The sequence below is a fragment of the Akebia trifoliata genome, chromosome 15 (assembly GCF_017979445.1).
Source record: "Akebia trifoliata isolate Shusen 1 chromosome 15, ASM1797944v1, whole genome shotgun sequence".
NCBI classification, from domain to species: domain Eukaryota; kingdom Viridiplantae; phylum Streptophyta; class Magnoliopsida; order Ranunculales; family Lardizabalaceae; genus Akebia; species Akebia trifoliata.
The window spans coordinates 19,824,276-19,889,919 of NC_141389.1; the positions used below are offsets into that span (position 1 = coordinate 19,824,276).

The 65,644-nt window shown below is 33.1% G+C and overlaps 2 protein-coding genes across 4 annotated transcripts; both read left to right on the plus strand.

Annotated features, from left to right (window-relative positions):
* The first annotated feature begins 37,376 nt into the window (after positions 1 to 37,376).
* Positions 37,377 to 43,585, plus strand: SDIR1 (RING/U-box superfamily protein). 3 transcript variants are annotated; one of them, XM_086426215.1, is made up of 9 exons: positions 37,377 to 37,628; positions 39,247 to 39,423; positions 39,568 to 39,622; positions 39,720 to 39,772; positions 40,263 to 40,491; positions 41,027 to 41,141; positions 41,267 to 41,315; positions 43,037 to 43,162; positions 43,328 to 43,585. In XM_086426215.1, exons 2-9 carry the CDS (start codon positions 39,346 to 39,348, stop codon positions 43,442 to 43,444), a joined length of 822 nt encoding a protein of 273 aa, XP_086282341.1. In that variant the 5' UTR covers positions 37,377 to 37,628; positions 39,247 to 39,345; the 3' UTR covers positions 43,445 to 43,585. The 3 variants fall into 3 exon arrangements, with proteins under 3 accessions (XP_086282341.1, XP_086282340.1, XP_086282342.1); XM_086426214.1 differs by having other exon boundaries at positions 37,379 to 37,628; positions 39,256 to 39,423; XM_086426216.1 differs by lacking the exon at positions 37,377 to 37,628 and having other exon boundaries at positions 39,284 to 39,423; positions 39,581 to 39,622.
* A 3,318-nt stretch (positions 43,586 to 46,903) lies between these two features.
* ZIP2 (ZRT/IRT-like protein 2) lies at positions 46,904 to 50,785 on the plus strand. The gene is made up of 2 exons (XM_086426831.1): positions 46,904 to 47,735; positions 50,213 to 50,785. The coding sequence occupies exons 1-2, from the start codon at positions 47,099 to 47,101 to the stop codon at positions 50,602 to 50,604; spliced, it is 1,029 nt and encodes a 342-aa protein (XP_086282957.1). The 5' UTR covers positions 46,904 to 47,098; the 3' UTR covers positions 50,605 to 50,785.
* Positions 50,786 to 65,644: the final 14,859 nt, after the last annotated feature.

Consider the following 65,644-nt stretch of genomic DNA (forward strand, 5'->3'; position numbering starts at 1 on the left):
GTGTGTGTGAACACTACATTTTTACACTCACTTAATTTATCAACATGTCACCCTGGTCGTTGTGAGTTCTTAATGATGAGTAAATATTAACAGAGAACCCGAAAGATTGTGCAGTGCTCAAGCTATTCCTAGATACATCTCTACAATTCGTAGGCTCTCAAATTCATTATAAGCCTTTTTCTCAAATTCGCGAGTCTTCAAATCACTTCGATGACATCTCGAAACCTAAAATTACACACACTTAGGTTCGCAAAACCTAGACGTCGAAAATTACTAGATACATTAGAAACCCTTACTATATTAAGCGAGCATGACAAGGATATTGAAATTATTATTTCTCGGACCAAAACAAGTTTTACGCTAAAAATGATAAAAATAGACAAAATTATTAAAATATCCTTTACGCCAAATTCTTCTAGGGAAAACTTATTCGGGACTTATAAAGCTTCATTTTGTGACCTAAGAAGTTTTACTCGAAAATTACACAACTCGACAAATTATAAAAATACCCATAACATTAAAGAACACCATTTGAGACCACGCTATATCTAGGAAAACTCTTTTTAAGTTTCTACTTTAAAAGACTTTTAAAACGTGGGTAGAAATTTCAATTTCTAAATTTCAAGGAATTTAGATTTTGTATGAGGATCATTTTCTGATTTTTTTTCTTCTTTAGAAGTTTTTATTTTTAATTGTGATTTCATGTGAGAAGTCTTAGGACCGAGAGTCTCATGCGATCTCAAACTCTTTCCTCTTTTTGTTTCTAACATAGATAATTTAAAAAAAAATAAAGATCATCTCTTTCTTCTTTCTATTATATCTTCTTCTTTGATCGAATTACTATTGAAGATGTATATGTAAGGGTGATCTTATATTTCATGTAGATTGTTAAATTTTATCAAGATTTTGATTATCGATCGGTTAAATTTATTGGCTTGATGTGTTAATTTTTTTAAAATTGATTAATTGACTTTAAATTTCAGTATTATTGACACCCCACCTTATTTTAATTTTGGCCTCACTTTTAAATTGAGGTGTAATAAGTAATATTTTAAATTTTAATTACGACAATGGTTTGATATCTAATTTCTTGATTAAAATCAAAATTTCAATTTTATTGTCTCATCATGATCGATAGGAATCATTCTATATGATGAAAATCGTCATTTTATGTAGTCGTGAATGTCATTCCACATGATGAAAATTGTCATTTTATATAAAAAAATCTCGTCATTTCATGTAAAATTTTTTATTTTATATGAAATTTTTTTATTTTCCTAAGCGTAGATTTACAAATATGTTCCAAATTTCAGGAGTATTTTCTAGAGGTGTGACATTTTTAAGTATGAAAATTTTATAATTAAGATTGAAGATATTAGTTAGAAAATCTTTTAAGTACCTTAGAAAATGATACGAAAGAATGAATTTTAGGCACTTAATAAGATATTTCTAATCGACTGCTAATTATAAATTCTTGACATAAATAATTTTGAGAAGTTTCTGACTTTATGGGTTTTGTTACCGACGGTAATTGTGATCGAAAGACAGGTATGTCTCGATATCAATTTGAGATTTTCTTTTATCAGTTTGAGATTTTCTTTTTAAAGTATCTGGTCTTTTGTATATGAAATTTTATAGATCTAAACTCATTTTTGGTTTATAAATTGAAATTGTCAAATTTGTGCTAAAGGATTTGTTTTGTGCATGTTAGGATTGATCTTTGATGAGATTTTTGTAATTTGATTGGATTTGATTGTATTTTCCCCTTAATTTTGATGATCATTATCAATATTCAAATAAGTCCTTTGTTGATTTTTTATTTTTCTTATTCTACATAATTCTTCATTTGTTATATAAGCGAAGTGAATTTTTGTTATCATCTTAGTTCTATATGTGTTTATCTTAGATGATCGAATTTTGTTAGATTAAATATTTTATCAAATTCTCAATGGATTCATAGATTAGTTTTTACGCAAATTATTGACTGTAAATATTTTTATATTGAACCTATAATTTTATGAATAATTATGTTATTTTGATCATTTTGGATGTGGAATAGAGGATATTTTAATTTTCTTCTTCTTTCCACAGTTCACAATATTTAAAGTGTTATTTTTTTTTTTTCAATTTTCGATCAAGTCTAAATTTTTTTTATGAAAAATTGTGATTGCACTTACTACTGCCTACTAAACTTTCTTTTTGGGAATTAAGGATCCATGTACCTTAGAAGATGATTCCTAGGGGTCAAAGAGATATTTTATTTTAGAGACTGACTAGTTGCACACCATCCATTACCAATTGCACCCCGTCACTTAAAAAATTCCCCTTTGCACTTCATTTGGATGATTACACTTCAAAAATAAATTAAAAAAATGTTACACTCGTTTTTTTTTATTCTTCCTTAATTGTACTCACATAAATTATTGTTGGTTTAATAATTTTTACAAGAAATATTTTGTCATTTTGGAATCATGTTTACAAAGTTACATTTTCTTGAAATGCAAAAGTTCATATTAATTGCTAATAAATATTAAAAAATTACTTTAACGAAGTTGGAGCCAAAGAGAACACGAATAAATTCAATTACAAAACATGAGCATATAATACAAAGCTACAACCTAAAATAAATATTATATATTGGAGTGCAAAAAATAGGTTAAACTAATTAGAAATTATAAAAATAAAATAAAATAAAAAATGACGAATTTTTTAAGGTTGATGTGCAGTCAACAATTAGTGGTGTGCAACTAGTTGGTCCTTTTATTTTATCTAGATCCATTTAATGGTAATTCATAATATGTTTGAAAGTTTAGAAGTCATGAGCAATGATTTAAAAAAAAATCTATAATCCTATATGAAACACTAAAATTCAAGTATCAGATGTTGACATAAGTTCCTTTTCCATTTTTAGATTATTTGATTTTCAGAAGACATTTTATACTATATTGAGATATTTATATTTTTAGTAACGTAAATATTAAAAATCATCAATTATATTCTAAGGTCTTTGTCATTGATTTCATAAGGATTTTGTGAAATGCAATGGTTGTGAATAAGGAGGTATGGTATTGATAATCTTGTTTCGTAGTCTTTTTGTTATTTTATAAGTCTCAATCTATCTTAGTTACTAAAACATAAAATGTAAATCTTAACAATTTTTTGTCAAGTCTAATTTCTTTCAGCATTTGTGCTCCATCCAATCTATGCTTAAAATCTTGTAATATCTCTTTTTAGATATTTTCCCCTAATTCGTTTTTTTTTTTTTTTTTTTTTTTTTCTGATGCATACCTTTCCGTAAACTCTTTAGATGGGATATTTATGGTTGAATATATATATATATATATATATATATATATATAGATATATATATATATATATATATATATATATATATATATATATATATATATATATATATATATATAAGCTGTAGAAGATTACATACAACAAATACCATCATTGTTAGTTTTAGTGGAAGTTTTAATAAAGTTTTTTGGTATAAAAAGTTCTGATATAACTTCAGTCATGAGTTTTTCAGATGGTTGGAAAGATTACACTAGAGACCTACATATTATAAGCTAAAGTACGCGTAATCCCACTAATTTTTCAATTTTGATCTTAGTCATTTTAACTTTTAAATTGTAATTACTTGTTCTTAAATACTTTACATCTAAGATAAAATGAAGTGTATTTGATTAACAACTTCCCTGTATACCCAATGAGAAAACTCACACTATAATGAGTCATATTTTGGGGGTCATTTAAACCAAATGTATACTTGATTAGACTAAACTAACAAGATGAATATTTTGAGAAGGATGAAAGTCGATTGGTTGGAAGGTCTCTTCATCTCTATAACAAGGTTGGACCGCCATTATGGTAGGTCCCAATTACTAAAGAAAAAGGTTGATTTACATACATCTTTAATATTGCAGACGTTTTACCATGCAAATGACAATCATAAAATTATTAGAGGGGACTACCACACACATAAATGTTTTGAAGAAGGTTTTGAGGAGATTGAGTTTTCAATATGAATTAGAGACAAACTTTGAATTGTTATATGTAAATCTATTGTATAGTTTTGTTATGATTAGTTGATGATCACAATTTCCTAGAGACTGTTAGGGCCAACATGCACGCTTAGGTTGAGCTAGTACTACAAACTGAACTTAAAAGCACAGCTATTTGAACATCTCCCTCACATCCAAGTTGTAAAAAGTTAAGTCGGTACACAAGTTGGTAACTACAAACAACTTGGTTGTATACGCTGTATATGAGCTAGTGAGTGAGAATAACAATTTGTTACATGAAGTACTCATTTGTTAAATGATTTTACCTATTCATTATATCACATTTTTATATTTGTTTGTTTTCATTACCTATTCCAGTCAATATTTGATGGAAGTTGGATTGTAGGTTGAAACTTATAAATTTTTTGAATGTATGCCATCCATAGATCATACTTATGGATTGTGAAATTGAATCCTTATTTGACTTTTATTTTTGCTTTTTGAAATTATACATATATGCAAAATGTACTATTGTGTTATATGGATTGCATTTTGGAGGCTATAAGATAGATGATGGAGCTAGAGTATCATTTATTGATTCTTTATATGGTTTGACAATTTTAAATCTGTGACATGTACATGTTTTGTGATTTGTACGCTTATAGGATGTAATTTGGTCCTTATAATGGAGTATATTGATCAAAAGTTTTGGTTTTTTCTTATCTCTAGAATAACCACATTAATTCAATTATTCAAATCTCAATTTATAGGAGTAAATGATAAGATTCTTGAAGTACCTGTGTCCGTTTCGTTTCTTTCTTTTGTGAGAAAAATAAGGAGTACATATACATAAAATTAAAGTTTTTTTTTTTTTTTTCTGTTGAAAAATTAACATATCATATCTGGACCCCATAAATAAGTTGAGTATGATTAAAAAAAAACATTCTCAAAATCTACTCCTTAAATTATTTTTCATATGTTCATGTGGTGTTAAAAACAACTAACAATGACGTATGAAATGTTCAAGTGTGCATAATATGACCAAATGGTATATAAATGTTCTGAGAATGAAAAAGTTCGTATCCTCAAGAATTGAGTGAAAATGCGAAAGAACGAAGATAGAAGACTCATAGACACGAAAAAAAAGTTATAAAAGATGGACTGTAACACCCCGAATTTTTAATATGTATCTCGAGGAAAAATAAATAGTGGAATTTTAAGAAAATCTTGAAAGTGGGATTTAGGGGTAAAACTTTAGGATGTTTTTGATCATTTTTAATGGAATCTGACCTCACCATTAGATTTAAAATGATCGAAAAACTTAGTTTAGCCTGTAAGCACGCTCAAATGCGAGTCCGAATATAAAAGTTGTAAAATCCTCGATTACCGGGTCGGACCAAGCTAAAACAGTGACTTTTTGTTAGAGCAATAATTTTTAAAATTCGATTATACCATTGGGTTCATAACAAAAAATTATTCAACATGGACTATTTATTTGTCATTTTTGGAGATCAGGAAGTCGAATTATCATCAAAAATGAAAACGACATCAAGTTTATGGGTCACCTTAGGCCAAAAATATAAATTTTTGATGAAGACATAATTTGTAGAAATTGACTGTACCATTAGATCCATAATGAAAAATTAGGTGAAATAGAGTATTCATTTGTCAGTTTTGGAGTTCGGATGATCAAGTTATCATCGATCAAAATAATAGGCGAAATACCGCTTTCGTCCCAACTTTTATATAAATAAAATTTAATTTTTTTTTTATATATCTCATCTTCTCCAACCGTCCAATAGCCAACGAAAAAAAAAATTTATTTTTTTTCTTCGAATTTCAACTATAGATCTACGACAAAAGGTCCACTTTCGACCATCGCCGCAGAAGAGAAAAAGATCCGCAACTTTGACATCTACAAAACCCACCCAATCTTTCTTCGTTTCACTTTCTATTTCATCCAATATCGTCAAAAATCAGCCGTATTTGTATACGAAAATTTTGAAACTTTGACCTCGGATTTCGTCCGTTTCGGGGTCAAACCGTTTTTCGACGCAGAAGGGAGAAACGTCCGCAGCCTCATTCTCTACATAACCCAACCAAATTCCTTCCGTTTTCTCATCTTTTTCACCCCGTATAGTCAAAAATCAGTCGTATTTTTATACAGAGATTTGTAACTTCGACCTCGATTTTCATCGATTTCAGGATCAAACCGTCTTTCGCCGTAGAAGGGAGAAGAGACGAGCACATCGAGATCTTCGAAACCACCAGGCCGATTTCGAAAATCAATCGCTTCGAAGTTCAACCCGTCTCGATTTCCGTGCCGATCACCTCGATTTCCGTGCCAACGCTTCAATCATTTCTCCTAGAGATTGTAAGGAACTCTCAATTTCTATTAATAATCATAGATTGTTAAAATTGCATTTAGGATTTTATCGAAAAAATTTGGAGGTATTTCTAAAATATAGAATTATTTTGTTATTTCAAAAATTCACGCCAGAAATTGCATGTTTGATATGTTTAATTGTATTTTTAACAAATTATACGTGGGTAGAGTATTTTAACGGGTTATTTCCATAAATTGGGTCTTGTGCACTGCTCGGACCCCGTTTTGATATAAAATTTATTTTCTTTTTCAATATTATTGATAAAAATAAATTCTTTAGTTGGAAAATGTGATTTAATATTCAATGAACTCATATTGAGTTGATGAATATCAGAAAATGAATGTTTTATTGAAGAGATTGAAAATTGTAAAAATCGGAAAAAGGAAAAAAGGGTATTGAACGGTAAAATGTCAGAGTCACACCCGAGGGGTGATGTCTGCATTTTACGTTGTTGTGTTGTGTGCAGGTTGGTGAACAGATATCCAAGGATAATATTGTTGGTTGCATGTTTATTTAAATTTCTGTTAGCGCGAGGCGCTGTTTACATTTCCGTTTTGTTATTTATTTTAGGCCGGGTGGCCACACTTGCATGGTAGGAAACTGGATATCCATTCCTAACCTTGTATTGTTAATTTCTCTTTTGTTTTCAAATGAAAATGACATATATATATGTAGCTATTTTGTGAGCTGTTAAAGAGTTTGTGAATGCCTGAAGGGATAGTACGTCATATCATCCGAAGTGGTGTACTATCCTGGGATGTACGGTAGGGACCACCAAGCTCATACGTGGTATGGGACGCGTATGAGAGTGGAGTCACAACTGGAATCCGGGTTATTCCTCTCTATCTTTACCAGTGAACTTGTTCTGTAAAGGTGGTCGTATACGAATGGTTTGTATATTTGGGAATCACATGCACGCCTGATAGGCATAGACGAAGATGATTAGTCAGTGATCACTAACAATCTATAGTAGTCGAACGTTCTGACACATCCAAAAGAGACCCATTGCTTACGGTCACGTCAAGCGGCCAACCTGAGTCGGATAAATGGTCAACCAAGTGTGGTAAACAGCGATTAGCCACAAAATCAGGAACTAAAAGTCAGAGAAGAATTGTAACATCATGTCCCGACTGGGAGCGATCCAGTCGTGAATCCCAACTCTCTAATTCCAATATTCCACCATTGTGTATTACGTATCTGTTGCTTATTTTGGTATATAAAATGAAATCCATGTTTAATGTTTCCATTTGATCAATTAGATTTGTATAAAAAGAGAATGTTATAGTGAGTAATGATGATCGATGTAATGTGAGTTTAAAAATGTTTAGTTGTTCATCCCTGGTTATATGTACGAGTTAATCGTAGTTTCTTCTGTAAAATTTTGTATATTTTAAAATGATTTAGTATGCTTATTCGTTCATGTTAGAAGAGGTTATTGGCAGAAATTGTGTTATTCCTTACTGGGTAACCATTGTTACTCACCCTTTCCTTCTCTATTTTTTTAGTTTCAGATCTGAAGTTTGTTATATGCAGGATTGTATGTAGTTTATTAGGTGCAGGTTGAACGCCTTGGAATGCTAACATAAACAGAGGAGACCATGTCGAAATTTCGAGGTGCCACTTAGTACCTCGAGATCTGACATGGGGATTTGTGTTAGCGTTCGGCGGGACGTCACAGATGGTATCAGAGCATAGTATTAGATCCGTATGGAATACTGATCTACTATGTTTTGAAGAGTTGGCTGATACCACAGATATTAGAGCGATAATCATAGAGTGTCACTAGGAATTCGGTATCCGACCTCATTAGTAATTCCGTATTGGAATTATGAGTTCTTCTGTGTCTAGATGTCTATAGAGCCTAATAAGCCTAGGATAGGATTCTAGGTTTATTCTGTTAGTAATGGAAATGGAATCCATTACTAAGTTCCAGGCTGCGATAGTAATTCTTGGTTGCGTAAGAGCAGTTTTGGCCTTCTTCTGATAAATGCCTTAATACGAATGAACATAAGCGAGATGAGTGGACGAGGCAGAGGCCAAAACACAACAGAGACAAGATAGGTTTTGGATCAGACTACTGACCCGATATCACAACTAATGTCATTCATCGGATAGGTAGCTGAGTCTCATGACAAATTTAGAGAAGAAATATGAATAGTACAACCACCATCACCTCGACGCCAAATGGAAGGAAGGCAATTAGTATCTAATAAGAGACAAATAATTACGAAACTAGCAAATTCATAGGAAAAAATAATCATACGTGAGGTGTGATATTATAGACATACCAACTCAATGGATGGAAGAATTTTATAAGAAACAACATATACTACTAAATCAGTTAAAAAGAAAAGTTGTGATATATTACGAATGTGGTAAATTGGGATATAAAGGAGAACAATGTTCGAGTCAATATCAATCGATTAAGGATGCGTGCCTCAAAAAGATGCTAGACAAACCAATTGAAGGAATAATAAGGCCATTAGATTTAAATAAAGTTGATAACGTAGTCGTGCCATCCCGAACAGACAAGACTAGCGATCGAAAGTAAAAGATGGTACAAGACTTACCACGATTGTAAGGCGCATGATTTAATCCAAGAAATGAGGAAGCGCTGGACTTCTTCGCAAGAGGCAAATACTATTCCACCTCCGAGACCACTACCACGGGTCGTGCATTTGAAGAATGAGAAAATTCCTCAGCTTAAAGGACAAGTAAATTTAGGGATGTGATTGTAGAATTTTCAACGATTACGCCCACCAAGATTTGAGGGTTTTTTCGATCTGGTTGAGGTCAATGAGTGGGTTTTGAAGACCTGAAAGATTTTGAGTGTCGTGTAATGTCTAAGAGATCAGTGGGTGACGGTGATTACATTCCAGTTGGACAAGGATGCCAGTCATTAGTAACATTTTGAGATGAATGTATTAAGAGATAGATCGTTTGAGTGGGTAGACCTCGAGAAGATGTTTGTTGATAGATTATATCTGAGATTGCTCGAGAAATCAAGCACCTGGAGTTTTTGAGATTAGTACAGGGTAATCTATCGATTACAGACCATGATATGATGTTCACTAGGTTGTCACGATATGCACCCGAGCTTATCCTGACAGATTTGCAGAAGGCCCGTAGATTCTTTAGAAGACTATAACCCTACCTAAGGGCCAAGAGATCGATGATTAAGACTACCAATTATAGAGATACGGTAAATCGAGCTTAAAGGATAAAACGAGAGGAGATAGAGTTTCAAACCTCCAAGGGGCAAATGAGTTGACCTTAGATTTCTTTTCTTCCCAGATTAGATTCGGCTAAGAGGTCGATGTATTAGAGGCTAATCTTCCCTGGATCAGTGTATCCACAATATAGAACTCCTACATTATCAAGTTGTAGAGTTCCCCAATCGCCGAGTTAGAGAGCAGTTGAAGCTCCAATGATACCAACAGGGCCAAAGGAATCAACAAGGCAGGTTCAGAGCCTACAGACCCTAGTCTACCAACTGCCTACTCCACAGAGATCTATAAAGACAAGATCGTTGACATTGTTACGCGTGTGATCAGGTGGGACGTATCAAGAAAGAATGTCCTTTATCACAGTCGCGAGCAAGGATTGTGACCCAGGAGAAAGTACCTGTCTCCAATGAAGTTTTGGAAGGTACAATATCTAATTATAATGTTAGAACGTGGAGTTTTACTCAATATTGGTTCCTCTAGATTATATAATCCTGTGAAGAGTTTGCACACTTGCTAGAGCTAGAAACCACTGACACAGGTCAAGTAATGAAATTATTTATACCATTGGGAGGCCTTGCGAAAAAAGAATAAGATTTTTGGAAGATCATTTAAGAACTTGCAAAATAGGTATTAGAATAATTGTAAAGTGTGAAAAGACAAGTGATGTTCAATTGGTACGCTAGTCTTTATATCAATAGTTTAGTCAATTACTCGTGTATTACGCTAGTAGATAAGTAGGTGTTTCTTGTATATCCTTCATGTTGAGAGCTACTTCCTCGAATATCAACACAGGAAGTTGCGTATCTTTTCTTTCGATTGAAGATGGCTTAACTTTGAGAGGCCTAACGACTGAACTATTAGATAAAGCAGCTCTTGCTTTACGACTTCTTGAATCGATTCTCCTCATTTGAAAAGATAGATTATCTTTTCTCTTTTATCTTTCTATCATCGGTGTCAGTTCTAACTCTTCTTTTGCCTTCTCCTTTCACGATCGCCTTCCAGTAGAAGAATTTATTATTCTTGTTCTCGTTATGTGATCAATGCCTTATACAGACAAGCACTCACTTCGAGACTTCGATCGTGACTCATTTTCACTCCTCGAAACGAAAGCGCTATAAGTAAAGATAATGATTCCGTAGAAGCAGCGACTACCACCTGCCTGTGCCCACATCCATCCTAAAGAGATTTAGTAGAGTATAAGTTAGAGGTGGGTATATGTAAAATGTGAGAAAGAATAATCTTGTGACAATGTTGCATTAATGGTGAGTTAATGGAATTGTGAGAAAATAGATGTAGGATTTATCCCCTCGAGCAAGATTTGAAATTATAAAGGTTATGACAGAGAATTTGAGAAAACATCACAATAAGTAGAAAATGTAATATTGAATTGAATATAAAGATAGTGGTGTGTTTGCGGTAAAACTATGCATTGAGAAATAATATTCATGGTAAGTATGAGTAAAACATAAGAGATGGTGTAATTGATGAAAGAAATAAAGATAAATAATGGAGAAGATGTGAAGAGATTTTTGTTGATAAACATTGCTGGGGAAGTGATATAAGGTAAATTGATTGTTATCTTAGGATTATACAAATAATGGATTAGTTGGAGTATGGGTTTAAAATAGAGTGATTAATTAATGAATGTATTGGACTGACAAAATATGGGAGACATAATAAGTCTACGAGTTATAAATGAGATTGGCTTGGGACTAAGAATAGATAGTAATCAAAAATAGGTAGTGTTTATTATACATGTCGTGTTAGTGGATTCGCGACAAAGTTTGATAAGTATGATTTCAATTTCGAGGACGAAATTTTTATTAAGGGGGGGAGAATGTAACACCCCGAATTTTTAATTTGTATCTCGAGAAAAAATAAATAGTGGAATTTTAAGAAAATCTTGAAAGTAGGATTTAGGGGTAAAATTTTAGGATGTTTCTAATCATTTTTAATGGAATCTGACCTCACCATTAGATTCAAAATGATAGAAAAACATAGTTTAGCCTGTAAGCACGCTCAAATGCAAGTCCGAATATAAAAGTTATAAAATCCTCGATTACCGGGTCGGACCAGGCTAAAACAGTGATATTTTATTAGAGTAATAATTTTTAAAATTCGATTATACCATTGGGTTCATAACGAAAAATTATTCAATATGGACTATTTATTTGTCATTTTTAGAGATCAGGAAGTCGAATTATCGTCAAAAACGAAAACGACATCAAGTTTAGGGGTTACCTCAAGCCAAAAATATAAATTTTTGATGAAGACATAATTTGTAGAAATTGACTGCACCATTAGATCCATAATGAAAAATTAGGTGAAATAGAGTATTCATTTGTCAGTTTTGGAGTCCGGATGATCAAGTTATCATCGATCAAAACAATAGGCGAAATATCGATTTCGTCCCAACTTTTATATAAATAAAATTTAATTTTTTTTATATATCTCATCTTCTCCAACCGTCCAACAGCCAACGAAAAAGAAAATTCATTTTTTTTCTTCGAATTTCAACTGTAGATCTACGACAAAAGGTCCACTTTCGACCATCGTCGCAGAAGAGAAAAAGATCCGCAGCCTTGACATCTACAAAACTCACCCAATCTTTCTTCGTTTCACTTTCTATTTCATTCAATATCGTCAAAAATCAGCCGTATTTGTATACGGAAATTTCGAAACTTTGACCTCGGATTTTGTCCGTTTCGGGGTCAAACCGTTTTTCGACGCAGAAGGGAGAAACGTCCGCAGCCTCATTCTCTACATAACCCAACCAAATTCCTTCCGTTTTCTCGTCTTTTTCACCCCGTATAGTCAAAAATCAATCATATTTATATACGGAGATTTGTAACTTCGACCTCGGTTTTCATCGATTTCGGGATCAAACCGTCTTTCGCCGTAGAAGGGAGAAGAGACGAGCACATCGAGATCTTCGAAATCACCGGGCCGGTTTCGAAAATCAACCGCTTCGAAGTTTGGTCTGTCTCGATTTCCGTGTCGATCACCTCGATTTTCGTGCCAATGCTTCAATCATTTCTCCTAGAGATTGTAAGGAACTCTCAATTTCTATTAATAATCATAGATTGTTAAAATTGCATTTAGGATTTTATCGAAAAAATTTAGATGTATTTCTAAAATATAATTTAGATTGTTAATCGTAGTTTCTTCTGTAAAATTTTGTATATTTTAAAATGATTTAGTATGCTTATTCGTTAATGTTAGAAGAGGTTATTAGCAGAAATTGTGTTATTCCTTACTGGGTAACCATTGTTACTCACCCTTTCCTTCTCTATTTTTTTAGTTTCAGATTCAGAACTTGACGAAGCAAGTATAGAGCACGAATGATGATCATCTGGTTGGTCAGATAGACAACCAGAGTCCGTCACCTAGTAAGTATTAGGGCTATACCCCCTAATGGTGTTAGTCTCCCCCAGGTAGTCTTATGGATTCTGTCTTGAGTGTTAGGATTTCTGTTAGAGTGAGGAATTTTGTATAATCCTGTATTTTGGTTATTCTTCCGCACTCTGATCTTTCGTACGTTATTAGACGTATATAGGCTTCTGCTAGTACTATATATTATTTGTTATATGCAGGATTGTATGTTGTTTATTAGGTGCAGGTTGAACGCCTTGGAATACTAACATAAACAGAGGAGACCATGTCGAAATTTCGAGGTGCCACTTAGTACCTCGAGATCTGACATGGGGATTTGTGTTAGCGTTCGGCAGGGCGCCACATGGGCAAAAGCTACTGATTATAGACTTATTTGTCTCAAGTGAGCCCAATATGACTAACAACCTTCCATTGTTAAGGTATGCATGATGTGAGTTCTTAATTTTATCCCAAAAGGTGCACGATCTAAGAATGAAACTATATTTGCAAACGTTGAATATGAAGATACTACTGATAGCGTTAAAGGTAAAACTCAACATTTTTGACTTCAAATTTATGAGTTCCCACAGACAATTATACTAAAAAAAGAGTCTAAAGTGACCAAATTATCTATATTTCAATCGGGTGAAAGTCATTAACGATAAAAATATGAGTAAACTGGAATGTCATAGATAAATTCCTTAAGGGTAATAAAGTGAACATCCACACCTCTCACTACCCCAGACAGGATGTTGAGTTTTGAGTTAGATTTTAGATTAATTTGACCATTTTAGATAAATTGAGTTCGTCTCTATTTTATGAAATTGAGCTTCAAAGTCCTAACCAAACTTTCACAGTGCACTCAATGTCATAGTATTTCAAGAATTCTCTTAACTGATATGATAATGGTTTGAACTTTGTTAACAAGTAAATTATTAATTTTCTTGTATATTTATATTTAATTTAATGCCTTCACATGTTAACTTAGTTAAATTTGGATATAAAATACATATGTTGAATTTTCTAGGTATATTCATGCAGACCTTCACGAGTCAAACTCGTTCACTAAGGATAATCTATAGGTTTAAGGATTTGTTGCATTTGTTAAATTCAATCGAGAGATCTACAAAAGTAGTACTATTTTTATTTTATTATTTTTCTATTTTACTCGAAACTAGCAAAATCTAAGTTTGGGGGTGTGCTAAATGCATAAAATAGCTTATACCCACGTTGACTTTAAGCCCTCGCGTCAAGTTACGTAGAGTCCCGCGTGTCATAGATCAGTAATTGTTTATAACGCACCTATTTATTTTTGTAACATGTTACTCCATGTAATTTGTATACTATATCAACAAAATTGCCTTCAGACTTTGCTTCATGTTGCCCCTGTTATCTTATTTGCTAGTTACGTTTTGTGGTATGAGATAATTTTGACAGGCTTATTTGTGGGTTAGCACCTCAAGCGTTGCACGACTTCGCTTCGAAAGAACACAATCGTGACAGTTTCTATTATTTTAGAGCAATTAACCATATTTTCTAATATAGAATTACAATTTCTTCATAAAATCATGCATAATAATTAATTCATCATAAGTTGTATTTTACTAATTAAATTATATGTATTTTTATGGATTTCGAAGGTTTAATTATATGTCTATTTCTTATAAGTAAAATCGATGAAAATTAAATAATTAAATAGTGAAAAAACTATCAAAATCAAAAGTCAAAATCAAAGGTCAAGGTCTAATTCAAAGTTAACACACAATTCTAGATATTTGATGGTCTAAACTAACAATAATAAAGTTTTCCTTCATTCTCAATCTGTTACGTTATACCATTTTGCTTAAAATTTTTGAGTCATTTATTTAAATAAGTTAAGGTCAAGGGGATTATAAAATTGATTTAGATTAGAACAAATTCGTATTTCATGAAGCATGGTTAATTTAGATTTTGATTTTGGTCAAAAACACATAACAAGTCAGAAACTCCAAATCTGTCATATTTCACAATTTTAGACATAATTTTTTACTTGATTATCAAAATGAGGCAAGGTTAGTGGGTTAAAACTTTAATTATGAAGGGAATATAATTTTATTTCACGAAAGAGATTTAATTCAGATAAAAAGGTTGAAAACCTGTTGTCAAAAAAAATCCTAATTTTTATTTATAAAAAAATATTAACTCTCTAAGTTTTAGTGTTCTCTCTTAGCTCTTTCGTATCTCTTCTACTCTCTTTTCTTTCTTAATCTATTTTTCTTCTTTTTTTATATTAGGTTTTAATTATTATTTTCTAGAAATTAGAAGAAAAATATTTTATTCAAGATTTATTTCAAAGATCAATAAAATATAAGTTATTTTTTCTTCTCTTTATTTGTTGATTTTCTAGAATGAGTCTTAACTGTGGCGCCCCGCCAAACGCTAACACAAATCCCAAGGCCACCTAGAGGCACTAGGTAGCGCTTCGAAATTTCGGCATGGTCTCCTCTGTTTATGTTAGCATTCAACGGAACACAAAACCTGATAATCCAAGTTATAACAGAACCTGTATATAAAGATGTAGATACAGGAAAATAACAGCGGAAGACTAATTATATCTAACATGTAAATAGATTAAAGTGCGAAAGTTTAGCGATATACATGATTACAAAATTCAACCTCACTCTAATACAACCCTAACACTCAATTTCAAAATATGTATACATCTGGACGAAACTGACTACACAAAAGGGGTATGGCCCTAGTACTCATCAGACAACAAATTCTAACCGTCGATCTGACCGACCAGGCACTCCTCACTTACCGACTATGCACCTGTCTCCGTAACTGCAAGTGCTGAAGCTAAAAAAAATAGGAAGGAAAGGGTGAGTAACAATGATTACCCAGTAGGTCCACAAACAATTCTTACTAATAACCTCCCCTAACGTGATCAAATAATCATACTGCATCGTTTCAAAACATGCAAGTTTTACAATTGAAACTACGATTAACTGGTACATACGGCCAAGGATGAGCAACTAAACATTTTAAAAGTTATACATAACATCAATCATTCATACTCATTATACATTTGTCTTTTTATGCAAATACAGTTGACAATATTGAAATAATAGACATGCTTTGCAGTTTATAATTCGAAATATAACAACAGATACATAATACAAGTGGTGGAGTATTGGAATTAAAGTGTTGGGATTCACGACTGGATCGTTCCCAATCGGGACATGATGTTACTACGTAAATCTGTCTTTTAGTTCCTGATTTTGTGGTTGGTCGTGTCTACTACAGTTGCGAAACCATTTATCCGGCTCATGCTGGCCGTTTGACGTGACCGTAAGCAATGGGTATCTTTTCGATGTGTCAGAACGTTCGACTACTACTAGAGTGTTAGTGATCACTGACCAATCATCTTCGTCTATGCCTATCAGGCGTGCATGTGATTCCCAAAATAGCACTTCACTCGTATACGACCAGCTTTACAACACACGTTCGCTGGTAAAGATAAGAAATGAATGAACCCGGATTCCAATTGTGACTCCACTCTCATATGCGTCTCATACCACGTATGAGCTTGGTGGTCCCTACCGTACTTCCTAGGATAGTGCACCCCTCTGGATGATGTGACGTACTATCCCTTCAGGCATTCACAAACCCTTTAATAGCTCACAAAATAGTTACGTATATATATATATATATATATATATATATATATATATATATGATTTTTCATTTAAAACAAAATAGAAATTAACAGAACAGGGTTGAGAATGGATATCCAGTTCCTACCATGCAACTGTGGCCACCCGGCCTAAAAATAAATAAAAGTACTCAGCGCACGAGCTAACATAATCGTAAATAAACATGCAACTCTTTCATTAATAACCTGGATATCCTTTCACCAACTTACATACAACATACAATGTAAAATGCAGACATCACCCCTCGGGTGTGATTCTGACATTTTATCGTTCATTCCCTCAACATTCTCACTATTCATCTCTTCAAGTCAAACCATTTATTTTCAATCTTTCAAAGTCATTTTTGGTCTTTCCATCGAAAACCATCAAAGTTTATTCAAAACAAGGTCCCGGCGGTGCACGAGACCAAAGCTATTAAAAATAAGGAAAGCTGGTGAAAATTTGGCTAAGTGTCGAAAACTCAAAAGTTCAAAGTTCTCAAAATTGAAAACGGATTTTTCAGAATGAAAGTCTCGATCACGAGATTCGACACCATATAGTTTTTGTAATCTAATTCAAAGAAATGCGAAAGTTATTACATTTTAAAAATTTATCGAAAATGTCGAAAACTACATTTTGTTCTTGAAACCAAAATTCGGATTTTGATCCTTTGAGATTTGGATCTTGAAACCATTCCCATTATTTCGAAATGAGGGGTAAAACCTTAATTTTATTAAAGAACTTACTTAAATGTTTTAAATGAAATGAAGGGTGGGAAATCAACTATAGGCATGGAGGAAGTCAAGCCAAGAGTTAGAGTCTGTTTCTGACTCAGAAAAAGGCTGTCGGCAGCAGAACCTTGTTCTGTCGATGGAATCGACAGTTCCTGCCGACAGAAGATACTTATCGGCAGCAGAAGCTTCATTCTGTTGGTGGGTGTCGGTGGGACCGACGGTCCTGCCGACAGCACTGAACCTCCTCACGATTTTTGGGTTTTTCGATCCCTTCTTCGGATCTTTGTTCCATTCTTCAAACCCCTCAATCCACCCACAAATTCAACATTAAAAATATAGATAAAACACATCAAATCCTTATTTCTAGCATGAATTTCAATTCAAACAAAGATTTCTACGATTTAAAACAAATAATAAGTTTTGTTTCAAAACCTAAATGCACATTTTCAAAAATCTAAAGTTACCAATAGGAATTGAAAGTCCCCTACTTGTTTGTGGACGTCGAACGTGATAAACTTGCACAATGATTAAGGTTGGTGGTGAAAGAGTTCATGTTGAGCTGAGTTTGATGCAAAGAGGACGGGGGTTTGCAACTCCTTCGATGATGGCACTCTCCTTCCACTTCTACCCTAGAAGACGAGCCTCTACTAACAAGGCGACGCTCCGAGTTTGATGATACCCTAACTTACTTACTGGTTTTTGGTGGAGGATGAGGAAAACGGACATAAATGGGTTAACAAAGATGGTGAAGTAATAGCCCTCGTCGTGACCGACAACTTTGCCTTCTTCGTCGATGTTCAACGGTCCTTCGTTCTTAACGGATCTTGAGGAGAAGAGAGAACCCTAGGTTGAGAAAATTTGAGTTTGGTATTTTGGAGAAGAAATAGAATGACTTAAAAGAAAGTTCGCTTTCTTTTATAACAAGGGCGAGGGCATACTTGTAATTTCTTTATTCTTTCTAGTTTCAACCGTAACTTAACTATTCGGGCTCGAAAAATGACAAACGAGTATACCATTTCGAATAATTTTTCGTTGCGGACCTAACGGTGTCATCAAATTTTCTTGATTTTTGCTTTAACGAAACTTTACTATTTTGGATCCCACTTAACGTGAAATTCGAGGATTTGTTAACTTTTTCACCCGAACTTGAATTCAGACTTGCTTACAGGCTAAAATATATATTACGATCGTTCTGAAACTAATGGCGAAGTCGGTTTTCCTTGAAATTAATCATAACAATATTTGAGTATTTTACTCTAAGTCTCTCCTTCGATATTTTCCTCCAAATCTCACCATATAATTTCCTCGAGATATGAGTTGAAAATTTGGGGTGTTACATTAACTAACTTCCAAATCTAAAAAAATTGATGAAATCAAGACGTTTAATTAATTTTAATTTTAATTTTGAGAGTTTTTGCATATTTTTTAGAGTTCTTAATAAATTTATTTTTAACAAACTCTGTTTCTAAAATTCTGTTATTTATTTATCCTTATCCCTCTTCTCGGGCATGATATGATATTATTGATGAGAATCAATCATATTAGATACTTATTGTGATGTAGGTTCACTGGACAATAAAATTTTTAAAGAGAATAAAATCTTAACCAATTCTTAGATTTATACAAAAAATAAGGATTTTTATTGTTAAATTTTTTGAATTAAGAACCTTTGTCGATTTTTTTATTTGAGTTATCAAAAAATAACTTGAAAATATATTGATTTAAATTAAATATCTTTGATGGATTTAGTCTCCTTAGATATTTTTCAATTCAGACATTTGTAATTAGTTTAATTAATTCTTAGTTTAGTTTCCAAAATCACACCCATTTTTCTTTGATTTTCTAAAATCTGGAATATTAATTCCCTTATTTTCAATTGAATAACCATATTTGTCAATCTAAAATAGATTTTTAATTTTTAATTTTGTTCTTATTCTTTTCATAGACATCTTTACATGACGAACATCGCGTCCTCGCACGTGAAAATAGAATGATTGATAACATCTTAAAAATGATCCTTTTAGAATCTCGCTTATTTTATAAATAAGACCCTTACTTATTGTGGAAAGGCCCCCCCTCTTTTAGTCTTTTGGCTTTTGGCTAATTTTGTATTTTTTTCTATTGTTAGAATATGTTTTCTTCCTTAAGTTTCTGTTATTAAGTAAGAAAGTGTTTAACTTACTTCTATTCAATGAAAACAAGTTTAATTCTCTCTATTTATTTATTTTTACTTACAATAACTTTAGGCTAGTCTCCATCTATTAGAGAGAAGAAAAGTCTAGAACAAGTCTATGTTGCTATAATTTATTTATATGATTTTGTTTTAGTTTAATGCTTATAGGTTCTCTTCAAGACTTGTCAAATTCCAATAGATTAAGGTTAGAGATGAATCTTTTCAGCATTTATGTTAGAGTTTGATGTAGCATACTTAGATAATTCCAAGATATTCTATGAATATTTTAGATAATGGATAGTGAAAGCGCCCTCGATCCACGGGGTGCGGATCTGCTTTTGATTTTGAGGTTTGAGAGTCGCCACCTAGTTATTACGGTCTAGGAACCGAACATCGACTCGAAACAGATAAAAAAAAAACTAACCTACTAAAAAAATATTGAGTCCGGGGATCACATTAAGGGTTGGAATGTGTTAAGCACTAACCCCGCTCGACAAACGTCGGTCTCTACTAATTTTCAAATAAAACTACATTGCTAAAAAGACCTAAATAATAAAAAAATAAAAATATTTACCTTTATGAATGCAACGGTTTTGTTCCTTCAGATCTGATAGAACAACTCCTCATACAGCACTCTTCACTTCGTTCTGTCACCGGATTCGCTTCAGATCTCCAAGGTGAAGTACCTCCTTCTTATATATGAATTTTTCTAATTTATTTATGGATTTCTGGATGTTTTTGAAGAGTTTCTAGGTATTTTTTTGAGCTCAAGTTAGGATATGGATGTTAAGTAAGGAGTTAGGACTTCAAAATTAGGGTTTATGGGAGGTTATGGAAGTTTTTTGACCTACTTTTTCTAGGATTTATTTTTTTAATACAAAAATAGGTTATAGATGCCTTTATTTATAGATTTTTTTTAGGTGTTTTTTAGATAGAGTTAGTATTTAATTAGAATTACATTAGATAGAGTTAGTGTTTTAATTAGAATTACATTAGATAGTTTTAGAGTTTAATTAGAATTCTATTAGGGTTTTGACTTTGGTCTTATTAGATTAATTAGGATTTTGACTTAAGTCTCACTTGATTGATTAGAATTTAGGATTTTAACTTAAGTCTTACTTAATTGACTAGATTTTAGGATTTTGACTTAAGTCTTACTTGATTGACTTGACTTTAGAATCTTGACTTAAGTCTTACTTGATTGACTTTAATTTTAATTAGAATTTCACTTTACATTAATTAATATTTTAATTATTAATTTTAGAATTTTTAATTATTAAAATTATAAAATTATCGTTTTACCCTCGGAGATGACTTTTTGTGTTTTAAGTCGTTTTTCAATGTTTCAGTATGTTTTGGAATTGATTTTTTAGAAGGAATTCAATGGGAATATTGGTTGGTGTCATTTATGAAATTTTTTGTGCGAAATGGTCGTGAACTTTATGAGGGGCATTTTCGTAATTTTGTTGAATTTTGTGAAAATTGGTAAAATGGTTTATTTGATTTTGATTTGTTGTTTTATGTGTTTGAAAGGGTTTTCTTAAGCGTAACGTAGGCTATAGGGATGTTTTGAGATTAGGGTATTTTGGTAACTTGGTCATTTTTTAGTGATTTTTATCGTGAAGTTTCTTTTTGTCTGAAAAATGATGATTTCTATGTTTTTGGGTTTAGATTTTCCTAGCGTAACGTGATTTCTACAGTTTTGTTAGTTTGAGATACCTCATCCAAATTTTTAAAATATATCTAGCAACAAAATATAGTAATGAAATAATCATCTATCATTGGGAACCGTTGCAATCAGGTTGACGAGTTGATTAATTAGGTGAGTGCAAAAATAGAGTGTCTACAGATAGTAAGGAATTCACACTATGGTGAGTGAAGGAACCCTCCCAAATTAATTTTTATTGTTAAATCTTTCAATCCAATGAGCAATACTAAGTTACTTGGATTGAGATAAAAAAGATGATATGATTAGATGAGGCTAAGTAGATAGCTCTAGGTGGGTCTTCTTTTTTAATGATTTTAAATCTTACTGTTTTAAGTTTAATATCTAACAACTTAATTTCAATTTTTGTGACTCTTAATCTATCAAAGTATTTTTATATTTAGTTTGATTCAATGTTATCTTTTTTGCATGATTATTTTCCCTTTGTATTGTGATTCGACCTTTACTTTCCATCCAAGTTAAGGTTGATAAAGTTGCTTGGATTGTGATAAGAAAGATGATAGGATTAGATGAGGCTAGGTAGATAGCTCTAGGTGAATCTTCTTCTCTAATGATTTTAAATCTTATTGTTTTAAGTCTAATTTCCAACAACTTAATTTTAATTTTTGTGACTCCTAATCATCAAACTATTTTCATATTTGGTTTGATTCAATCTTCTCTTCTTTGTATGATTCTTCACATTTTTATTTGTGGTTCAACCCTTACTTTCCATCCAAGTTAAGGTTTATAAATATTAAATTCTACATCCTAATCAACCTTCAAGTATATTCACATCATGTATTAACTTCTCTAACTAATTCATCTAGGTCAAAGTGTTCCAAAGATTTTTTCAAAGGATCAAAGTGAATTAGATCCTAACATGTTTGATTGACTAGAGTATTAATAATATTCATTTCCTCAACATCATCCACATTAACTCCTTGAAAATTTTGGAAGATATTCAACTTGACTTTCATATCCCAAAAAGTTAATATCATAACACCATTTCGACATCTAATGATTGAGTAGAGGTTATTAAGAATGAATGTCCTAAGATTATAACAACATGGTTAGTTGGGTTAACATTTGTCTTTGTGTCTAAGACAATAAAGTCGATGAGAAAATATAAATCATTGACTTTCATTATCGCATCTTCTACAACTTTTTTTGGGAATCTTAATTGACTTATCGACTAGACTCAATGTGATGTCTATGAGTTTCAACACCCTCGAACCTAGCTATTTATAAATCGAGTAGGGTAAAAGGTTCACATTTGCCCCTAAGTCTAAAGATACTTTTCAATCATTTGATTTTTAATATGAACATAAATTATTGGATATCCAAGATCTTTCTTCTCTCATATTTGTAAAGAAAAGTTGTTTGACAATAATTGTGTTCAATTTTGTCTTTATGATCTTTGACATGCACATTTGAACATACGTGTGATCAATATTTCGATAATTGTATAATTTCATACAATTATACCTAATTAATATGATAAAACATGTAATGAGATTATATGAGGCATAAACATGATTATTTGCCAATAAAAGTAAAACTAGAGCTTAAATCATGATAAGTGCTTGAGAAATATGTAATTAAATTAGTGTTTTGAGATACTAATTATTATCACGATATATCTTCAGTGATCTGGCCATAGAGTCGACAATCTCAGGTTCTAAGATAAAATTCCTCCACCAGATAATGTGACTTGTGGCTTTAAAGTATGCCACAAACTTGACTTGTGGCCTTAAAGTATGCCACAAACTTGATTTTCATAGTAGATGAAACATTAACACTCTACTCCATGCTCTTCCACGAAATAACTCCACCAACTAAGCTAAAAGGAACACAAAATTTGATGTAAACTTCTTGATATTGGCACATCCAGCAAAGTCTGAGTCTACATATCTAATCATCTCTGGATTATCTGATCTCCTATAGGTGAGAATGTAATCATTTGTCCCCTGTAAATATCTCATCACCTTCATTTTAACTTTCCAATTACTAAATATAAATTTTATTCAACATTATTTATATTTATTAGAATCAATATTTATCTTAAGAATTTATTATGCTCATGATCATGGAGTTAAATTATTCGGAGGCTTATCTTGTGCCATCAAGATCAATAAATTGAGCAAAAGAGAAAATCTGTAGAAATATAAAATTTTCTTTTGTGAGAATTGAATCAACTTGCCTACCTTTTTGAATACTAGACTCACCTTTTTCTCTATCTATTCTTTAGATCGGCTAGGATTTATCATTCTTAGTAGAATAATGATCAAAATCTTTTAGCAAACATGCTCCAATGATTTTGACAATGTGTTCTAATAGGGGTGTCATTCCATTCTTTTATAGATAAAAATAAATGGTACAAAGCTCTTGTTTTAGTAAGATTTCTCTCCGTTAAGGTTTCCCATCAAAACTGAATGAGGATTCTTTCTAATTCTAATAGTTTAAGGTTTTCCAATATTGATATGCTTTAATTATATAATGCAATTTGATTTAAAATACTTGAAATATGGAGGGAAATTGGGCCACACCGAACGTGGTCTAACAGATAGATAAAACCCAATTGAAAATAAAAGAGGATTGGGGGAAGAAAGTTCTAAAAGAATTCAATCTCTTGAGTTTATAAATGAGATGAAAAGATCTTTGTAGATATGCGAGCTTCAATGGATTTTTGACCTCATCTACTTGGATTTGGGGGTTGTCACCATTTAAAGAGTTTAAGGTATGAATGGACATCATAAAATTGGAAGGAGTTGGTGACTTAAATCTAGTCTTAACCTAAAGGTTAAGGGTAAGGAGGTTCAGTTGTGACACAAGGAAATTGTTAAGCACCTAATCTAACCCACTAAGCTGGTGGTTACCATGAATTGGTCAAAATGAAGTAAAAAAAAACTATTTTTTAAAGATTTTTTTTGAATTATAATGCTAATAAGTATGCATGGATGTATATGCATGTAGGTGCTAACAATAAGGTAAAAATAAGATGTTCCACTTGCTGAAATTTTTGTTTTCTTTAAGTTTGAGTGCAAATCTATGTAGATTTCACTATAAAAGATTCAAGCATTTTCTAAAATGAAATTAGGCTCAAATGTAAGCTTATTTTTGTTGGTGAAGCTCTAAGCATACTTCCATGGATTAAATGTATCTTTTGGCATTTTCACCTTATGCATGAGTAAGTGTCTACAAAGTATATGAATGCATGTGTTCTACAATGAACTTATTATGGACTTAGAAAGGGGAAGATCACTTTACAATGGAGGAATTACTCTTTTCTTCCTTAGCCATTAAAGTGCCTATATTACATGCATGCAAGTAGACTAGAAAAGTAAAGAACAAAACAATGGAAAATAAATGTTCCTTAAGGAACTTATTATGGACTTAGAAAATAAAAGATCACCTTAGATGCAGGGATCACTCCCTTAAGTCATAAAAAAAACTATACTATTTGCTCAAATTTAAAAGTTCTTGAAAGGAAATAATTGAAAGACAATTGCTATTAAAATTAAATATTTCCTAGGAAATTTAGTATGGACTTGGAAACTGGAAGACCACTTCATAATGGATGGATTACTCTTTTCCTCCTTAAGCCATTGAAGGTAAAAATAAATTACACAACATTACTTTGAAATTTAAAGTGCTTGAAAGTAAATAATTGAAAGACAATTGCTATTACAATTAAGTATTCTCTAAGGAATTTATTATGGACTTAACCAAAAGATAAGATCACCTCACAATGGAGAGATTACTCTCTTCTTCCTTAAGCCATTGAAAGTAAAAGTAAAATTTCATTACATTGCTTTGGAATTTTAAGAGTTTGAAAGTATAGAATGGGAGAGATAGAAGTGGGATTTGCGGGATACAATTAACAAAACAAAATTTTAAAAGTTTCACCCCACCTTGATTTTATTCGTTTAATCTTTTTCTTCTTCTTCTTTTTCTAATATTTCTAAGAGTATGAGTAAATATTTGGACATAATTTTGAAATTTTATAAGGAGACAAGAAGACAAGACTTTATAAGGAGATAAGAAACGAATTGGACAGAATTTGTAACAACCCGAATTTTTAATTCATATCTCGAGGAAAAAAATAAATAGTGGAATTTTAAGAAAATCTTGAAAGTGGGATTTAGGGATAAAATTTTAAGATGTTTCTGATCATTTTTAATGGAATCTGACCTCACCATTAGTTTCAAAATGATCGAAAAACATAGTTTAGCCTATAAGCATGCTCAAATGCGAGTCCGAATATAAAAGTTGCAAAATCCTCGATTATCGGGTCGGACCAGGCTAAAACAGTGACTTTTTGTTAGAGCAATAATTTTTAAAATTCGATCATACCATTGGGTTCATAACGAAAAATTATTCAACATGGACTATTTATTTGTCATTTTTGGAGATCAGGAAGTCGAATTATCGCCAAAAACGAAAACGACATCAAGTTTAGGGGCCACCTCAGGCCAAAAATGTAAATTTTTGTTAGAGACATAATTTATAGAAATTGACTACACCATTAGATCAGGAACGAAAAATTAGGCGAAATGGAGTATTCATTTGTCAGTTTTGGAGTCCGGATGATCAAGTTATCATCGATCAAAACAATAGCCAAAATATCGATTTCGTCCCGAGACCTTATATAAATAAATTTTTATTTTTTTCTTACTATTCATCTTCCCCAACGCGTCAAAATCAGCCACGTTTTTTTTTTAAAAAATTATTTTTCTCTCGTTCTTCCAACATCGATTTGTCGCAAACGGTCCACTTTCGACGATCGCCGCAGAAGAAAAAAAGATCCGCAGCTTCGACATCTACCAAACCCACCCAAGATCCATTCATTTCATCTCCTTTTTCACCCGATATCGTCAAAAATCAGCCGTATTTGGATACGGAAATTTCGAAACTTTGACCTCGGATTTCGTCCGTTTCGGGGTCAAATCGCTTTCCGACGCAGAAGGGAGAAACGTCCGCAGCCTCATTCTCTACATAACCCAACCAAGTTCCTTCCACTTTCTCGTATTTTTCACCCCGTATAGTCAAAAATCAGCCGTATTTTTATACGGAGATTTTCGTAACTTCGACCTCGATTTTCATCGATTTCGGGGTCAAACTGTCTTTCGACGTAGAAGGGAGAAGAGACAAGCACATCGAGATCTTCGAAACCACCAGGCCGGTTTCAAAAATCAGCCGCTTCCAAGTTCGGTCCGTCTCGATTTCCGTGCCGATCGCCTCGATTTCCGCGTACGTGCTTCAATTACGTCGTCTAGTGACTGTAAGGAACTCTCAATTTCTATTAGTAATCGTAGATTGTGAAAATTGCATTTAGGATTTTATCGAAAAATTTGGATGTATTTCCGAAATGTAGAATTCTTTTGTTATTTTAAAAATTCACGCTAGAAATTGCATGATTGACATGTTTAATTGTATTTTTAACAAATTATACGTGGGTAAAGTATGTTATTGGGTTATTTCTGTAAGTTGGGTCATGTGCACTACTCGGAACCCGTTTTAATATAAGTTTTATATTTTTTTAAGGTTTTTGATAAAAATAAATTCTTTAGTTGGAAAATGTGATTTAATATTCAATGAACTCATATTGAGTTGATGAATATCAGAAAATTGATGTTTTATTGAAGAAATTGAAAATTGTAAAAATCGGAAAGAGGGAAAAAGGGTATGAAACGGTAAAATGTCAGAGTCACACCCGAGGGGTGATGTCTGCATTTTACTTGTTGGGTTGTGTGCAGGTTGGTGAACAGATATCCAGGGATAATATTGTTGGTTGCATGTTTATTTAAATTTCTGTTAGCGCGAGGCGCTCCGTTATGTTATTTATTTTAGGCCGGGTGGCCACACTTGCATGGTAGGAAACTGGATATCTATTCTCAACCTTGTATTGTTAATTTCTCTTTTGTTTTCAAATAAAAATAATATATATATGTAAGTATTTTGTGAGCTGTTAAAGAGTTTGTGAATGCCTGAAGGGATAGTGCGTCATATCATCCGGAGTGGTGTACTATCCTGGGATGTACGGTAGGGACCACCAAGCTCATACGTGGTATGGGACGCGTATGAGAGTGGAGTCACAACTGGAATCCGGGTTTATTCCTCTCTATCTTTACCAGTGAACTTGCAATGTAAAGGTGGTCGTATACGAATGGTTTGTATATTTGGGAATCACATGTACGCCTGATAGGCATAGACGAAAATGATTGGTCAGTGATCACTAACAATCTATAGTAGTCGAACGTTCTGACACATCGAAAAGAGACCCATTGCTTACGGTCACGTCAAACGGCCAGCCTGAGCCGGATAAATGGTCAACCAAGTGTGGTAAGTGCAGCGACCGGCCACAAAATCAGGAACTAAAAGCCAGAGAGAAATTGTAACATCATGTCCCGACTGAGAGCGATCCAGTCGTGAATCCCAACACTCTAATTCCAATACTCCACCATTGTGTATTATGTATCTGTTGTTTAGTTTGATATATAAAATGAAATCCATGTTTATTATTTCCATTTGATCAATTAGATTTGTATAAAAAGATAATGTTATAGTGAGTACTACTGATCGATGTAATGTGAGTTTTAAAATGTTTAGTTGTTCATCCCTGGTTATATGTACCAGTTAATCGTAGCTTCTTTTGTAAAATTTTATATATTTTAAAATGATTCAGTATGCTTATTCGTTCATGTTAGGAGGGGTTATTGGCAGAAATTGTTTGTTTCCCTACTGGGTAACCATTGTTACTCACCCTTTCCTTATCTATTTTTTAGTCTCAGATTCAAAGCTTGGCGAGGCAGGTATAGAGCATGAGTGAAGATCATCTGGTCGGTCAGATAGACAACCAGAGTTCGTCACCTGGTGAGTATTGGGGCTACACCCCCTAGTGGGTCGATTTGTCTAGGAGTAATATAGATTTTTGTTCTGAGCGATAGGAATTTTGTTAGAATGAGAAGTCTCTGTATAATCCTGTATATAATTTTTGTTCTTCCGCACTCTGATCTATCGCACATTATTAGACGTATATAGGCTTACGCTAGTATTATATTTTATTTGTTATATGCAGGATCGTATGTCGTTTATCAGGTGCAGGTTGAACGCCTTGGAATGCTAACATAAACAGAGGAGACCATGCCGAAATTTCGAGGTGCCACCAGTACCTCGAGATCTGACATGGGGATTTGTGTTAGCGTTCGGCGGGGCGCCACAGAATTTTAGGATGGTAGATTTATTTTCTTTTACCTTGGAGGGGTGCTCTGTTTATAGGCTTTTAGGAAACTCTTGGGGATATAAAGGTCTAAGTTCCACAAGTTCAACTTATTCGCAAGAAAACCTTCATAAATGAACTTCGTTGCTTTCAATCGAAGTGTTTTTGATGGTTATTCTCACATCTTTGAGTCTTACCAATTATGACAATCAAAATATACAAATATAAAAGCTCACAAGGTTTTAGATAATTCTTTGAGAGGGATAAAAGTATCCAAACCCTTTGAAAGACAATAAATTGGATGAAAATTGATCACAATAACATGCAAATAACATAGAAGAGGGGGCTCAAGGGGTCAATTAACTTTTCATAATTCTCAACAAACTAAGGTTAAGAGGGTAATTACTCTTAATATTTTAAAGAATTCTCTTTGAAGGGTGAGAATGTCATGATCCTTTAAATTTAGTCAAACTCTACATAATTTAAGAGCAATAATGGCATGTAATAAACATATGAGAGTTGGGGGCTCTTTCATCAATTACTTTGGATAGGCTTCGAACAACTTGAGGATAAAAGAGTAATTTATTTTGAGATTTTAAATAATTTTTCTTGAAGAGAAAAAGGGTCATGAACTTTTGAATATGATCAATTTGCATAAAACTTTGGATGAATAACCTTGTTTTAAGCATAAGAGGGTATCCTTAATGGTAAATTACCTTTGAATGAATCTCAACAAATTAGGGGTAGGAGAGAATTATTCAATCACTTTAAAACCAAAGGTGTAGTGCTAAGCTTGCACTAATGGAGGGTAAAGAGGTAAAACAACATTGTGGTCCAAAGGAAAATAGAGGATTAAGGAGGATTTAAAGGTAAATTCCCTTAAGCACTCAAGTGCACAAATCCCAAGTATAACCATTTATCCTTGGGTGAAAGAGAGATAAAATAGAAGAAAATAAGTCCTTGTGTGAACTCAAGACAAGGCAAACTTGTGCTTGTCTGTTGGTAAGGTGAGGAAAAGGTAAAATTACCATGTTCATGGCTTAGGAAAGGACAAGGCAAAAATGCCTATCTTTGGGTAACCTACGGATAAGCCTTAATTAATTTAGATTAAAAGGTCCATGTGGCCTTAAGCCTTCTTTTTGATGGGTTTTTTTTTATCCCTTTTTGAAAAGATCTTCAGGTCAAACATTTTTCTATTAGATTTTGCGAGCTCTCAAGCTTAATCTAGACCAAGTGGGGTGTCTACAATCTTTTTGGAGAAGGCAATCAAGATTTTTAAAAGAAAATCGTGACAAAGAAGAGGATAGGGAGATCATGAAAATGGAATGAGAAAGAAACATGAAAAAAGAGGGTGAACAACATAAATAGGGGGCATTTATGTTGTAGTCATGTTCTACAACAAAAAAATGAGAAAAATTGTAACACCCTGAGTTTTTAATTTGTATCTTGAGGAAAACTAATAGTAAAATTTTGAAGAAATTATAAAAGAAATACTTAAGGTAAAATACTCGGATCTTGTTAGGATGATTTTCAATGAAAATCGACTTTTCCATTGGATTAAAAAAAGTCGAAATATATACTTTAGCCTATAAGCACGTTCGAATTCAAATTCGGATGAAAAAGTTCTAAAATCCTTGAATTTCATGTGGAGTGGGATCTAAAATAGTGAAATTTCGTCAGAACGAGAATCAGAAAAATTCAACGTCACCATTAAGTCCACAATGAAAAATTATTCAAAATGGAATATCCATTTGTCATTTTCTAAGTCCAAATAGTCAAGTTATTATCAAAATTAGAAACAAAAAAAAAATACCAACAATACCTTCCAGCTTTTTAAAAAAGAACTAAACCCTAATTTTATTTCATTATTCTCCTCTCCAACTCACAAAGAACCAACCCATTTCCCCACCCAAGGGTTTCGATCCATTCTCATCAAGATCCCTCGCAATCAAGTCTGTGTTAATTGTTGACGAAGAAGAAAAAGTTGTCAGCATTGTCAAACTCCACGTTCTCAACCCATTCGATCTTCACTTTCTTTTCTTCCTCTTGGTTTCTTACCAAAAATAACGAGTGGGTTCGATACTACCCACTTGGAGTCTCATCCAATTAGAAGAATAGTTATTCATCATTGTAGAAGGAGGAAGAACAACTTCATCGAAGGTTTCGCACCCAACCTGATCGTTGGCACCGAAGTTCACTCAATCTCAAGTTTCGGACTGACAATCATCGATTCTCGTGGTAGCTTATCACATTTGACAATCACAAATCAAGTAGGGGACTCTCAATTCTTATTAGTAGTCATAGATTTCGAAAATGTGTATTTAGGTTTTTATTGAAACTTGTTGTATTCTTCAATATCGTAGAATGTCATCAAATTTATTTCAAATTCATGCTAGAACCTTTGTGTTTGATGTATTTTATCGTGGTTTAAACATGTGATTTGAATGTGGGTTAGTAGAATTGAAGAATGAGCGAAAAACTCGAAAAATACGACGAAAAATAAAAAATTCACGAAATTACAACCATTTATTTCATTAAAAATAAAAATATTGAAGTAAATGTCTTATTTAATTTTTACTTGCTATTTACTTTAAGTTCTTTAATGAAATTAAGGTTTTACTCCCTATTTCAAAATAATAGGAATGATTTCAAAATCCAAAACTTAAAGGAATTAAATCTGATTTTTGGTTTCAAGAATAAAACATAAATTTCGACTAATTTTCAAAAGTGAATCTATTTTGTGTTACTTTGAATTAGGTAATAAAAATTACATGATGTCGAATCTCATATACAAGGCTTTTATTTCTAAAAATCTGTTTTCAATTTCAAGAACTTTGAAAAATTGAGCTTCCAACACTTAGTCAAATTTTCACCAGTTTTCATAGTTCTTACAGCTTTGGTTCCATGCATCGCCGAGACCCTATTTTGAGTAAACTTTGATGATTTTTCGATTGAATAAAGAAAATAACTTTGAAGGATTGAAAAAAAGGATATTGTGTTTGAAAAAGATGAAAAGTGAAAATGTCAAAAGAATAGAAAATGGATGAAACGGTAAAATGTCAGAATCACACCTGAGGGGTGATGTCTGCATTTTACATTGTATGTTATGTGTAGGTTGGTGAAGGGATATCTAGTGATAATGATTGGTTGTATGTTTATTTAAATTTTGTTAGCGCAAGGCGTTGAGTTATAATTATGATCTGTTATTTATTTTAGGCCGCGTGGCCACAATTGAATGGTAAAAAGCTGGATACCCATTCTCAACATTGTATTGTTAATTTCTCTTTTATTTTTAAAGAAAAATGATATATATATATATATATATATATATGAGTAGTTATTTTGTGAGCTATTAAAGAGTTTGTGAATGCTTGAAGGGATAGTGCGTCATATCATCCAGAGTGGTTTACTAACTTAAGATGTACGGTAGAGACAACCAAGCTCATACGTGGTATGAGACGCATAAGAGAATGAAATCACAACTGAAATCCGGGTCTATTCCTCTCTCTCTCTTTACCAGTGAACTTGTATTGCAAAGGTGGTCGTATACGAATGAAGTTATATATATTTGGGAATCACATGCACACCTGATAGGTATAGACGAAGATGATTGGTCAGTGATCACCAACAATCTAAAGTAGTCGAATGTTCTGACACATCGAAAAGAGACCCATTGCTTACGATTACGTCAAACAACCCGTCTGAGCCAGATAAATGGGCATCCAATGTGGTAAACGAAACAATCGACAACAAAATCAGGAACTAAAAGTCATATTAATGTTGTACATCATGTCTCAACTAGGAGCGATCCAGTCGTGAATCCCAACTCTCTAATTCCACTACTTCCCATTGTGTAATATGTATCTATTGTTCTATTTTAAATTATAAACTAGAAAGCATGCCTGTTATTTCAATGTTGTTAATTTATTTGTATAAAATTAAAAATGTATAGTGATTACTAATGATGGATATATGTGGACTTTTAAACTATTTAGTTACTCATCCCTGGCTATATGTACCAGTTAATCGTAGTTTAAATTGTAAAGTTTTGCATGTTTTGAAATGTTCCAATATGCTTATTCATTCACATTAGGTGAGATTATTAGTAGGAGTTATTTGTAGACCTATTGGGTAACCTTTGTTACTTACCCTTTACTTCCTATTTTTTTTTAGTTTCAAAGCCTGCAGCCAGAGAGGCAGTCATAGAGCCATCGAGCAAAGACCATCTGGTGGGTCATACCGACGATCAGAGTCCATTACCTGGTGAGTATTGAGACTACTTCCATTACGAGCTTATTCGTCCCAGGAGGTGTATGTAGTTTTTGGGTTGAGAGATTAGGTCCATGTTAGTGAGATGTTAAATTTTTGTAATCCTGTATATTTTTTCCTTTTTGCGCAACTTTGATCTAACTCTATGTTTTTCACCATTTACCATGTTCCACATCTTGTATACTTTTGGTACATTGCTATATATAAGATTTGTTGGATATTGGCTTATCAGATTTTTAAATTCTGTGGAATGCTAACATAAACAGAAGAAACCATATCCAAACTTCAAGTTGACATTGGGATTTGTGTTAACGTTTAGCGGGGCACCATAAGAATGGAGGAGTAGGAGCAATAAAGTTTCGAATTTCCATTCATATTCACTATCGACTTTTGATTACACAATCCTTTTAAAAACTTGTGGGTGACTTTCACATGAAATAAAAACAATAAAAAATAAATTGAGAGAGAGAGAGAAAAAAAAGAGAGAAAGATAACAAAAAGTCATGCTAGAAGTATCTATGAAAGGTAGTTGAATTCTCCACAATTCTTTGAAGAACCACTACTTCTTTGATACTTTCTATCATACCCTTTAATCTATGTTCATTGCTTTTGGTTTCTCTTTGGCTCAAGCTTATTTTTTCTTCCACTCTCTGAAGGGAAGTCACCAGATCCATGTTAGTTTTTTTAATGTCTTGGTTTTGTTTTGATTTATCCTTACTCAATAGGTCAAGATTACTATCCAATTGCAGTCTCTACATTGGTATCTAAGATTGATTAGAAAACTGGCTCCCCTTGGGTTTCATGCCATACCAAAAACTAGATTTATATCGTTTTTTGGTACGTCAAAAACTTGATACTTATCTAATTTTGATTCATATTAACCTAAATTTCAAAGATTCAATCTAATACGGAGTTTAGGTGTTGGTTCAAGACTGAGTGTAATTTAGAACCCAATACTCATAAGTTCGCATAAAGACTCAAGTTCAATTCTGTTTGAATATGGGCCTCAACTTTAAACCTAATTGAGTTTGCTTTAGCCTTCATTAAAGCTAGAACTCAATCCGGTTTGCATCTGAAATTGGTTCGTGTCTATAGGCATCAAAATTTTAATTTGATCCCTACATCTTTCTTAAATCACAAGAAACCCCTAAAACTTATAAAAGACTCAATAAATTTAAATTGGGCCATTAATAGGGAACGAGGCTCTTAAAGCTTCGATTTTTTATTTTTACTAATAAAGCCCATGATCCAATAAATTCAAGTGATTCACATTTAATATTGGGTCCTATGCCCAAATAAATGAGTTTGGCACACCAAAACTTCATAAAGTCCTCTAAAATGGAATTGGATGAAATTAACCTTTAAACAAACTAATCAAATCCTTTAAGTTAAGGGTATAGTTAAAAAGTTAATTTAACCTAAATTTATAAATACCAAAGCCTCCCTCATTTGAAGGGGACTTATAATCACTTTCTTTAAAAAGACAAAAGCTTTCTTTAGAGAAGAAAAATATCTAAAGCCTTCCTTTATAGAAGAAGTAAAGTTCTTCAAGAGAGACTTGAATTTCGATTCAAGAGAAGATTAAGCCTAAAATCTCTTCTTCGAATGCCAAGAAATCCTTCTCAATCAATTAAGCGCTAAGAATGGATATGAGAAAATCTACAACAAAATTCCAAAGAAGATCAAGCCTAAAAGCCCTTATCCAAAGATCAAGAAATCCTTCTAAGTCAAGCATGGAGAGGAAAAAAATTTACAATTACCCTCTAGAGGAGATCAAGCTCTCAATCTTTCTCTAGAAGCTAAGAAATCATTTTCAATCGATCAAGTACAAAGTTCGAAGAGAAGAAAATCTACAAATTTTTTTACATCGATCAGACATAAAAAATAATCATCTACATGCCAAAAGCTCATTCTCAATTAGTCAAATGCTAAGCCCGAAGAGGAGAAGGCTAAACACATGTCACTATTATCATTTTGTATTTGACTTTTTATCAGAGGTTGAACACTCTTTTGATAGAGTGTATTAAGATCTGTACTACCATTTCATCAAATTTATAAAAAATCATTTACGATCTAATTTCACGCAAGGTAGATCATGAAATTTATTGTCGACATTGTCAACCTTTACTAAAATAAAAACTACACCTCGATTTGAAGTTTGATTGATTGTAAAGTAGAAAATTACATCAATTATACAATCTTTCTTAATGATTCAATCTTCATAATTTGAACCAACTTACAATAATGAGATTTCAAGTTGATTTTCTGAAGTAGAAATTGGTTTGGACATAAATGGAAATTAGTAGGTATATATTCTAATTTTATTCTTGTTTGTCTAGTTAACTCAATGGTTATGTATGTGCAAAAAGTCAGAGTTTATTCATTATTATCAAGTTGACACAGTGATCAATTACATATATGCATAGTGACAAAATCGGGAAATCATCATATAAAGTAAAAGATAAAAAATAACTATTTAAGTATAATTTTTTTTTAAATATGTATTTTATTTATAAAATGAAAAAATAATACTTAAAAAAATGTTAAAATAAAAAATATTCCGTGATTTTTTGAAAAAATTAGGACTAAATCATAATTAATTTTGTTTTTTTCGAAAAAAAAAATCATGATTTAATCGACAACTCTTAAAATCATTATTTAATCGTGACTTCTTAAAAAAATCGAAGATTTTTGTCACTAAGAACATATGAGATGAACATCAAATTTTTGGAGATAATTGATAAATCAACTCAATGGATCAATATTTGTAAAACTTCGATTTTTCTTGGTCCAACCTTCCAGAGTCGTAAAAGTTTAAAACTATTGCATTGACCCCAATGTCTCAGATTTTTGGGGATTAAATGCAATAAGGCAATTAAATGTGATAAGGCCTTTTTATTTGATCTTAGGGTTCGATTCCATATGATAATTTTGTGATAATGACATATTTTTTAGTGGACTTCAGGTGATCTATTTTTCATGAGTTGATCAAATATATGTGAAAATGGATCTTTTTGTGATCCTTTGATGGGATTAGCAATGTGAAAGAAAATTATATTTAATTAAGCTTTAACTCAATTTCCATTCAATGATGATAAAAGACAACTTCACCCTTAATTTGTCATAGTGACTTTAGTCAAATCATGTTAACCTTTAGATTAGTCAATGGATTGTGGTAGACACCGATTTTTATCAGGCGGAATCAATGGCTAACACCTTTTAAATTCCATTACCAAACCCTTTACCCATGATTTGTATTATAGATTGATCCAAATTACAAGATAATTTGTAGGTCGTAAACCTAGAATTAGATAGTAACTCCATAAAAACCCTAAAATATGGTTCCCCCCCCCACCCCAAATGAATCCACGCTCTACATATGTGTGGATCAACGCATTTTCAGATTAACCTTCTTAATAAATAAAGGGTGATTGATTTAGTTTAAATTCTAGAGGACCCAAAATGGCATAAAATAAGAGGCACTAAGTATATGGACGTATGGTTCATCGTTCTCTTAATCTCAAATTAGATAATAAGGACTTGTTTGGCAGAGTTGCATATCTATATAGCACGTTTAACTATCAATATTTTATTTTATGTTGGTGGTGGTCCAGTGTGATGGCTCCCACCAAAGCCCAAAATTTATTTTGGGAAAGCTACCAATTTATAATGAGTTGGGATCTAAAATAGTGTCTCGTTCCTACAATAAAGGTAACATGATACCGTTGGAATTTAAAACATATAGGGCTCATAAACCAACCGTGCACATAGCTTGATATATTTGAACTCCAAGAAAATTGTTCCACGTAGACACCTAACATTGTTATAGGAACGGGACACCTTCCTGGATCGTAATTCATGTATAACACCTGGTCCTAATTCCAAAGTGTAATGATTTTGTAACGTCCCTGTCCAACCCATGCCTCCATCATAGAACCGTAGATCATTCGCTTTGAGATACACATAACTATAAATCTTTTTCTTATGTATCCCGAGGCAAATGATCTACAGCTCAATACCCATTTGATCTTAGGAAAAATTACTTGATGCACATGTGGGAATATGACTTATTTCTAAATCATCCCCTTTCCAATTTTTCAGTCTATTTGTTAAACTTTTTCTTTCTTAATGCTTCCTAATATCCTTTTCAGTTGGTGAGATAGGTGATTTAAATTGAGAGATAGACAATTCAAATCATTGGGATCAACCTTTCATCTAATCTTCAAGATCGATTATTTATAGCTATTGGAATAGATGAGATCTCAACATTTGAACATGAATCCTTGAGATCAAGGATTCAAATTGTCTTGATTTCTTTTCAATCATCGATCTTGATGTTTGAACATTAATCATCGAGATCAACCATGGTTTATTAATTAATTTTCCTTTGGTCTATCTGCATTCCATCCATAGATGTGCCCCCAATTAGTTGGATGTTTCTAAGGGGAGTCTAATTGTGCCTCTAGTCCATTGGCAGTTTTAACGGTTGGGATGCTGGGTTCATGGGGAATCATGGACTTCAGATCTACCGTATACTATTTTACAAAAGATTTTCAATCAAAAGCTGTTGGATTTGGAGCCAATTAAGGGTTAAAAGATAGATTCAGGGATCGGGTCTTCGCGTGTTGTCGGCTTTCCATATCTATAAAGCAAATCCAACAAAAATACCAAAACGGATAAATTTTTCAAAAGAGGGAAAGAAAACCGAAACGTCTTCAAACCGTACTTTTTCTTCTCGTCCTCGCTCCGTCCTTAAGATTGAACCAACAGAGAAGAGAAAATATCGGTCGTTTCGAACACTCGAAGCCGCCATTATTTATACGATCTACGCTTTAGATCCTCACAATTTGATTCTGTAAGTCTCTCCCCCTTTTTTTATTTTTCAAATTTATATAATTTAACGGTTTTAGGGTTTGATGATGGAGGATTTGGGTTCTCTCGAGTTTTTTTTTGTTTTTGTTTTTTTGGTGTTATTAATATGTAAATCATTATGTTGTAGTCGATCAGGGGCGATTTTGTGTTTATTGAGGAATTTTGTAAATTGGGATTAGGGTTTTACTGGATCTGTTTAGAAACAGAATTAGGGCAAGCTTGGTTCTAATTTATATGCATTATAATGCAATTTGATTCAGGAATAATGGAATATGTTCATTAACTAAGAATCTTCAACAATTTCGTTAAGAATTTTATAATAAAGAGTAGATGTGAAAATGAGATAATCTCAAAGGGATTATAAATGACTGATATTAGTATTCCGTGTCAATTTTATGAAAATTTATGTTTTGAAAGCTGGGACTGAAGTTTGATCCATCTCTCAACAGTTTTAATATCTCTAACTTCACATTTCACATGCTTCTCAAGATCTCTAATGGAAAATTGACTTAGAAAACTTGATTTTCATTTGGAATCCATCATATGTAGTATTTGGTAATAGTTATGATTCATAGTAGCCAATAGGCCTAGAATTGTGAATATTGGGTCCAAAGTGATTTTGATAAAATTGAAACGAAGACAATGTGATGGTGGAACTAAGAAGGGATCTACAGTATCACTCTTAACAATGTCACAGTATGTTTGAAACAACAGAAGCAAGACACATTTAGACCCATGAGTAGCTCTGAGTAGCTCTGGGCCAATTTTTCATGCCATCTTCCAAATCTCTCTTTCACAAAAAATGATGCCCACTAGTTAGTAACCCTTATATTAATTAGTAGTTATACAACTATCAAATCCTGTTCTCATTTATCTTAGCTGAATAAAGATCTGTGTTGCTTGTTACTTGTATGGGTCTAGATGGCAGACTTGCTTTGCCCCAGATTTCTGGGTACTGTTATAGGCATAGTGCCAAAGTTGGGGTTCGGGAATAATTCGGCAAGAGAAAGCTTTGGAAAAAGTCGACAAAAGTCAATAAAGTCGGGAAAACATCAGAAAAATTTAAAAATAAAAACATTTTTAAAGTATAATATCTAAAAACATATGTATGTCATATATTAAATGATAAAATTACAATTAAAAATGCTAAATACAAAAATAATCTGTGATTTTTTAATTTTTTTTCCAAAAAATTGTTGATCAAGTCAAAGATTAATCATCATTTTTTTTATTTTTCAAAAAATTGCAGATTTTTGTCACCATTATTACAGGTACAGGGCTTGTAAATCTATTTCAATTGAAAATATTATGTTTAAACCATAATCTCTGGAACGTTATGTGACTCTGGAATCAAAATCCTGATTTAATTAAGATGGAATATTTGTGTTTCCTGCCCATCTTCTTCAACCATCTTAATTTGAGATTTGCATTTCCTCCAAGATCTCCTTTTTCTTGCAGTAAAGCTTTCACATATAGAAGATATAGTTTTTTATTCTATTCCTGTTGTCACTGTGAGCACTTAATCAAATTAAGTATTTTTGTTGTAAACGCGTGCATATGGAAACCATAGTCCATGTTAGTTTTATGATTGATGCTAATAGCTTTTACAGGTGATTGGGAAGATCTGAACTGTTTAAGAGGGATCTCAAACTATTTGATATTCTTACATATAGTGAAGTTATATTCCAAGTCCTGCAACCATGAGTTTTGTTTTCCGAGGGACGAGAGCAGACATAGAAAGTGGGTTTCCAGGATTTATTCCTGAACGGCGTACAATGGTATGTTTAGTTCTGAACTTAAAATTACATTTTTGACTTGTAAATATACTGTAATGCCTATAAGTCACCAAGCAGATAATTTATATTCCTTTATGTACTATTTCACTCTGTATCTATGTTGATATTGATTCTTCTCTTTTTCAGCGTGTCCATGCAGGTCGGCCAGTTAATACCAACTCAATGGCTTTTTTGTTGACAGGTGCTTTTTCATTTCTGTCAATGAAAGTGTTGTTTCATTGTTTGCTTTTCTATTAATGCACGTTTCTAATCCATGCATAACATGATTGTTCCTGCAGTTCTTTTGCTTTTCTTGGTATTAAACTCACATCAGATGGCACCAAACTTTCTGGTACATTCTTCTTCTGAGGAGTTATTTGGGCAATTATGTTTTAGAGCTGCTATTAGCACCCCAACTTTTACTTGTGAAACCCCAATTAAAAAAACTATAAAAAAAAAATCAATGGTTGAAGAAGTAAACGTTGGGTTGGGGTTCCAATAGAAACTCTCTCTCTTTTCTTTATTGTTTAGATTTCTATTTGCTAGATTTAGGATTTTATATGAGCCTAATCCTAATTGTAAACAACTGCTGAAGTTGTTTGAATGTGTTATCATGCTTTGTAATTTTGAGGTAATAACTTGAACCAAACTTTTGTAATAGTTGAATGGTGTGTTTTAATCTGTAATTAGTGTGTGAAAAATAATTTAAGAAGTTGGGGGGTGCAATAAGTAAAAGTTGGTGTGCCAATAGCAGCTCTATATATTTTTTTTAATCATTTAATATTTTTTTTGAAGCATATTTCACGCTTTAATGAGTCTTCTTGTGAATCCTATGTTTGTAGCTTTGGCTAGTCCTTGGTGTCTTTTTGATGGCCACGGTCCTTAGAATGTATGCGACTTGCCAACAACTTCAAGCTCAAGCCCAAGCTCATGCTGCTGCAGCCAGTGGCCTGCTTGGTCATACCGAGTTACGGTTGCATGTACCACCATCCATAGCTTTGGGAACAAGAGGGCGGTTACAAGGCTTGAGACTCCAGCTTGCACTACTTGACCGGGAATTCGATGACCTAGGTATTCCTCCTAATCTATATAATATATAATAAAACACAACAGTGGACCCCAGTCCCTTTAGCCTTCACATAAAGAGGGGTTGGGATTTAATCTCGCCATGAATCTCAAGGAAAACTTTTTCTTTATTGTCTTTCATCTTCTATTACTTTCTAAGAAGAAACCCTTCTAACTTTATACCTTCTCTCTTCTACCCCTTTCTAAGAATACCCCTCCAACTTTATTTTATTTCATCTTCTCCCCTTTTTTCAATGACACCCTTTCAAATTTATTGTCTTTCCTTTTCTCCCCCTTATCCTATAATACCCCTCCAACTTTATTGTTTTTTCTCTTTTACCCCCTTTAACTGCATGGACAAACTCTAGTTAGATTATATTCTATGTAAATATCTAATGCATGCCATTGCCTTGAAGCTGAAAGAATTTGCAAGAGGGATATGTTGATTTCGGGTTGAGTTTAACTTATCTAGGCTCAATTTGAAAGGGTATTTTATGAGTTGATCGTGTAGATGAATGGTTTGTATAATTTTCTATTTCAGATTACGAAACTTTGAGAGCACTGGATTCTGATAATGCGTCCACTTCACCTTCAATGAGTGAGGAAGAGATAAATGCTCTCCCTGTTCACAAATACAAGGTCACTGGTCCACCAAGGCAAGTTATTGTTTCCTAATTTTTGTAAGTTTACGAGTGTTGCCGCCTTCTTCTACTTATGTTATAGTTGAAAAATTGTGATTCTCCTACTATTCTTAAATTCTTCTGTTTATTGTTATTACCAGCTCTAGTTCATCCCTGCAACAGGCGTCATCTTCTTCAACTGCGGCTGAGGTATTCATATTCTTCCTTCTACTTCACATAGAAAAGGTCAATAAGCATTTACATGTTGTTGAGTGTATATTTTCCTCCACTGTCGGGTTTGTCATACCCCAGTAAATCCCTGTGACCCTTGTATTCATAGTTCTCTCTCTCTCTCTCTCTAACAGATCGGTCTTATGGAGTAGTTGGTTGTTTAACATGGTATAAGAGTGCTAGGTTAGATAGGTCATGGGTTCAGTTCTTTCCAACCTTCTGGGTAAGGGGGATGGTGAGGAGGTGCATTGAGTGTATATTTTTCTCCACTCTTGGGTTTGTCATAACCCTGCTATGCCCTGTGTCCCTCTTATATTCATAGTTCTCCCCCTTTCCAACCGATCAGTCTTTTGGAGTAGTTGGTTGGTTAACACATGTTAAAGATAAGTTGCATGAAAGTAGTTCCTTTTGTTTAATCAGTTGCATTGATATTTAGTTAAAACAATTTAATTATTATTTTTTTTTAATCATCTAGGAAGTTTGTTTTTCTTTCTTTATTTCATATGCATCTTGCATTCATATTGGGCTAATTCTAGTCTCTATAACTTTTACATTCATCCATCATTTATCTTACAAGTCCTACTGAATTTTGGTTGAATGCATTTTATCCTATTAACATATGGATGTTTTCATATTCCATTTTTTGCGTACTTTAAATTGGACTATTTTCACTTGTGTTATCATATCATAAACATATCAATTTTTTAACGCTTTTAGTTTAGGACCATATAATCCTGTACCCTTGGACTCTGTCTTACTATAACTCCTCTGGTTTCCTTTCTGAATATTCAATGCTGCTTTCTCAAACAGGCTTTATACCAATAACTCCATTCTTCTTAGGCTTGCCAACATCGTTTTTGTCAATGAAGAAATGGAATTCTGTTTCCCATTTATACATTATCTTTTGGATCTTTGAATCTTTTCAAGTGTATTGATGACTGTCATTGGCATTTTGTACATGAACTTTGGATAAACCAGAAAGAGTGGGTATTAAGGCCGATGGGGAACTAAGGAGGATTCTTCCACATCACTAATCTCTTCTATGATCTCTGTTGCTTTGAATATTTTTTTTGTCATCTACTCCAATTGGTGGAGCAAAATATTATGAAACACATTTTTAGGCTTCCCCTTTGCTATTGTCCACCTCAGTTGCTCTCTCTTTCCTCAGAGAGGTGACATTTCATTCATATTTTGTTTCCCCCGACTTATCAGAGAAGCAATCATCCTTTTCACTGATTTAGTTTTCCACTTGTAATGTGGGAGGCAAATCAAGCCATCTGTCACAGGTTTTAACAAAATTTTGTCATTATTATTATTTTTTCTTTCTTCTTCATCACTATCAATTAACCTTTCGACCATCCTTCCCAAGTAGAACAACCTTAGAATTGGACTAGGTTGGTCAACATCCGTTGACCTAGGGGATGTTGACCATACAAGGTGGTTACGATATTTTAGTTTCCTTAGAAGTGACTTGGGTTATCATTTCCTCATTCGTACATCTTGGACAGGTATTTTCATATATAATTATTTTAAATCTTATGTTCGTCTTGGAAAAATCTTTTGTAATCTCATCAAATGGTCTTTCCTTTTCTTTTCAAGTTTATGTATGTAGCCTCATGATGGCATTTTCTACTTTAGACTATTACTACTATTTGCCATTTATAATAATTTTCTATTATGAATTTTCCTCTTCTAAGCAGAAAAAGCAAGATTCTGCCAAAGCAGTTGGAAGTATGAAGGGTACCGAAGATGAACTGACCTGTAGTGTTTGTTTGGAGCAAGTCAGTGTGGGAGAAGTCATCCGGAGCTTACCCTGCTTACATCAGGTGTGCCCTATTCTCCACGTTTTATTCTCTAAGTAAAAGTTGAACTGTTCTTTGATCTTTATTCCAAGTTTATACTAAAAAGGTTGGTTTATACAGAATTTTGTTCGATAATCCGATATTTTTTATGATGGTGACCTTTATTTTTCATTTTTCCTGTTTGAGCAGTTTCATGCTAATTGCATTGATCCATGGTTGCGGCAACAGGGGACTTGCCCTGTGTGTAAATTTAGAGCAACATCAGGGTGGCAAGAAAATGGAATGGATGGCTCTTATATGGTTTGAAAGCTCTTTCATACTAAAAGATCTGTGTATGTATGTCAAATATATTATTTATATAAGAAATTGACAGAGATCAAAATCAAGGTTCTTCTTTGACATGTATGCAAGTAATATATTGGAGTGACATTGTCACTTAGCCCATTCCATTTGGTCTCATTTCTTCAGTCTCTTCTATATTTTTTTGGTGAATCCGAATTCGATGCTTTCCTTATTGCAAAGTTGAGATTTGTCCTTGTTTTCAGAGAGAATGAAAATCCTTTGGAGGTTTCTTCCTTTCGCCATTATTTGTGGGATTTGTTTGGAGAGGAATATGTGGATCTTTAAAGGTGTTATGGCCTCTGGTGGGGATGTAATCTTGAATATATTGGGGTTGTGTTTCTTTTAGTGCAAGATGTTCTTGGAATTTAAATGATTGTTCTTTGAGGATTTTGGTTTTACCCTTCGTAATTTTTAGGTGCTCTTGCTTTGCTTTGTTGGCCATTTTGGCAGACGTTTGTACTACTCTTCTTTTCTCATTAAAATTTATAATTATATAAAGAAAAAATATATGAGTATGGGAGTACCAGAGTTGGATAATGGATGGTATGGTATGGATACCACTGGTCCTCTGTGCACCCACCTTGACCTGTATTTTTGAGGCTCTAATGGGAAAGTTCATACTTCATATACCATATCATATATATGCTTATTTATGTGGTTTATTGTGTTTTATGTTGAAATGAATGCTTGATAGATCATATCTACATAAATACAACCTGCGCAAAAAAAAGATGGAATTGGACAATCTAGTATATGTATATATATATATGGGAAATGTTCAACACCCTACACTTTACTCTACGCTTTATCAAACATGTTTTGTATTCGGCTGATTTTTGATGAGGATGATTTCTATGGATGATCTCACCATAGAGATCATCTTCACAAAAAATCAGCCTATTCCAAAACTTCTAACCCATGTAAGACAAAACACATTTGGTAAAGTGTAGGGTGGTGAACGGACCCTATGGGAAATGTTCAACACCCTATACTTTACTTACGCTTTATCAAACGTGTTTTGTCCTACATGGGTTAGAAGTTTTGGAATGAGCTGATTTTTGGTGAGGATGATTTCTACGATTAGAAGATTCTCCTCACTAAAAATCAGCCAATTTCGAAATTTCTAACCCCATGTTTACAAGTTGAAAAATCGTGGACCGTCCATTTTTTGTTAATCATTTTTTATGGGGTTAGAAGTTTTGGAATGAGTTGATTTTTGGTGAGGATGATCTCCTCACCATAGATATTATCCTCATAAAAAATCAGCCTATTCCAAAACTTCTAACCCATGTAGGATAAAACACGTTTGATAGAGCGTAGGGTGGTGAACGGGACCCTATATATATATATATATATATATATATATATATATATATATATAGGGTCAGGTTCAAGGGCCATATGAGAAAACATATGTAAAAACTTTCGTTTTTAATAAAATTTTAAAATATGGGTTAGAAATTTTGGATTGAGTTGATTTTTTGTGAGGATGATCTCTATGATGGGAAGATCATAAAAAAAAAAAAAAAAAAAATCAGCCCAATCTGAAACTTCTAACCCCATTAAAAGTGATTTAGAATGTGGACCGTCGATCTTTTACCAATTTTTATCACTAATTTGTAAATCACTTTTGATGGATTTAGAAGTTTCTGATTGAGCTGATTTTTTTTTTTTTTTTTTTTTTATGATCTTCCCATCATAGAGATCATCCTCACAAAAAATCAGTTCAATCCAAAACCTCTAACTCTTATTTTGAAAAATGAAAGTTTTTTCATATGTCTTCTCATATGGCCCTTGAACCGCCCCCATATATATATATATATATGGGCAGCGTTGAGAGGCTCTAAAGAAAGCCAAACATTATGCTAGACATTTTTCAAAACATGGGTTAGAACTTTTTGGAGTGGTCTGATTTCTTGTGAGGGTGATCTCTATGATGAAGAGATCATCCTCACAAAAAACCAGTTCATTCCGAAACTTCAAACCTTAGTTTACAAGTTGAAGTATCGTGGACCGTCCGATTTTTATAAATCACTTTTGACGGGGTTAGAAGTTTCAGAATGGACTGATTTTTGGTAAGGATGATCTCCTCATCATATAGATCATCCTTACAAAAAATCAACCCATTTTCAAATTTTTAACCCATACATTGAAAAAATGTCTAGCATAATGTTTGGTTATTCTTTAGGGCCTCCGAATGCCACCCTATATATATATACTGGATTCCTCATTGTTGCCAACAGATTGATTGATTTTGTTGTTCAATCACTCGCGACATAGAGCCCCATATCATCAGCTCAATCATACAGTTTTCAAAGTTGGTACTTGAATTTTAATTAGCTAATGATAGCATATTCGTTTCCTTTGTCATATACGGTTCTGTGATACATTTGTCAATGATATTGGAATAACCAAATCTAAAATTTTAGGGACTCAACCTACCATCAAGATCCTCCATTATAATCTGAATTACTTAAATTAGCATTCATGTAGCTATATCTTTAGTTGAATCTGCTTATCATAAAGTTTCTACTTTAATTTAAACCAACTTTTATGTTTCTGACTTGTATTTTATTCATGATATACTGTACAACAGGAGTGATGAAAAGTTTTGGAGCAACTTTTGTACTTAGAATATTTTATTTCATGAGGTTAAATAAGTTAAAATTTATTTTAATAAGTAATCACTACAAAATTTATTGCATTATAAAGTCAATGAAGAAAATGAAATGATTTTGCAAGATGTTTCTAAGTGGACTCCAAACATTGGTAACTTTTTCTTTGCACTATTTGCGGTGTAAATGCAAATGATTTGTAGTGTACCAAGTAGGGCCTTTGTGTCATGTTAGATATATTTTTTTTTGGTTGTTAGCGATGTTTCTCGCACATTGATTTTCTACTCAAGCATTTAAATTCTGTTATCGGCCAATCCCATTTATAAACTTCGATAAAATACTCGTGAGGATAAAACTTAGGCAAATAAAATAACTACCACCACCATATTATATTGTTATATTTGAGGTTTGTTCCCCATCCTATGTGTGGTGCTCGTGCTGTCTGGCCGATCGTAGTTGTTTGATTAGTCAGCCATTATCATCATCATTTTCATATACATCATTGTCAATGAAATGTATCCTCTGAGATGTTAGCCTTGTTTCTTGAGAGTTTATGACCAAACAAAGCACATAAGGCTTCACTATTTGTGTAGTAGTACATCCATTATTTGTGTAATAGTACATCCATGGTTTTAAAACTTGTCCGAGACCCTGTTGTATCGCTCGAGTTAACTCAGTATCGGAGCTGAACGAGACCAACTCACAAAGTCACTTTTTTGACTGAGATTTAGGACTCACGTCCAATTTTTCGATTTTTTGAATGAGACGTCTCAAACGTATTGAAAAACTCGTCCGAGACGACTCGGTATCGGACTTGGACGAGACAAAACCTGAGTTTTAAAACCATGAGTACATCCTCCCAAAGTCAACACTGTACTACATATTACAACCTTAAGTTCTCACAATTGTACTACATAACATAATGAAAACATACTTCTTGTGATCATTCTCTTTCATACCTATGTATGTATGACCAATTCAACAACAGAGAGAAAAAATCCCAATGTCAAGCTCCTCCATTGCCGCCTCCCTTACCATGAAGTCTCCAAAGTCAACTATACTGATTTTATTGCTCATCTCATCTCTTGCATCCTCCCAAGTTAAGGGCCATGGAGGTAGTGATGAAGATGCGAGCCATGGCAGCGTTGATTTACACTCGAAAGGCCTAATTCTTGTGAAAATTTGGTGTCTTATAATCCTTCTTGTGAGCACTTTTGCGGGAGGTATCTCCCCTTACTTCTACCGATGGAACGAAAGTTTCCTCCTCTTGGGTACACAATTCGCTGGTGGTGTCTTCCTGGCGACGTCTCTAATTCATTTCTTGAGTGATTCGAATGAGACATTCAAAGATCTCACAACCAAAGCATATCCATTTGCATTCATGCTTGCATCGGTGGGTTATCTTCTCACCATGTTTGGGGATTGTATAATAGCTATCTTTGTTACAAATGGCATAGAAAGAGATGCTAAAGTGGAGGTTGAAGAAGGCAGAACAGCCGCCGAAGAAGGCAGAATTGAGACAACTATGAATCTCAGTACTACTTCTTTCTTGAAGACGACTTCGTTTGGAGATACTCTTCTACTTATACTTGCCCTTTGTTTTCATTCAGTGTTCGAGGGTATAGCCATTGGTGTTGCGGGTAAGATGTGTTAGATTATTCAATTCTTGTTATTTCACACACACACACACTCCTCAACCAGAGTTTTCCATGGTGGATAACATGAAATGATTTCAATTTTACAGCCATTTTACTATCCAACACATTCACGGTCAGAAAATCACATTTTTCCCTATTAAGTTATCGATAGCTCACATATAATAATCCATAGTCCAAAGATATCCATAGCTTTGTACCACCTTAACTACTAGCATGAAATCAAAGTCGATCATAAAATTTGAAGTAGTCTTAGGTAAGAGTTTTATATCTTCAAACTAAGCATGAAATTGTAACTAGAATATTTCTTTGAACATGAAAATAGACATAAAATAAAATGATCAAAACTCTAGAATGATCTGTTACTAGGTCGCACCCACGGTCACCTTCTGGATTATCTGAGCAAGCGTCATCAACGTTTGGTTTAATCCAGCCCTCTATTGGATGGTTCCAATAAACCTTCACGATCAACTTGATCAGATAAGACGGTGCAGTGTATAAGATGCACTGATCATTGTTAGATGTCATATAATTTTATTTTATCAAATCGGATTTAAATGAAATAGTTAGATCTCTTAAGAATTACTTCAATTCTTTATGTTAATTGAACACTACCTCCAGATATATAGTCTACAACAATTAATGTCAAAGAACCAACTCTGAGGCCAAAATTGTTCCCTAAGTGGAGCCACAATGCATTGGCAGTTGGGCAAGAAACAAGTGGCTCAATGCTTCCACATCTTGACACCTCTTGAATGTGATGCCTTCTATGAATTTCATCAACCAAACAAGAACAGTACTATGGCTATATAATAGTATTTTAATAATCGTTAGCTTTAAAATCTTTAACAGATTGCCATTATTAGTAAAACATAATTAATATTTGAAAAAAAAAAAAAAAAAACACCATCACTTAAATGATATAACAGCCCTTATTTTAAAAAACAATGTTAACATTTGGGCAATATTTAAAATATATATCAAAAGGTTTTCTCTTATCATTATAACGGTCATTCACTACGTGAAAATTGGAAAATTTGACAAGAAAAGTTGATGGACCAAGGCCCACGAATTTTAGAAATCGAATTTCGATGGTCCATGGCCGTTGAAAGTCTTGATGTTCCCTAGTTTCAACGGTGTAGAGCCGTCAAATTTCTCCCATCATTATTTTGATGGTTTCGACCCATCGAAAAAGAAATTCAACAATGAAAAATTCGACACCAATTCGACCATTTGATCCGTCAAATTTTATGAAATTCGATGACCTTGGACCGTCGAATATGGGTTTTTTTTTTCACATTGTGATTATGTCATCAGTGAAGCCATTATTTTAATAGGTAATTTAAATGTATTACTGATCCTTCATCTTTACAATCATGAGAGAAGGATGCACATGCACATCGTTTACCTAAATCCATATTAGCTTTTAAATTTTTTTATTTTATAAAGGTGGTCTTGCACATATTTTAATTAACATACACTCAAATCTTAACATTAACAATATATCTTTATATCAAGGATTTACCTAAATCATGTCTAGTATTTGTTCATTTATTTTATTTTTATAAGAGATAAGAAAGATCCCTATTCTTCTCTCACTCCTCCCATTTAAGATTTTCTAATTATCTATCTCTCTCCCGTTCCCTATTCTCTTTTTTCCTTCTTTTATTCGCTTATAAACTTTTTTCTATGATTCATTCAATTGCTCACATAACTAACTAACTTAGTAATTAACGATTTCTACAAGCAATACACGGAATTTAAAACGTCAAAACTAATCAGCAATGAATACTGGATCAATTTTGCGATTGATTACCACCAACAAACATATAACCAATATAATAGGGCAAATCGTTACATACTTGGAACTATAGCCATTGCCATCGCCATTAATCCAATATAGAAATCTTGAAAATAACACAATGTGAAAGAAGCCCAAGTTTGGGCCTTGGGCTGTTAAATTTCATAAAATTCGACAGACCAAGAGGTTGAATTGGTGTCAAATTTTTCATTGTCAATTTTTTTTTTCAACAAGCCGAAACTGTCAAATTAATGAAGGATGAGAGAAATTCGACAGCTCTAAGCCGTCAAATCTAGGAACATCAAGAATTTCAGTGGTCCTAGATCGTGGGTCTTACCCCAGTCCGTCTAATTTTTATGTTGAATTTTCCAGTTTTCACGTAGTATATCCCCTTAGTAATATTAATTTAATATCTAAACTCACCTTCTCCTCTATTAGGATTAGAATCCTTTGATGGGTTGGTAGTGAACCCTAGCATCATTCCATGAGGTTGGGTCAACGAAAAATAATAATCATAGAAGATTCATCCTATAATTCTAGTTCTAACATGTGAGACACATTTTTAATTTTCATTCACGTGCATTCTACTAGTTTCAATAATTTTCATTCATGTCAAACAAATTTATTTAACCAGCTTTTGCAAGATAAAAACTACTTACAGATACCAAGCGAGATGCATGGAGAAACCTGTGGACAATATCCTTGCACAAGATATTTGCGGCCATTGCCATGGGAATTGCCCTCCTTAGGATGATACCAAAAAGACCATTCGTAGCAACTGCATCCTATTCATTAGCATTCGCTATTTCGAGCCCAATTGGAGTAGGAATTGGAATCGCCATTGATGCCACGACACAAGGAGCAGCAGCTGATTGGGTCTATGCCATCTCCATGGGTCTTGCTTGTGGAGTCTTCATCTATGTTGCTATCAACCACCTTATTTCCAAGGGCTTTAAACCACAAGGGTCGTGTTACTTCGACACTCCATTGTTCAAGTTTCTTGGTGTGCTTGCTGGGGTGGGAGTGATTGCAGTTGTCATGATTTGGGATTAGTGATATATTATCACAGTAAATTTCATTTTCTTTGCCTGTATTGAAATATGAACTCTTTCTCATTTTCTCTTCATGTGAGATTTAACTTATTCTAAATCTTGTTTACATAACAATTAATTTATAGTATTTCTCCAGATCAAGAATCACATATATCTCAAGAACCAATCATGCTCCTAAATTTTGTAGAATTAGATGCACCTACCTTGAGCCATTGAGAGTCGATCTATTTATCCGTTGGAGGTGTGTCCTTCATTAACCACTTGCTAATGCCCCAAACGTGTGAACCGATTTGATCCACGTACTTTAAGTTCCAGATTCACCTTCTTCTCTCTCTCTATGTTGGTTTAGCCTTAGGATTCTAGTGATTGATGGAGATCACTTCAATTCAAAATCCTTTCTTGCTTTCTCAAAATCGTTAAACCTTATTGGGGTGCCATTCCACTTATATAGATGGGAATTGAGAGCCTAGAGTTCCTCTTTTAGTAGGATTCCAATCCATCAAGGTTTTCTTCTAAAATCGTATGAGGTGTTTTTATTTTCTAATTCACATTAGGATAATCTTTTATTATTGACGTTTCTACAATAATAAAATCCTTGTAAAATGCAAAAACCGTGTCAATGGGCTACAAAAAACACGTTTACATTCTCCCACTTGGCCATTAGATTGATTGTGTTAAAATGTAATTTTCTTTTATAAAACAATGTGCTTTTGAAAAGACTCATTTTATGATTATATAATAAAAAACAATTTTATATGTGATCACAAATTTTAAAACTCGTCAATAATCCCAATATTTAATTAGATACAATAATATTATATTTCGATTAGACATTAATGTGAGTCATAACAGTTGTATGTCATCTATGCCATATTCCCTTCCATGTATCATCACATCATTAATATCATTTCTAATACAGTCCTTAATTATGCCCTTGTAATTTGTTTTGTCAAAATATTTTCTGTATACTTAAATCCAAAACAAAATATGATCATAACAAAAATGGAAACAAGAAATAAGTAGAAATAACTTTATTTAGCACCAATGTTAACATTAATTACATAACCACTTGCAAATTAAATTGCTCCAAATACATAAAGGATTTTTCAAAGAGACCCATCTTAATAACATGTTCGTTGTAAGCTTTTGGTGATAGCCCTTTTGTTAATGGATCAGCTCTCATATGAGTGGTACTAATGTTCTCGATTGACACTAACTATTTCAGGACTCTCTCTTTAAACATCAAGTACTAGACCTCCATGTGTTTCACATATTTCAAGTACTTGCCATTCTTTGAGAAAATATAGTTGCGGTTATATTGATAGTCTATTTTTGCCTTGATCGAGTCAGAAAATATCAAGAAACAATGCGGAAGAAAAACAGTCGAAGGGAGTAACATGCAAGACTTAGAGAACTACCAAAATGAATAACCAAGACCCATGGGCCCTCCAAAAAACCCAAACAAGGTCTGTTCGTACCTTGGATGAGGACATGCCAAATTTTGCTTGTCCACATGTAAGATGTGGACAAACCATTTCTAAACCTGTCAGCACCTCTTCTTTGAACAATTTTGATTTTTCCCTATCCTCACCCCACTTATATAGGCACAAAACTCTTACGGGACCACTCCATTTTAAAGCCAAAAGTTCTTGGGGACCACTCCAGTTGGCACATTCTCAAATTTCAACCCTTGAAACACTCTACTTGTCCCCCAACACAACCTCACTATTTTGGTGACCACCTACATTTTACCATTTTACCTTCACTTTCATTTTCCTATCACTCCACACATTGGTCTTATGGTCATTTTTCCTAACCTAATATCTTTGACCTTGGTCACCATAAAAGATTGATCTAGAATCTCTTGTATTTTTACCTTTTTAACTTTGAAGAATATGAAAATATCAGGCTTTGTACTGTGTCTAGTCCTAAAGGGGGGGGGGAATAAAAAAATTAAAAATTTGTTCAATTTATCCAAATTTTAACTTAGATTAATAATGTTACTATTTGTTCTAAGTCATTCACCTATCCTCGATTTTACACTTATGTCTCTAAATTGCATTTAATTAAAGTACACCTAGAATTTAAATATTCATTTTATCATGTCATTCAATGGTCCATTCATATAAGATTTACTTATTCGGCATTCATGGTATTTTATGACATTCAAAACATTCAAGTGTAAGTTATGGAATCATAAAAAAATGCACGAGACATAAGACTTATAATGATTCGGCAATGTGTCTACATCCATTCTCATGGCAAGTCTTTAGTTTGTAATGCAATAATTATTCACTTAGAATCTAAACATTTATGGCATGCCATATATATCATAATATTCATTCATAGCATGCATTCATTCAAGTATAAATTAATAAATGCATTTCTACAAACATGAGACAAGTATTTTATAATGGTTTGACAACATGCCTACATCCACTCCCAAGGTTTTTACCTAGGAACTTCGTGTTCACTATCAAAGAGATTATGATTCTCCTTGAACCTTTTACATCTAGGCTAAATTCTAAAATCTTAAAATCGAGAGAAATGCATCCTCTCAAAATTATCAATTTTGTTCATCGAAAATTCATGAACCTCTTCTCTTGTCAAGAATCCTAGACTTTAACAAGAGCTTGATTTTTGATGGGCTGAACCAAGTAACCTCATACATAAATTTGAAAATTAAAAACCAAAATAACAAGAACTCACTCAATTTTTTATGTTTGCTAATGACGATATTTAATTCTTTGAGTCCTTGGTCTCACAAGTGCGTCTCAACGATTAGACCTTCTAATCAAGCTTTCAAGTTTTGCTCTTTGTGATAACTTTTTCCATCTTCTCCCTTTGCTTCTTACTCTATGAATGTACCGATATGTATGCAAGGTGAGGTTTGATGGTTGGAATGAGATTAAATGAAAGGTCTATGAAGGTTGAAGGGATTTATTTAAGTTAGACTCTCATGAGAGTAGAGAAAGCTCTCTAAGTGTGGAGATGGGAGAGCTAAACGTTTATAGGGTTTGATCAAATCCACAAATGAACTCAAGAGATGAGTTTTAAAGGTATTTGGGAAATAAAAATTACTATCGATGGTGTCGGATGCTCCAACAATCATATTTTCAAGTTTTAAACCATTGAAGTACTCACCCGGTGACGTTGGATGACAAAGTAGTGCCCCTGGTAGAGAATGGCACTTGCTGCCAAGGCTAGTGAACAACCATACGACACTAGCTAAATTATCAAAATGCCCTTTTGGGTTATTTTGGGCCATTTTGGCCATATCTTGCTCTCGGAAGCTCCAATGAACAAATCGTTCTGGGATTTAGTAGATCTTACTAAATAGAAGGTCCTCAAACTTTCACTATGGGGTGGGCCATGGCCAAAATGGGTAAAATTACTAAAATACCATTTTAGTCATTTCAGGTCAAATTGAACTCTTGGGAAGTCTGGTGATTAAACAATTCAGGAAATTAATAGATCTTGCCTATATAAGATCCTCAGATACTCACCAAGGGTGGGTGATGGTCTAAAGGTGGTCAAATTATCAAAATACCCTTTATGACCATTTAAAACTCCCAAAAACTTCGATGAATGAATGGGTCAAGGTATTTACTAATATGAGTCGACCTAACAACTATTTAGGTGTTGGGGAATGATCAAAATGGTCTCATTACTTTTTAGGTTTTATGCACATATATTATGAGTGTTTTATCGATGTACTTGAGGTTGAGTGACTTTTCTGGGGTTTGCATATGTCTTCAATTGTAAATCTGTCTGACACACAACTTAAGTCTCAGGATTGACAAAATGTGAAATTAACAATATTTCTTTTGTCAATTACGAGACAAAATCTAATCTAGACCAAATAGATTAGGAAACATTTCCATAATGACCAACATACTTACACTCAATTAAAATATTACAAAAGTGTTTAAAAATAAAACCTAAGATACTAACTATTTTGCTCCCCCTTATGTACTGCTTCTTTTGCTCTCTCTGAATGGTTTACCTGTAAGATGCAATTGGAATAATACACACGGATGGAAACAAAATTCTCTCCATTTTTATTAGTATTTGAAAAAATACGTAATTAACCCAATGTAAACATAAGATATACCAATAAGTATAAGGGAAAAATAAACATTCAAGCAATAATTATGACTATCAAAGCAAGATGCATGGTGGAAGCAAACAGAAACATGTTAAAAATGATATAATTATAAAACATAAGCGTGACATGATAAACGACAAATAAATATATTACTTAATGACTCATGGTCATAACATGCAAATGTGTGCAAAACAATATGCCAATGAACGCTCAAACGCACACGAGACAGTTGTAAAAGATTTAACTATAGAGAACAATTGTATGAAAGATAAATGTCAAAAAGATTTTACTGTTGAAACATTGACATAAAATACTAACAAGCTAGTAAAGATATACAAATAAGAACTTAGAAATTGTAACATGACAAACATGTGAAGAATTTAAATTCTAAAAGTAAAGATTATTCACACAAGGCAGCTTAACAACACATAAACACCACATGAATTATGCCACGTGACCATATTTGACTAATATGCCCACCAAATGATTTAAATATGGGAAACATATGAAGAAGAATTAAGTTTGGGAGTTTAAGAGGCAAACAAAACACGTGCGAAAAGAAAATTTTTTTTCTCTTTCCTGTCATGTTGCTGCTAGGCACTATCGGGTGAAAATTTTTTTTGACAAAAATTTTCAATTTTTTTTAATGATTTACATATTTTGGAGATGTCAAAAATTAATTTTTTCTCCCTAATTCTCTCAAGAAGCCTTGAAATTTTTTAAAATCGTGCTAATTTGCAGAATTTTTGAGAATTTAAGAGAGATAAAACATGCTAAAAATGAGTAAAAAAATTTAAGTGAACCTTATGATGGAACTTAGATGGGGTCCAAGAGCCCAAATATAATAATAAAATCAAGTTCCATGGTTGCTTAAGTTTCGATAAAAATGGCCACAATAGCCAAAAGTGACATGAAAAATTTTCTTTTAGGAAAATTTTCATATAAAGAAGTCATAGCCTCAAGTTTGATTATAAAACTATTGAATGAGTCTTATTACTCAAAATTTGACAATATTGGTTCAAATTTGGTGGATCAATAGAGTTTCGAGGTGTACATGAGTATCCCATCAATTTGTGATCGGGAACACAGAAGTTTCAAATTTCTCAAATATTATAATAAAAGAAACAACAAAGTTTTTCACACAAGATATGTGCAAATTTGGTACAAAAATTAAAAGTAAAAAATTGTCCAACGTGTGTACGTTTACTTGGGCAATTTGTTGACGGGAAGTATTGATGTACCATCATCTATAAGTGGACTCATTTTAAGAATAATGTAAGGATAAAAGTATCTAAATTTACTAATAAATAACATGTTATTTAAATAAGACAAATTTCTAGATGATGTGGTCACATTGACTTCAACAACATACAAATTTCTAGAAAGAAAAATTCACGGAAATAAGTTCTTAATCTCATATTTTAATAAAATCACAAGGTAATGAATCAAAAATTCAAATTTAGCAATAAAGACCACTTTGTGAGTTTTTGGACTCAAGAGTGAACGTCTTCAGTTGTTGTGTATTTTACACACTAGTGTGAGGATCTCCAAAGATTTGACTGAGGAGGATGATCCTTAACTACTGGTGGGTTTTCCAACATGAGAGACGAGGACGACGGCGATGAAGGGTAGGAAATACTTCCTCCTCAATGTCGTTGAATTAATTGAACCTATGTTCTTTGTTAGTTGATTGTCAAGTACAACATTTATGGACCTTTGAATGGAGTAGGTTCACTGATTGATGACTCGATAAGGGCGACTATAAATATACCAACATATGACCTTTCCATTTCATAAGTCAACATTTCCCAAGTTTTCATAGTTTTTGAAGAGTATAACAGTTATTGTTAAAGACCTTGAAATACATAATATTGGGAGATAAGCTATTCCACAGATTACAAGTTTTTGATCTGTCCTACTCTAAGGTATTCACAAGAATAAGATATCAAGTTGTGTCTGCAATCATGGTTTAAATTTTATTATGAAGTATAACTAGCCATTTCTTGTATAAAAGAGTTGATCCTCTCAACAATTCTATAATGCTAAGGGATCTTTAGAACTGAGAATTTATGTCGGATCCTATGATTGTCACAGAATTAAATTGACAATTCTCAAACTCTCCACCATGATCACTTCAGATTTGTCTAACAACATACTCTATTTTTATTTGAAATTGTTTAACGACGTTCTTGAATCCATCAAATGTATCTAATTTTTTCTTCAAGAATGTAAATAAACAGAATCTAGAGTGGTATCTACTACTACTAAAAAATGTCCCTACCTATTAGAATTTGAACTTTTGTGGGTGTCAACACTTCATTTTTGCACTCACCTCATCAACCCGATTGTGATGGTTCTCAATGATGGATGAATAGTCTAAAGTTTATTTGTTATTAGATGTGTTTCCAAAGCTCGTATGAGATATTTTAAGTAAATAAACTTTAAAAATCACGTTACGCTTGAAAAATATGACCCAAAACATATAAATCATCATTTTAAGATTAAAAGAAGCTTTACGAAAAAAATTATTAAAAAATAATCAAATTATCAAAATACCCTTGACATCAGAACAACCTAGAGGCTACATTATGCTTAGAAAAATCATTTCGAACACATAAAACAATAAACTAAAATCAAATAAACAGTTTCACCAATTTTCATAAAATTCGACAAAATTATCAAAATGCCCATCATAGGATCTACAATCATTTTATGCCAAAAACTCATAAGTGACACAAACTAATACTCTTATTGAATTTTTTATGAAAAATTGATTCCAAAACATTCCAAAACATCAAAAACAACATTCCAATGCAAAAGTCCTGTTTGAGGACAAAACGATAACTTTTCAACCCTAAAATTCAAAATTTGAAATTAATAATTAAAATATTAATTAACGTAAAGTGAAATCTTAATAAATCAAATTAAAATTTTTGAACAAATAAATTCAATTAAATAAGTCCACAAGCCAAATTTTAAGTGGTGGCTCATTTACTTGAGTGAGACCTACCCAATATTTAATAAATAATCTTCCACCAGGGGTCCCAAAGAATTTAGAATAATTTAATAAAGAACCCTCTATTGGGGGGGTCTCCAAAATTTAAAAAATTCTCATTCTATGTAAGTCAAAAAATTAAAAATTAAAAATTAAAAATTAAAAATTAAAAAAAATCTAATTGAATCATAATCTAAACTATTTAACAGATTAGTTAGAGATAGACCTTATCCCTAAGAAATCTAATCAAACTCTAATCTTATCACAAAGTTATTGAAAAAGGAATCTTCACCACTTAATTTCATAAGTAAAGAAAAATCCTAGAAAATAAAGGTAAAAAACTCTCTCAATACTTCTCAAAATCCTAAATCTAAAGTCCCAAGTCCATACCTAACCCCCAAGCCTTAGTTTTCAATCTAAAAATATCTAGAAACTTTAAAAAATACTCCAAAAGCCAATAAAATATCCAGATCTAAAATAAAAAAAGTCTCATTTTAAAGATTAAAAGCAGATCTAACAAGAAAAATAAAACAAAAAAATTCACACAAAGAATGTTCATCACTAGTTTATGAGGGAACAAAAAAGAGAAATTAACATTAAAAGATTGAGAATGGATATCCAGTTTCCTATTATGTAATTGTGGCTCATTGGCCTAAAGTAAATAACAATGCCAAAATATAAATCAGTGCCTTGTACTAACATAAATTAAATAAACATGCAACCATAATTATTATCCTTTGATATTCGTTTATCAACCCACACACAATACCACAATGTAAAATGTAGACATCACCTTTCAGATGTGATTCTAGCATTTTCTTGTTTCATTATTTTTTTTTCTTTTTTTGTTATTTTCATTTTTCAATTTTTCAAACACAACATTCATTTTTTAAACATTCAAATTCATTTTGATATTTCAACCGAAAAATTATCAAAATTTAGTTAAAATGGGATCCTGACAATGCACAAAACCAAATTGTTAAAATTATGAAAAATTGGTGAAAATTTAGCTAAATATCAAAAAAGTGATTTTTCAAAATTCTTGAAATTGAAAACGGATTTTTGGAAATGAAAGCCTTGAATACGAGATTCGACCTCATGTAATTTTTATAGTTCAATTCAAACTAACGCAGAATATATTTGATTTTAAAAATCTAACAAAAACATCAAAATTTATATCTTGTTCTTGAAATAAAAAATTGGATTTTGATATTTTAAGATTTGGATTTTGAAACCATTCCTATTGTTTTAAAATGGGGGGTAAAACCTAAATTTCATTAAAGAACTTAAAGTAAATAGAGATTTACTTAAATGTTTTAATGAAATAAAGCGTGAAAAAAATACATACAAGTGATAGGGAGAATAAAGTAAAAAACCAAATTTCAATTTCTGTCCAAATTTTTTTTGACGGCGACGCTGATAAACAACTCACAGGTTGCGTGAAAAATTTGATTTTTCGACCAAATTTTTGGATTTCTTCTACAATACTTCGGTCCATTATCCCATCCACGATTCGATTGTTAAATCATGATAAAAACACAACAAATAAATAGTTCTGGCATAAATTTAAAAATAAAAACATAGAATTTTACGATTTATAAACACAACATATTCGATAAAAGTCCTAGATAAAGTTTTCAAAATTTATGATTACTACCAAAGATCATGGTTGTCAGAGGTGATGAACTAGCACGAGAGTTGATAATAGAAAACACGAAACTCGAGGTTGGATTGATTTGGGTGCAAAACGAACGGATTGATTACGAAGCTCTTGATTGATGGTGTTCCCTTCCTTTTACAACGAAAAACAATCTTTCCTCTAACTAGATGAAACTCTAAGTGGGGATGTATTGAAACCCACCTGCTAGTTTTTTGATGAGAGAAGAGAAAAAAAGAAAAAAGAAAAAAGAAAAAAGAAAAAAGAAAATTGAAAGTGGTGAAGTTGTAGAGTTTGTCAATGCCGACGATTTTTCCTTCTTCGTTGACAATCAACTTGGACTTTTTCATGATGGATCTTGATGAAAAGGGGTTAAAATCCTTGGGTTGAGAATCCATTGGATTTGGTGTGCTTAGAGAAGAAGATAATGAAATAAAAGAAAGTCAATTTTTTTTTATAAAAGGGCTGAGGCTATTTTTGGTATATTTTTCATTTGTTTCGATTTTCGACGATAACTCGATTTTTCAAACTTGAAAATTGATGAATGGATATTCCATTTTTAATAATTTTTCGTTGCGGACTTAATGGTATAATTGGATTTTATTAATTCTCACTCTAATGAAAATTCACCTTTCTTGGTCCGCCCGACATAAAAATCGAGGATTTTATAATTCTTCTATCTGAACTCGAATTTGATTGTGCTTACAGGCTAAATTATGTTTTTCAATCATTTTAAATCAAATGACAAAGTCAGATGTTGTTAAAAATGAACAAAAACAAAATCTGAATATTTTACCCTAAGTCCTATCAAAATTTTCTCAAAATTTTACTGTTAGATTTTCTTGAGATATGAATTAAAAACTAGGGATATTACATTCTCCCCTCCTTAATAAAAATTTCATTCTCGAAATTGAAATCATACCTTAGTTTCGGAATAGTTCTGGATATTTTGCCTGTATCTCTGTTTCTTTATCTCAAATGGCTTCTTCAATGTTGTGATGTCTCCCCAGTACCTTGACCAGAGGAATAGATTTAGACATGAGTTGCTTTACTTTCTTGTCAAATATCTATATTTCACCTTCCTCGTAGGATACATCTTCGTTTACCTTTAAATCTTGTAAGTCGATCATGTGTGAAGAATTTGACAAATACTTTTTCAGAATGGATATGTGGAACACGTTATAAACCTGCTCGAGTTGCGGTGATAGAATTAATCTGTAAGCCACTGGCCATATCTTTTTCGCTATCTCAAATAGTTCCACAAATCGTGGTTTCAATTTACCCTTCATGCCAAACCTAGAGAATCCTCTTCAAGGTGATATTTTTTGGAACACTCTATCCCCAATTTGAAATTTCAAAGGTCTGCATCACTTGTCTGTATAACTCTTCTATATACTTTAAACAATTTTTAGTCTATCCCCGTATAATGCATACTGTCTTAGTAGTTCCCTTAACAATCTCGGATCTCAATATCGTGGTATCTCCTGTCTCTACCCAACATATCGATGATCGGCACGGCCTGCTGTATATAGCTTTAAATGGTGCCATGTCAATATTAGGTTGAAAATTATTGTTGTAGGAGAACTCTACCAAATGCAAGTGACGTTTTCAACCTCTTCCAAAATCCAAAACACATGTTCACAGCATGTCTTTTAAAATTTGAATCATTTGCTCAGACTGTCCATCACACCATGGATAAAAAGTTGTATTGAAGTTCAACTGAGTACCTATGGCTTTGTATAGACTCTCCCAAAATCGAGAAGTAAATTTGAGGTCCCTATCTAACATGATAGAAACTGGCACTTCATGTAGACGGATTATCTCATCTATATATATCTGCCTCAGTCTGTCGACGTCGAATGATACTCTAATAGGAATGGAGTGTGTTGATTTTGTAAGTCGATCAACAATCACCTATATAGCGTTTGACCTATCATTGGTTCTCGGTAACCCTATTATAAAGTTCATGGTTACGTGCTCCTACTTCCATTTCGCAATAGGTAATGGTTGGGGTAAAACTTCTGGGTTGCGATGTTCTGCCTTGACTTGTTGACATGTCAGGCATCTGCTTACATATTTTGCAATAACCTTCTTCATACCAAAAAACTAAATTTTTTTGTGTAGATCTCTATACATTTTCGTAACTCTTGGGTGAATAGAATATCGAGAACGGTGTGCTTCACCCAATATATTGAATCTCAACTATGAATCCTGAGGTATCCACATTCTACCTCTGAATTTGAGAACCTCTTCTGATCTTTTTGACCAATCTAGGTCTGTCAGGTCCTTAGCCCTTGATTCGTATTCTTTCACATCTTTATCTATTTTCTAGGCATCCTAATTTGTGCTATTAATTCATTTTCGATCCTCAATGTACCCAGATACATGTGTAGTGTGTACCTTTTCCTAGGAGTCTCAAACACTATTTCCGTGGTTTGTTCAAGCAACTGCCATTCCTTTACCATTATATGAGCTATAGTGTTCCTACTTAACGCGCCGACAATTACATTGGCTTTCCCTTGGTGATACTCAACGGTAAAGTTGTAATCTTTTAGGTACTTCATCCAACGTCGCTATCTCATATTTAATTCTCGTTGCAAGAACATGTACTTGAGGCTCTTATGATCGGAGAGTACTTCAAACTTGTCTGCGTATAGGTAATGTCTCCAAATGCGTAGTGCAAACACTATATCGGCTAACTCAAGGTCATAAACAAGGTAATCCTTCTCACGATTCTTCAATTTCCTAGATGCGTATGCTATTACCTTCCCAAATTGCATCAATACAACTCCCAAACCAATCCCGGATGCATTAGTAAAGATCGTCAAACCTTCACCTGAAATCAGGGATGCTACAATTGGAATAGTTATTAATCTTTTTTTTTTCAATTCTTGAAATGTAGTCTCGTAATTGTCATCCCAATCAAATCGAACATTTTTTTTGTGTTAGTCTCATCAACGGTACTGTAAGAATGGAGAATCCCTCAATAAATCTTCAATAGTAGCCTACCATCCCAAGAAAACTTCTGATATCTGTCACTGTCTTTGGTTATTTCCACGTCTTCAACTTTGGATGGGTGTACCGCTATCCCTTCACTAAACATCACGTGTCCTAGGAATTTCACCTTTTGAAGTCAAAACTCACACTTACTAAACTTGGCATATAGCTTATGTTCTCAAAAAATTTGTAGTGTGATTCTAAGGGCTTTTCGTATCCTACATTGACTTAGAATAGATTAGGATGTCATCTATGAATACAGTGACAAACTTGTCTAGGTACTCCCAAAATACCTGATGCATTAGTCAGATTGAAAGGCACTTCTAGATATTTGAAGTATCCTAACCCAGTCCGAAATGTAGTCTTCGAAATATCCACCTCCTAGATTCTCAACTGGTGGTACCTGGATCGCAAATTGATCTTAGAGAAGTACTAGGCATCTTATAGTTGGTCAAATAAACCATCGATGGGCAGAAGGGGGTACTTATTCTTGATGGTCATGTAGTCGATACATAATTTAAGCAACCCATTCTTCTTCTTGACAAATATAACTGGGGTTCCTCAGGGTGAAGAGCTCAATCAAATAAACCTTAAGCTCGTAAGCTCGTCAATCTACGCTTTCAATTCTTAGGTTTCTATTGGGGCCATTTGGTATGATGTAGTAGAGATAGGCCTTGTGCATTGTACCAAGTCGATAGAAAACTCTAGCTCGTGACACGGCTACAAACTCGATAATTGTTTTAGAAAGACATTCCTGAATTTTTTGACTACCTCTACCATATCCACTGACGTCTTTATCTTCGATACTCTCAAAGTTCCTAACTGGTTGTATAGATGACTGCCTCTTCTATATCTAGACCCCTGAACCTTGATTTTCGAATATCCCGATCTTCTAAAAATAACTGATCTTGCAAAGTAGTTGACATGGGCATAGTTTTGTATTAACCAATCCATCCCCAAGATGACGTCGAAATTGCAACCATCTAATGTTATGAGGTTAGTAATCATCTCCTGGTCCTCTATCCTAATTACATAGTTTTGACATAGTTTCTAGGCTATCTGTTGGTTTTCCAACGGTGTAGATAGTTTTATTACTTGGTCTATGTTAGAAATTTATAATTCTAACAACCGTGCAATCTCAATAAAAATGTATGATCTCGAAGAGTCGGTATTGAATGAAACTCGAATCTTTACATTAGAAATGAAGATTGATTCCAACACCTCGTCTGAAATGGGTATCTCTTACTAGGTTAGATGATAAACTTTTTCCTGGGGTCTAGGAATAACCTTTGCTTGTGGCTGTGATATGACAGTCTTTCTTGATATATCCTGCTTGACCACATGGGAATCATGTAAATGGTTTGCCTGTATAGGTCTTTGTGGGGTGGGTGGTCGGTAAACTGGAGTTGGTGGTCTCTGAATCTGCTTGATTGGTTCCTTTGGCCCTAATGGCCTTACCAAAGCCCTAACTATTCCATAACTTGGTGGCGTAGGAGCTCGGTACTACGGATATGCAGGTCTAGAGGCACTCGACCTTGAATACATTGACCTTTTGCTCGAATCAGATTTGGGAGGAAAACAAGTCTGGGGTCGACTCGTCTACCCCCTCGAAGTCTATAACTCCATCTCTTCTCGCTCAACCTTTTGAGCTCTCTCACTGTGTCTATGTAGCTAGTAGACTTTAAGTAGGGTCGTAATCTTCTGTAAAATCTACGAGCCCCCAATTTGCATGAACCCATTAGAAAAATTCAAAATTTTCTCAAATTGATTTTAATTAAGAGCTTAAGCCCTTCAACAGGCCTACATTGCCACTCGACATCATTTTCATGCATACATACATACATGCATCATATCATATAGTTTTTCATGTTCAAACCTGATCTCTAATCTAATATAATTCCATATGCACTCATATAATTCAATCCGAATTCATATCCATTCTCCATTAACCAATCCATCATCCATATCCTAACCCAAATCCAAAACAAAGTCCATACCCTAACCTAAGTCCAAAACAAAGCCCATATTCTTACCCAAAACAAAGTCCATGTCTTAACCAAGTCAATTCTAAGCCCATTCTAAACATCCTCTAAAAAAGTGACACATGTTGAATCAAGGTTTACTTTTCACCTACCACTCTAGTTTTACACATGTCACTCCCCCACTCACCCTCCTAAAAGTACTTTTTATTTTCTCACCTCTATTTATCGAAAAACCAAAGACTAAAGGAATATTTTAAAATTTCTCCACAAATTCTACATTTACCCTCATACAAATGACAAATCCAAAAGAAATAACCTAAACCTCATATCTATTCTCTTTATTTTTAGGATTGGACCACTTTATCCCTAAAAGTTTTTCAAAAATTCTATAAATAACCTATTTTCTATGAACAATTCATGCTCTCAAGCCCTCATTTCTCTACCTGAAACTCTACACAAATCTTTACTTACTTCTCCAACCCTTTCTCAACCCAATCTTCAATTCAAGAACTTTCCTCATCTCTCCATTCTCAACCAACAACTTTTACCATCTCCAGCCATATATTTTCAACCAAAGCATTCAATTCTCAAGGTCATCTCAAGACTCAAATTTATTCAAATAACCTCAAGGGACAAGGTGGGTGTAGATAAGTTATTTTCAAATTTGCATTTTTTACTTCTAACCATATCTTTATTTTTTTAGCAATCCTTTAGGATGTAATGCATACCCTCTCTAAGGCATCGGTCATATTTTTAGATGCTACAAAGTGAGTTTAAAGATCCTTAATAAGTTTTCAAATCTTCCTAAGTTAGTTAGGCTAGCTCCCCCTTTCCATCCTCAAACCTAAAAGAATCCCAACATGTTGGACAGTTCAACGAGAGAGAGAGAGAGAGAGAGAGAGAGAGAGATGGGTTAGTTCTTCAATTTTTTGACAAAGAGGTGACTCGATTGGTGAGGGAGACGACGGCTAGGGTTTGTCTTCAAGTACTTGAAGAAGAAGAGAGAATAGATGAAAGAAAGACGGGTTTGACTCTTTTCTTTGGATTTATTTTAGTTTTAAATAAATAAATAAATAAATATATATATTGGTTCTATTCTCGGTTTGGTTCGATTCTATTATACCCCTAAACTGGAACTGAACCGAATCAATCGATTTTTTTACAATTTAGAATTGAACCAAATCACGCTAAAACCAAACCAATCCAATCTAAAAGGTTTTGGTTTAGTTCGGTTCTCGGTTTGACACAATCCAATGTGCACCCCTACTTTGCACAGATCCACTTTTAAAATGGCTACAAGTT

Bases quoted from the DNA above. Each gene is read 5' to 3' on its own strand.
- SDIR1 (XM_086426215.1), top strand. From the start codon at position 39,346: ATGAGTTTTGTTTTCCGAGGGACGAGAGCAGACATAGAAAGTGGGTTT. The intron at 39,773-40,262 runs GTACATTCTTCT...CTATGTTTGTAG, and splicing joins AGATGGCACCAAACTTTCTG to CTTTGGCTAGTCCTTGGTGT. The intron at 40,492-41,026 runs GTATTCCTCCTA...TTTCTATTTCAG, and splicing joins CCGGGAATTCGATGACCTAG to ATTACGAAACTTTGAGAGCA.
- ZIP2 (XM_086426831.1), top strand. From the start codon at position 47,099: ATGTCAAGCTCCTCCATTGCCGCCTCCCTTACCATGAAGTCTCCAAAG. The intron at 47,736-50,212 runs GTAAGATGTGTT...AACTACTTACAG, and splicing joins TATAGCCATTGGTGTTGCGG to ATACCAAGCGAGATGCATGG.